Below are 72,089 nucleotides of genomic sequence, written 5' to 3' on the forward strand. Positions count from 1 at the left end.
TGTTTTCATTCATTTGTTTAATTTATTAAATTATTAGTAGTTACTGAGTGTCCGCAAGGTACAGGGCACAGTCCCAGACTCCTGGATGACAAAGGTGAACAGTGAACGAGGCAGAGTTCCCCGTGCCTGGCATCTTGAATCTAATGAAACATGCAGAGAAGCTCATTATATTTCGAAGGTGTTGGGGCAGAGGAAGTTCTAAGTTAAACATGAGAAGCCAAGCATTGGTCAGAGCAGCAGGTGAGAGAGGTTCTCGTGGAGAACCCTCCTGAAAGCCATTTTTGGGAACCTATCGCTCCCTGATGCGGCAGACAGTGCACCCCTCCGCAATCTGATTGGAGGTTCTATGCCGTGTAGAACACGTACAAATAAAGATAGTTACCCTCTTTTTCTCTTATAAGTCATTGGACATCAATGACCTAGTATAAGAAATTGAATGGAATATTGAGAGAAAGCAAAATCTAGTAAGGGACCAATGTACACTCAGCTTTTAGGAATTTCAGTAAAGACCCATTTCATGTAAATATCCTCCTTTGCTCTGACTGTGGTGATATGGAATTCTTTCTTTTCTTCAGTTTTGGAATGCATATATGGGAGAGATTGAGAGTTTGGGGGGAAGGATAGCTTTCTTATCAGAAAAGTGCACCAAAAAAAAAAAAAAAAAAAAAAAAGGAAAAGAAAAGAAAGAAAGAGAAAAAGAAAAGAAATGTGTACCTTACCTTGACTTATGTGAAAACATGGAAAGATTAATCAATTTGGAGGTAAAATAATTAAAATCAATACAGGTGCACAGTTTATTGGATTGCTTAAATTTTTTATCCTCTCTGACATTTTGTAGTCACATTTGTAAAATGATGTGCTAATAATAATTATGCCTATTTGCAGAAATATTTTAGGATTAAATGAGGTGATTTGAGGACTAAAGGTAAGTAACTAAACTCTGAACACAAGTCAAGTTTTGTCTTCAAATCACATAATATTCCTGTTACCATACAGTTAAAGGAAAGATGCATTGCAATTCAAATTAAGAACTTTCTCCCTCACTTTATGTTTTATTACAGCTTTCTCAAGGTGAAGCTATTTATTTTATTTTATTTTTTTTTAAAGATTTTATTTATTTATTTGGGAGAGAGAGAATGAGAGAGAGCACATGAGAGGGGGGAGGGTCAGAGGGAGAAGCAGACTCCCTGCCGAGCAGGGAGCTGATGTGGGACTCGATCCAGGGACTCCAGGATCATGACCTGAGCCGAAGGCAGTCGCTTAACCAACTGAGCCACCCAGGTGCCCAAGGTGAAGCTATTTAAAAAATAATGTCTATAATGTTTTAAAATCAAAATTAAACATGCGGTGGAGTCAGTGAATGCAAATAAGACTGAACATTATTGATATTAGAATTTTTAATACGTTTTAGCTGAAAATAGCACATGACTACAAGGGATAGATCATACATCTCTGTGTCTTCCCAGTGCATCCAAGGTTTGCAGGAGTTTGTGAAGACAGGGATATTTAACTTGTAAGATAAACGAATTCTTTTCAGTTCAGGGCCAAAGCATTTTAAGTGGCCTCACTCAGATATTATGAGAATTTCTTAGTTACAACAGCCTTGCACAGGAATACTTCTGTGGAAGTTAGACCTTACTATTTGCGAGGGCTTTTCCTAAGACTTTTCTCTTGTACGGACTACCTTTTGAAATACTGTTCTCAAATGTAACCAAGAACATTTTACCATCAAACCAAGGGAGTTGTTCTCACTTTATATGTTCATTTCAATTGGTGATGAAGAAGCATCCGTTTGTGTGGACACACAGCCTGAAACCACAAGGAGGACGTGGAGATATCTTTGAAAAGAAACATAATGGAGTCATAATAATGACAATTTTACCTTCAAATATAGAAAGGGGTAAAATATATTCTCTGTGGTTCCAAAAGGTGAAGGTAGCAAGGGGACATTTTTCTTTTTCCTAGAAGGAATTGCTTTAGAAAAATCAGAGTTTCTGAAATTGAAATAGGCCACCTTTTGCAGGAGGAAGTCTCAGGTAATGTAATTTTTACAGAGTAGACAAGTTCTTGTAAAGGATGTTTAAGCCTGTCCACATATCTGGCAGAGATTGGAAGTAAAATGTTCACCCTCTGGATGACACATTAGAGTTGCCTGGGTGCATTTTGCGACAGGATGCCTGGGCCCCCATGGTAACCATGCAGATTCTGCCGGTCTGGGCAGGCCCTCATCACGATCTTCTCTAAGCTATGGATAGAATAACTCCCTAGGTGTTCTAAGGTGCACCCAGAAGTCAGAAAATGTATGCTAACTGATCTCTAGAGTTGTTTCTCATCGGATGGATCTTGTGCTTTTAGTAGATACCCGTGCTGAGCAGGGTTAAAACAATTGAGGATAGTTGGGGATCAATCCAGATTGCCCTCGTGCCCGGCAAAGCAGTCCCCGTGCAAAGCACCGGGAGCAGATTGATGGAGTTTAAATAGAGCGTTGATCTGTGCCTTGTTCATTACTGCTTTATTCAAGAGACAAGTATCAGCAAAGTCCTCTGGTCTTTGCCTCAAATAGAGACAGATGCTGACAGTTCTGGCCCGCCCATCTTCCCCAGGAAGACGATCTTCATGGAACCAGGCCAGCAGCACCGTCCCCGACTCAGTGACAGAGAAAAGGTTATACAATACATCCACCTAGCTCGTGCATTGAAAGATTGCAGAGCCCAGGGTGTATTTCATTAAAACCACCCCATTCCCAGAGCCTGTTAGCAGTGGCTGGAAAACATCATTCTCAATGCAGTGGGGAAAATCCTGTCATCGTGTGGTGGAAGCAAGATGGGAATTCTGACATCTCCGTGGTAATGTGTGTGTGTGTTTGTCACAACCTCTTTTCCTTGTCACCGTGCCTTCCAGACTTTATGACACCAAGTCTTGGCATAATCTCCGCCCTGCCGGCACATTTGCCTCTACTGAGAATTAGGTGTTTAATTTTCTGGGTCCTTATTGTGGCTTTTTGGATGTAAATTTGCATTAAGCTATTTCTGTGTAAATAGAATTTTGACATAATAGGAGCACCGATGTGGACTGGCGTGGCTGCCGGCACATCGTCTCAAATCCATCTATTCCATACTGCGGCTTAATTTAAAGGCTGGATTACTTGAAAATGCATTTATTAAGTCTGACCTACTTTTTAAATATTTAATATTCCATTTTGGTTTCCTTGTAACAAAAGAAGCTTCAAGGTCTTCGTGTTCTTGCCAATTTTTAAAGCATAGATATTGATTCAGCTAATAAGACACTGTACGGACTCACCGTCCCTGGACCACTTTCAAGAGTGGTATTTAAAGCAATTAGCAGTTCACAAGATCCTACGGGTACTTGGACGTCCCAAAGGACTGATCTGCATTTGTTCTTTCTGAAAATTCACCTTTTTGCCTTTCTTCAGACATGTGACCATGCTGTTGGTAAGAAGACTCGAAATCCACAGTGAGAATACGATCACCACCTTCACAGAGCGGAGCCTGTTTACGGCTTCACTGAGGCTATTCCTTTGATTAAAATATTCTGACAGGGGAAATGGTAGACACACAGGCAAAAGATAGATGGAAATGGTTGAGAATGAAGAGGGAAGAAAACAGGGAGACAATTAAAAAAATAGTATGTGATGCCAACTTGCGAAATTTAAGCAGAATTTATATATGCATATTGCTTAGTTCATTGATAAAATAAGTTAAGGTAACATACACTAAGAAATCTCAATAAGAGACAATAAACAATAAAGTTGGAATAGTGTGAGGAAACAGGAGGGGGTAGAGTAACTTGCAGCCAGGGTAAACCCAGCACAGAGAAATGCTTAGCATACCATTTTGTGCTAGATGGAGTTCAATTTCCCTAGCAGCCAAGCCAAGATAAAATACGACAATTACATGAATTAACTCTCCGTAAGATTGGAGCAAACAAGTCAATCAATTTAGCTGTTTTTGATCCTGAACTCATAGTGAGTTTGTTCAATAGAGCCACTTAACAGGAATTCTTGTGGTCTGGATGACAACACCCAACAACTTAGCAGTAATAAATGCAATAAAGGGTTTCAAGAGTTGAAAAATATTTATTTACATTAGAGTTCTCTAGCGAGGCAAAAAACTCATACTTAGCTTAGGGAATAGAAATAAAATAGGTAATAGTCAGTCATGCTATGCCATCTAAGCTTATTGTTCTATATTAAGCAAGAGCAACAGTTATCCAAACTGGGAGGAGGTGGTGGTCCTGGGGGGGGGGGGGTCATTGCTTAGTTACTGCTGAAGAAGCAATGCTGAGTATCAGACAAGCTGCTGGGGCATCATGCTTCGAAATAGCAAAGGACTTGGCTTTTATTTCTTGTAAAAGTTTGCAGACAACTTCAGCCAGTATGCGTGGAGAGGAATGGTAACCCTTACAAAATACCTTAATCAAAGAGACAACAATTTTCTTTAAGTCTTGAACAGAAGAAGATGTGTGGACGTAAATTATCATGGGCACCATTTCAGAACTATGGCTGAGTCCTTATGAAGAGCTATTTATAATAGTATATACTGACAAAATCCTAATATGTTTATTAAATGATATATTTTTATTAAATAATATTTTATTAAACGATATTTTATTTTTATGATAAAGTATAATTAATAAACATGTCTCTATGCTGTCTTTGTTAGCTTATTTTTAGTGGACTCTAACCCAGTGTAATTTCCTGGCCTGGAAGCAATTCATGTGACACATCTAATCTTAAACAGATGAAATTTGGATGTCATTATTTCAGCTTTATGAATTCTTAAAAATTTGAATAAGTCCTCATTTGAGACTACTAAACTTTCTATTTTGACTATCAGGCCTTTTGAGTGTAATGGTAACCTCTCCATTGTTTATACAAAGATTTATATTTCTTGCCTGATGCCTTGGCTGGAACTTCAAGAACAATGTTGAATTATAACAGTGATAATGGGGCTGATTGTTTTGTTCCTGATTTTAATAGGAATTCCACTGTGCTTTGAATTAATTAGGATACTTAAAACCAGTGTTAGATATACTCCATTTATCATATTAAGGCATTTCTCTTCCATAACAAATTTACTGACATCTCCTTTAATCAGGAAAGTATTTTACATTTTAAAATTAGTTTTTTTGCCACTCAAAAAGAGTGGATGGATTTCCACTTCTAAACTATTACTTAGATGAATTATACACATTAATTAGGAAATATGCATTAAATTCTTGCAGTATTGGAACATCCTTGTAACCTTGAAATTGTGTGTGTATTTGCATTCATGCAGGCATAGATAGATATCTAGGTCATCAGTCTTTTAAACATATTGATCTTTTTTCTATGTTTTGAAACTTGAAATGCTTTAGAAAGTATGTATTCCTTGAAGAACATATAAAGCTCCTAAAACACGTGAACCAGGTACTTTTTTATAGAATTCTTTTCACTTACAGTTCCCTAGAAAAAATATCTTTTAGTATATTTGCAAACTTATTAACATAGTACTTTATATAATGTATAACATTCATAAAAGTTAAACATTTTTCTCCTCTAGAATTGAGGTTATACCCCCTGATTTGTTGCTAAAATTTTTTACGTGTGTATTCTTGCTCAATTTTTTAATTTAATCAATCAGAACTTTATCAGAGGTCTTAGATTTATTCCTCCTTTCCTGTGGCACGGGACATTCCCTTTTACTAATTCCTGCTGTTATCTTTTAGTGTTTTCCCTTATTTGAATACATTTGGCTGGCCTGTCCATCAGGATAAGGGGCCTGCGGTAACAAGCACCGCAAAATCTCAGCGGCTTAAAGCATCAAATCCCCGTCTGTCTCCAGCTCCCCTCCCACTGCAGGGGGGCAAGAACACCTCTCTGGGTGACCCTGACTCCAGGATGTAGCCAGCACTGTGGTCCATGGCAAACAGGGACAAGACGGAGGAACTGATGAGACCTGGCCTTTAGAGCTCCCAATGTGCAAATGACACACATCCCTCGGCCAAAGAGTTAATGCCATGTCTGACTTCCGGTGGCTCCAAAGTTCATCAGCAGGTGCCTGGAGGGAAACCAGAGGGAAAACACAGGTCTTCTCCTTTCCTGTGGGGTTTTTGTTTGTTTTCCCTCCAGGTTGGCTGTTTAGTTCCATTTTTAGTACCCATTTGGTTAGATATGAAGTATTTTAAGACTTTTACTAGGTTCATTTTTTTTTTTTATTCAGGGTTTGTTACTTTCTAAATATTCTCCTCTTTTGATTTCCTCTTTGTCCTTAGTAATTAAAAATTTACAAATCCAGTGGCTATATTTTTTGTTTTGTTCATTCTTTGGCTTTTAGTTTAAAACTCTATAGCGTTAGGCTACAAAGCACTTGCTCTCAGGTAGCTAAATTGTCTCCATTTTCCAATTCGAGGCTTTTGTAAGTTTGTATCTGGGTGTGTGTGCTTATGTGTGTGCACGGGAGAGAAAAGTTATTGTAATCAATATATTCTAGGATGTTTTGAACATTTTCTTGAGATGGAGGAAAGAGGAAATGAAAGCCCAAGTCTGTATTATTATTACTTTATTTTTATTTTTATTTTATTTTATTTTTTTTTAGAGAGAGAGAGCACACATGTGCCACATGGGGTGGGGAAGGGGTAGAGGGAGGAGAGAGAAAATCTTACACGGGCAACACACCCAGCGCAGAGCCGGACACGGGGCTCAATCTCAACACCCTGAGATCATGACCTGAGCCGAAATCAAGAGTGGGTTGCTTAACCGACTGAGCCAGTTAGGTGGCCCCCATCCCCAAGTCTGTATGTTTTTGTTGGGAGAAAGAGTCGGGGGGAGAAAGGAGAGTTTTGAGTCAGGGAAGGTTAACTTCAATTTTGCCCTGAACTTTCCATATACCATCATACTTAGTAAACCAAATGTTCTGTGGAAATCCATGTGTGTCCTCATTCCACAGCAGTGGACCTGAGGTTCTAAGTGATCAGGGCATTTGACCAAAGCCATACATCTAGTCATCCAGAGCTCTGAGATTTGCTCACCTCTTTTTGTGTGATTGGGTGCTTCTTCTGCCTTTCTTTTGTTCCATTTGGGGCAGAAAATGCGGAAACTGAGCAGACTGAGTTAAGAGACCGCTTCTCTCGGTTCATTCCACTGTGGAGACCGATTATTACTGGTGTCTAAGATGATCACTTTTATATGCTATTTTTAGAACTTTGTTCCAAATTCCAAACATATCTACCCGGTGATCCCTAATATCACCACTTGGATAAACCACAGTTAATTTCAGCACAATGAAAAATATGTTCCTTCTCTAGTGGCACTCTTCTCTATGAAGAGCTTTCCTCTTCACCTGTGTGTGACAAAGTACCGGAAATGATCCTTCAGCTTTTCCTGTCCGTTAACCCACCTGGACCACCCCTAAGTGCAGCCACTGCCCTTCCTTTTCCCTCATGTGTGTCCATGTATCTCAGCCTTTAGTGCTGCTTTAGGCTGAACTGCTTTCCTTCCCTCTGGGCATATGGCCAAATGTCCCAAACTTTCTCCTTAGAAACACTCTCACCTCTTGTGAACACTTTCTTCTCACAGAAGCCAGAGAGATTCTAAAGAAAAAAGTAAAAGTGATCATACTATAGGCTTATATAAAACTCTTTAAAACAGGTGGTGCAGTCAGTTAAGTCTCTGATTCTTGGTTTCAGCTCAGGTTGTGGTCTTAGGGCCATGAGATTGATGCCCCACATTGGGCACCACACGCAGCCGGGAGCCTGCTCGAGATTCTCTCTCTCCCTCTGCCCTTCCCTCTCCCCCTGCTCTCTCTCCCTTTCTAAACAACAACAACAACAAACAAAAAACAAAACAACTCTTTAAAACACTCCTAGTGTGAAAAGTCACCAGGTCTGCAAGACCATCACTGTGACCTGGCACCTGTCCGCACCTCTGGACGTCCTGTCCATTGATTACTATTCTCTGCCCTCACTGTCTACTTTGCATCCCAGACCATCCTTCTTTCTGCTTTATTTGGTGTCCTCCTAACTAGTGTGTCAGTCATACAGTAAGCATTACCATGCAAGGCACACAACAGGATCTTCCACTTCTCCCACAGCACTCACAATCACTGTCATTATCTATTTGATTACTTAATATCTATCTCCCCGACTAATCTAAATGCTTCATGAAGGCCAGGAATGACCCTACCTTGTTAACTTTGTATTCCCAACACCTGGTACCTAGTGCCTGACACATAATAGGAATTAGAAATTATTTGTCTAATAAAAGGAACACTTAGAGACCACATAGAAACAACTAATGAAGCATATTGGATAATAAAACATCTTTTTAAAGAGAAAGCCAGCTTATAGAAATTTCATGAAGGCCCCTTGATATCAAATTAGTCTGAAAATTAATTCTTTCTGAACAGAGGTTCTGACAAAATCCTAAACATATATCAAGGTTATAAATTCTATTTATCTTTCAATACCACGAGCCAACATATTGCCTCCCTAAAGGCTTCTTGAACCTCCCCTGGTCTTCTACCATGAATTCTAATGAATCTTGCTCTTGTCTTATCTCCTGAGTTATCCAAGAACTTCAGGAGAGCAAAGAACTTCCCTTTGTATTTAGCATTCCATTTTGTGCATATTAAGTAACTATTAAACCTCTACTGAATAAATAAACACATCCAGGGTGATTTATTACAGAATACTAAATACCAGGAAGCACTAATGGAAGACGTATTAGGACCCAGTCATCACATTAGACCACAATTATGCAAAGTGTAAATAAATACAAATAAATCCAACTTGGAGACCTTACCTTGAAGACTATGTCCTTTTACTTGGGAACACTTTCAGTCTTTATTTCTGACACCCATTCTGCCCTGAATCATGTCCTCATTCTCATACCTCCTTAAAGGAAATGAGAATCATGCCTCACCCCTGGTAATTGCAAGAGTAATCGTGTGTATCACAAACCCTAGGACAGCTTCTCGAATTAAAAGTGTATGTGCCTCATAATTCATTTTTATTTACTGGAAATTTGGCTTACAACTCTTGTAATATTGCATATGATTAATTATGCCATAAAATGTGTATGTTCAAGCTTATGTTTACTCCTGTAAGAGGATCCATGCCTGGTTTTCTGTATTCTATGGGGAGCTCAACATGATGCACTGAGGTTTCATTTGCATGATATTTGCATAAATTTGCATTTCCATACAATTCTATTAATTTTACATAAGAAATACACCTGATTCTAATGATAATTAAATCTAATCTTATGGCCCATAAAAGAAGTGGTAGTACTGGAAGAAACTGGATAATATAAAAGTTGGCAAAGAGTACAGAATGTATGTAAAATTACTGCAAATGATTACTCCCCATTGCATGAGGAGTTCTACCTTCAAAACATTCCTATATTTCTCTTCTCCTTTGAGTCCCATATGAAACTTTTCAGGTAAGCAGGTCAGAGATGACACCAATCTTACCAGAAGAGCCTAGGTGTCCCAGCAATTAAGAGTTATATCCAAGGTCAAGGAATAGGTTTCTGCAAGTATCACATGAACTCTGGAGCCAAATCTCAAAGCTTATGCCTCTTCTACCTCTTCCTGAATCATGGGTCCACAGAGCCAAGAGAGATAGGAAGAAAGAGAACTCTACTAAGGACAAGAGAAGCTCTAGAAGCCCACCTTCCTTCCTGCTCCTTTCTCTGATGCCTTTACTCCTTCCTTTTCTCTGGACTTGCATTCTCTCTCCCCACATACCCAGCCTATTCTCATTAACTGGTTCTATTGAAAGCTGAACTAGAAATTCAAGGTGGCCACTCTCTGGGAACTTGCACTTTCAAAGGCGATTCTGTCAGTTAAGACAGCTTTTTGTCTTAGAGATAGAGCTAATTTTGTGGGATTATAAGCAGGTTGATTTTTGACAATACTAAAGGCTAGTCCTGCCTATGATTGTTAAATTGCTGCAGGGATAAGTCAGAAAGACAGCTCTGTGTTATGAATTCTAAGTCCCTGCATAGATGAGAAAGAGTTAGAATGGGAGAATTGGGACCCCTCCAGGGGTAGCACTCAGCTTTTCAGATAAACAATTGAATCACATAAGCAATTAACAACAACCACAATGATATCCATAGACACATTGCACAGTAGACTCTCTGTACTAACTCTAATGCTTTTTGTAAGTTCATAAAATAGTTATTACTAACTTCCTAGGTGAGCAGACAGATGTTTAAAAAGATTACATAACTTGTCCGAAGTCTCATAGCCAATATGCAGCTGAGCCACGATGCAGACTGTGGCCTCTCAAATTCTAAAATCACTTTTTTAGATTTGATCCTTCAGATTGTCGACAAACATAAGCTCAAATAATTGGAAAGCTAGAAGTGGATATAAAAATCTTGCCCCATGTCTTGCATTTTGCTATGACAAGATTAAGGCTAAGTGACATCTCTCAGATTGGATAGCTGGTTGGTGGCCATATCAGGAATAGAACAAAGTTTTCTAGGTATAGTGTGTTAGTTAGTTTCTTCCTGGCCCCAAAGTATCAGGCCTTCCCTCTCATTCCTCAAGCTGACTCCATGTACATGCGCCCAGAGTCTCTGTGGTGATTCCTTCTGTTTGGATCCCAGGAGGTGGTATTAATCAGCACAAAACAGTACAACCCCAGTGGTGACTGATGGCAGGAGAATATTGACCATGAACAAGAGGCACGACGTCACCCATAATGTATGACTTTATTTTGCATCTAGGATTATCCAAGTTGCCTATACGCTTGTACCATTGGCATTTTGGGTCAGAACAATTTGCGTTCCAATATCAGCATGAGTGTAGACAGGTGGTAAGCCCTGGATCCTGCAGTATGCGCCCTCTGAGACACAGCTCTCACACCCGTGCAGCTGAACCAATAAAACCTACGTCACAGAGCTGTTGTAAGTAATAACAATTATTAGTATAATAAATAATGATACGTATAAATCATATATTATATATATAAAATAAATGAGGAGCACCTGAGTGGTGCAGTCAGTGAAGCATCTGACTCTTGGTTTTGGCTCAGGTTGTGACTCGGGGTCATGAGACCAAGCCTCGTGTGGGACTCTGTACTCAGTGCGGAGTCTGCTTGGGACTCTCTCTCCCTTTCCCACTGTCCCTCCCTACTGCTCTTTCTCTCTAAAATAAATAAATAAAATCTTTAAAAAATTTTAAAAATAAAATAACTGATATTACTGTTTTTTTTTTTTTAATTCATGTGTTTTAATGCCAACACCTCTAAAGCCAGGATCGCCGGTTTATTGAGTACCTGGTAAAAAGAGAGAACAACTGTTGGATACTGTGGTTTAAGTCAGTGCTGGGTAGTTTTCCAAGAAAGCTCAGGAAATAGTTTTGCAGTAATGATACGAGGCTTGAATAATACTTCCTGCTTGCTGCAAACATTTCTAGCACTCACCGTGAATACTCAGTATTTCAGTGTTTATCCACCTAACTTTTCTTCCCCCTTTCTCCCTCTTGCTGTGCAGGGAATTTAACATTGTCACTTTTGGGGGCGCCTGGGTGGCTCAGTCGGTTAAGCGTCTGCCTTAGGCTCAGGTCATGATCCCAGGGTCCTGGGATCGAGTCCCACGTCGGGCTCCCTGCTCAGTGGGAAGCCTGCTTCTCCCTCTCCCACTCCCCCTGCTTGTGTTCTCTCTGTCAAATAAATAAATAAAATCTTAAAAAAAAAAAAAAAAAACATTGTCAATTCTGAGAAGTAAGAATTGTTATACAATATTGGTATGAACATCAATGCAGTATTGTTTGTACCTGACACTTAATACAGGATGTGGACAGTTTTATGCTGTGATATAAAATATATAGCTTATTGTTTGCTCTATCAGGAAAATATAATAATGCCTCAGTACCTGGCTATTGTTCATTTGCTCACTCCAGCATTGTTACCAGACAGTCATGATTTTAGCAAGCTATGGGGTGGAAGGGATGGAGAGTCGCAGCATAGGAGATACAAATATAATTCAGACAATATGCATGGACTAAAATAAACTTATTGATTCATTTCCTTTAGCTTTTGCGCTTTTCCAAGGATAGAAATATGCTGTTTTAACTCATTGTTGATTGTTAGCCCTGGATGTTCCTTATTGCCTTTTCATACAAATAATTATCTTCCACCAACTCAATTCTCTTTTGCCTAACTCAATATTTTCTCTTTCTTTCATTCTTATTAACTTCAGGATTCTTTGGAACCACGTTATCCCGTTTCCACAATCTGATTTTCCTCCCCAGCATTAATTGAGTTCAATATAACAGAAGTCGTCACTGTAAACCAGAGCTTGGGGTCTGATTTGAGAAAGACTTATCTTTGTACTTATTTTGAAAGTGCTTATAAGTTTGTGGGGAAATAGAAATAAACACACTTTGGGGTGCCTGGGAAGCTCAGTCAGTTAAGTGTCTGACTGTTGATTTTGTCTCAGGTTATGATTTCAGGGTCGTGAGATTGGGCCCTGAATTGAGCTCCCTGTTCAGTGTGGAGTTTGCTTGAGATTCTCTCTCTCCCCTACCCTCTGCCCTTCCCCCACTCTCTCTCTCTCTCTCTCAAATAAATACATTTTTAAAAAAAGAAATAAACACAATTTGATTCTAGTATAATGTTGTCACCTTGAGAAAAGAGTCAACTGAATTTGGTCACGTGGATGAGTACACAGCCTTGATGAGAAGACGCTTCACTTGGGATTGAAAGACAAATAGGGGTGATTCAGGCAAAGAAAATATGGAAGGAGCGAGAAAAGAAGGAGGGATAGCATGAACCCACACAGTGTGAGGAGCTACAAGACACCTGGTGTTTCTAGAATACCAAGAGTGGGGTGGGGAATGTCAGGAAAGGAAGCTCCAGGGAGATTAAAGAGCTGAACCCAAGTCCTGTTAGTTGGCCTGTGAGAATTAGGGGTTATGTTGATGAGTGTGTATCTCCTAGAGTCACCAATGGATAAATTAAAATGGAATCCATGAGTTAATGCTACAGTCTAATGTAACCAGGGGCGAATAACTAAATAAGACAGGTGAAGATTGCCATTTCTTGAATTAACAGGATAGAAGGGGTTAGAACAGGGAACGTATAATCCCACAATTGGAATTTTGCCAGAGTAGCTGAACTGAAAACTCCAAATTCCAGTAGACCTCGTTGTAAAATACTGTGTAAAATAGTGTGTGTGATGTAATGACAACAAATAGCCAGAAATCTAAATTGATTATACACACACACACACACACACTAAAATGTAGTGGCAAACGTTGACCCAACTCAAATTTCAGTTCTTTCAAAATCAGTGTTTCCACTTCTCAGATTTGGGAACTGGTATAAGCATTGTCTGTGATGTAAATGAAGTCTTCAAAATTTGGAGAAAACATCTCATATTTGGAAGCCAAGAGCAGAGCAATAATTCCAGCCAGTTGAAGCTTCTTACGAGAAGCCAGCTCAACCTGTAAAAATGGGTCCATGATGACAATGCCTATGAACAGGGTCTCCTGCAGCAGCCTAAGCTTGGAGTGGCCTCCACCAGCCCATCCACCAGGATGGCCGCATGGGTCAGTGTATCTCTCTTCCATAAGAAGTGGGGATTTATGGATTGCCTTAGAGACCTTAGATCTACCTACCTGGTAGACAGCCTTAACCTGGTCACTGAGGACCTGAGGGTTCTCCCAGTCCTCATTATCACTGTCTTCAGTTTTGCAGAGCAAGGCATCATAGAAATCTTGGCTGAGGTTCTCTTCCTTCATGGAGATATCCTCTGGTTAGGGAGAAAGACCCTCTGGAGCCAAACTTCCATCTATACTGGTTTTGCAAGAAACAGTAGGTTTCTGCTGTTTGTTGACATTTGTTTTGGTGGGTTGAACAGGTATTCTGGTGTTCTGAGCTATATATACTATACGGTAGTGTGTGTGTGTGTGTGTGTGTGTGTGTGTGTGTGTGTGTTTAAAGCTCACTAAACCCAATCAGGTCGCCTGGTTTGGTGCCATGTTTCCCCTGCCCCTCATCCTTTTGCTTCAAGGGGAGAAGGGGTCTCACTGGCAAATTTATCTTCAGTGACTTCAAGCAACTCCTGAGGCATCCTTGACCTCTGGTGTAAACATTGACCAGGCTTATCTCTATTCAACTTGCAAAACAGAATGAGGGGAGGAGAAAAGATAAGAGAATAGTTTTATTGAGGGTATATTGCAGAGGCCACAATTCCAAGCCTTGAGCCTGCCTGGGGTTACTTGGCAGGCTGTGCCCTGGGGGACGCCGCCCCCTAATGGCGTGGAAAAAACCAAATACTCTTGCTTTAGCTTAGTTATAAAATGCCAAATCTCCAGCTTATTTTAATTAAAACATGCATATTAACATAAAGAGATAAAACACAATGAAAGAGTATCTTAATGGCATATTTACAGTTATTAAAAATTCAGCTTTAAACATTGTACTATATAGATTAAGATAGCATTTTTATTCATGACTAGTTTTTGTAGTTTTGTAACCTTTACCTAAAACCATACTAGTTTTTAACTTTTTAAATTTAGTTCTTTAAAATTCCTATCTTGAGAAATGTTTGTTACTTCTGTGCTCTTGTTCTTAAATATGAGTTTATTTCTGAGACATTCCCCACATATTCATTTGAAAAGAATTGAAAAGATGGTCAACCGCTCTAAAAATAAGCTCAGTGATTAATCTCTAATATTTAAGTATAATACAGAACAAGTTCATTGTCTGTTTATTACTATTTTAAACATGGACCTTTAGGTATAAAGTCTTAGAGTGCTGGACTACTCCAAAGACTATAATTGGGAAATTAGATTTAAAAAATTTGATCTGTAAGTGAAATACTAGTAGGAAAATAAAATGATGCTCTAGAGGAGGATTGCTGTATTTATATAAATATTTATTAACAAATAAAGGGTAAATAGACACATAAAACTCTTAAGAAAAAGTAGTTTTGAGGGCACCTGGGTGGCTCAGTCGGTGAAGCGTCTGCCTTCGGCTCAGGTCATGATTCCAGGTTCCTGGGATCGAGTCCCTCCTCCGGAGCCTGCTTCTCCCTCTCCCCCTGCAGCCCCCCTGCTTGTGCTCTCTCTCTCTCTCTCTCTGACAAATAAATACATAAAATCTTTTTTAAAAAGTGGTTTTGAAAAATCTCTGGCCCAGGAATTATTTTCATCTTCTGTGTAACTTTCTATGAACTTACTTTTTTTTTTTTTAATTTTTTTTTTATTGTTATGTTAATCCCCATACATTACATCATTAGTTTTAGACATTGAACTTACTTTTAATTTGAATATGTTCTGACATGGAAGCCAGAACACTACTGAATTGGTTGACATCTGCAAGAGAATTATTCATAAGTTGACTTATTAATAAAAACATTTTTTGCATAAATATCAAATATTATTTTTGTGGATGCAATTTATTTTGGGTGATCAAGTTTTCAAAAGTGAGTTAAAATTAGCTCTGCTCCCCCAACCACTAAAGTAGTACAAAACAACGTTCTAGGAATCTTCTTGAAATATGGTTCACATGATTTGGGTGGCATAGAGGAGAGCGCACAACTCAGGAGCGCTGGGTGCCTCTAGGGTAGACAGATGAGGCATTTTTCTGAGGAAATCTCAACTTCTTCAAGTTGATGGATTCCACAATTTCTTCTGACCTAAAAGAAACTTTGAAAATTGAAATTATAAAGAGATTTATAAAATTTGGTGTATAGATTCTGTGAAATAAAGCATTCTTATAATGTCAATGAAAAGCATGCTTAGTACAGTAAGAATTCAAGTCCCAAATTCACATTTGGAATTCTAGGTCTTCCAAATGGGGACTCATGATATGTCTGCATCCTTAGAGAGGCAGTGTGAATTGGTTGGTGCTTATACTAGAGGTTGAGAAGTTGGAAGATTTTGCAAAAACTGTTTTGTCTCTTTACAGAGATGCTCCAATAATATTTATTTTAAGTTTCTTTTTTGAATGCTATTTCAGTTATTTTGTAAAATAAAACAAGACCATCAGTTATCTATATCACATCAATGAGAAGGCAATACTATATGTTAAAAAGATTTTTAGAAAGAAAACTTAATCCATGATCATCACAAGAATAAATGCCCTCCACTCTTTGAGCTGCATCTAAATGACTATACTTGATTCTTTATCTTTGATGTGGCTCTTGAATCTCTGCAAGTTTTTTATTCAATGCTAAAATGGAGCCTAACTCCCAAAGCACTGCCCACTGAAAAAGCTATTTTAATATAAGATCAAATTAAAATAAGGTTGTTTTATTTGGTGCTTCAAAATATTTCTGAAAGAGGATTGCTGCATCACTGTATTTTGACACTCTGCATTCTGTAATCACACCCATCAGAACAGAAGACTTTCTTAATACTGTCTTTTGCATTCGAGTTAACTCTACCCACAGGCAGCTCCCCACTAACCCTCTTCCATGGCTAACAATTAGCAACTTGAAAACATCCTTCCCCCTCTCTTACTGGAGTGGCAACAGGACCCTTGTCTGCCTGTTGCTGGCCATGTGCCAGAGTCAGGTATTCTCAGTGAGTGGAGGATAGTCCTAATTAGCGTGGTGTCCGTGGGATGCTGGAACTGTTACTGTCACAAGCAGGAAGTGCCCTGGACAGGTGGTTTCAAAGGCAGGCTATAAAGAAAGCACAGCACACAATAAAGTCACCAGAGACCAGCTGACACACTGATGCTGATGCTCTTTCTGAAGCTGGCCTTTTCACAGAAAGTGGGTCTTATCTTATCCCTGTGATAAATGTGAGCCTAAGTCACATCATCATGACCTTTGAACATATGAGTTGGCTTTCAACAGACTGCCCATTAATTCCCAGCGAGGGACCGACGTGGGGTGAAAGTCACTTGTAACCATTACTGTACGTGCAGACAGCACACAGTGGTCTCTCTGCTGTAGGGTCACTTAAGATGCACGCACTCATAAAGCCACATGCCCATTGGATGCACTGTAGTTGGATAATTGAGATTTCCTTCAGCACTAATTTAAATAAGTTTAATAAGAGCAAAGACTAAGGATGCACAGTCCCAACTGTTATTTGTATTTTGGAAGCTGTCATATTTTTATCTCATAATTTTAAACCGAGATTACAGGTTATGGTCAGTTTCTGATCTAAGCCCTTAAGAAATGCCTCATTATTATGACCTAATAAAGATCTATTGTCAGGCATCTTGCAAACAACATGATTAGTGAGACTCTCTTTGCCTGCAGTCCCCTTCTCTGTTTGGGTTTTTCTGAATCCTGTCTTCCTTGGTGACATTTTCAAGTGATTCCTAAGGACTCCTGAATATTCAGCTCTCCGTAATTCTAGGTTGAAGCTCAAACAGCTCCCCCAGCAGTTCAGACCTTGCTGGGCTGCTCTCTGGGGACACCTCACTGGAGAACTTCCTGTCTGGACAATAAAAATCCATTCATTCTTACTGCTCATCTTTCTTCTGCTTTTCTCTGAGCCGTGTTTGCGCACCTACAACCAGTTCCTTGCTCAGAAGGAGTCTCTGTCCTGTCAGTCGGCCCCTGCTCCAGGAGGCTTGGTTTCCACGGGTCTGAACGTGCACTTGGCTGAGTCCAAGCAAGGCACTGGTCAGCAATGGGGAGCCTGCCCTCAGAAGATGTTAGATGGGCCAATGGCACAAGTGACCATCCAACAGTGCAGGGGGTGCTCAGGGCCCAGCCCAGTGACTCAAGTGTTGTGTGATCTCAGTCTCAAAGAAACAGTTTCTGGACTTCTTCATTATACCCTCTCTTATTCCAGCAAGCTGAGTCTTACACCATCAGTCCTCCACACTCAGCCAGAAGTCAGCACTGCTCCCATGTTTCACACAAACTGAGATGGCGTACATCTGTGTTTGTGCTGCCCTGTTTGGGGCCACCCAGATGGCGTCAGGGGACGCATCCTACTCCTGACCCTCCAGACCTGCCTGAGTGATCTAGGAACCACCTTTAACCCATGAAGATACATGCTGGCCCTCTCTGTCATTAACTTTATGTTTTGAGACAATTCTCTTAACCGTTGCCCCATATTCCTTATCAGTAAAATAGGGAGAGTAAAATCATGGTTTTATTTAATAATAAAATGATGCATAGTCCATAGCATGCAAATCAAGATGTGGTATTGCTATGGTTAAAGTTAATGCCTTTTTCCATATACACAAAGAAAAAAAAATTCTTCCACCTTCAATAGTATCCCTTCAGTCAAGACCTGGGAGGGCTAATACTTCATGTTCCCTCTCTGGCTAAAGCTCTCCTGGACTCATTTAAATCCCAGACTCATTCTCACTCAGAAAATAGAACACTGAGCCAGAGATTTCAATCTAGATTCCCAATCTTGGTTCCTGTCAAAACATTTCCTCTTCCTTTAGCAAGAAAGAATCCTCCCATCTGGAAGTCGAGGGTGGTCCTCCAGTTGGCTTCTTCTCCGAGGCTCTGTGATGCTCCCCACGTGACTGGGTCTGGACATCTTGCAGGGAAGGAAATACCTACCTAATGCCTCCTCTTCCTCCTGGGTCCACTTACACCCTGTCTCCACTCACGTGGCCAGCAATACAGCCAGCCATGTAGTGAGGTCTCAGCTCTGACCACTGTACCCATGGCCTAAGGGGTCCAAGCGTAGGTGGTGGACCCGAGCTACGCTGGGCCTATAGAAAGCCCCTCTTGTGGGGAATTTGGACGAAAGAAGACTGTCTCTCTTCAAGATGAGCCTGTGCCTTGTAAAATGGGGCCTGTGGCCTTGGCATGTTTCTCCCCCTTCCACAAGAAGCAGACACATAGAACCCCATCAAGAGATGGTGAGAGAGCAAGAAGGAGAACAGAATGGCACCAGCGGGGAGCCAAGAGATGGACACAACGAACAAAGACCTTCTGTGGCCCATTCCTATATCCTTATAATAAGGTGTCCTTTTCCGTTCAACTTACTTCAACTAGATATGCTAGTTGCCAAAAAAATGGTAACTCCCATCAACTGTTTCCCTTGCTTTCATATGTAGTTAATAAAGCTACCTACCTCACAGGGTTGCATGGGTTCTAATGGGATGATATGGAAGGACTAATTAAAAATAGTTCTACATGTGTGTATATATATACCTATTGAGCATAAAAAACTTAATGTCTGCATGAAAGAAATATTTCTTTTTTTCTCACTGCAAATAGTCTGTGGGACTATATGTCTCAAGTATTTCTTTAAAAAATATAATGGACTACAGTGGAGATTATGTTCCTTGAATATCAACCCTTACATCCTTAATTAGATGTGGAGTGCAGTGGTTAACTTCTAAATACAGTTTAGATTCTACAGGGAAAGTGTGAAATAAAATTAAATATATAGAACTTATATAGAACTAAATATACATGCATAGTGTTTTATCTAATTTCTGGAAATGGAGCATGGCAGGGGATATATCCAACAAATTTAGGCTTTTTTGAAAGAAATGAAAATGTCACATCACCTTTGAAAGAAAAGCAAACCATTACTCCATCAATTTTTAATTTTCTTCACTTTGTTTCCTTGATCCTGCCACAAGGTTTTCAACTGTTGTTTTTAAAAAGAGCCAAAGATTTCAAAGCAGCATAAAGTGTATTGGCATACCTCCTCTGTGCGAGGTGCTCTAAGAGATGTTCTGGAGAACAGAATATTAAGTGTTCTATAATCCTTCTCCTGAAAATTTGGAACTTACTACTGTTGAGTTGCTGGAAGAAATGTGGAAGAGGAGCGAAGTGTGATCGGGAACCAGAAATCACAGCGTTCTTGGTTTTGCCCTGCACCGAGGGAGTCAGGAAAGGTCTGACCAAAGAAAAACCGTGGGAGATATAATTTACTTACTTACACTCTATATGTTCTAAATACATCTTGAGACAATTACCCAAGCTGTACTTTGGAGAATGAGTACAATTTCAAAAAGATCAAGTTCAGGAGAAAAGGAGTATATACAGAAGATAAGTTATTACGGACTACCTAATGGGCAATAACAGTTTAAAATGTTTTTCTTATCATAAAATGTTGTCACTGATATTGCTGGTAGGATGAATGAATGAATGTTTGTAAAAGCCTAATATATACATAAAATTACCATATCCCTACCACCAAGAGGTATGTTATACCTCTTTCTATTTTATTCTACATATTGCCTTGTGCAAATTGAGATGGTATACATCTGTATTTGTGTTGTCCTTTTTTTTTTTTTTTTTAAAGATTTTATTTATTTATTTGACAGAGAGATAGAGAGAGAGCACAAGTAGGCAGAGAGGCAGGCAGAGGGAGAGGGAGAAGCAGACTCTCCACTGAGCAGGGAGCCTGACGCGGGGCTTGATCCCAGGACCCTGGGATCATGACCTGAGCTGAAGGCAGCCGCTTAACCGACTGAGCCACCCAGGCGCCCCTGTGTTGTCCTTTTGATTAATATGTTAAGTGTTAAGTTACATGACTAAGTCAATATAAGTTTAATGTTTGCACAATAACCTTGACTACTAATACATCTTGAGTGTATATCCATATTTTTACATATGATTCTTTTTATCTACTTTCTTAACTTTTCTGCAGGAATTGCTGTAACTTGCATTACTACCAGCACTATATGAAAATATTTTTTCAATTGTCTTTGCAATTTAAATAACAAATGTTTTATTTTATTATTGTTTTATATCCCTTTCTGTAATTAGCCAGGAGGTGAGGTTATAAATTTATATTTTGGGTGTTTACAGTTTATTTGGTTTAGGATACGTTCTATTAAATTGTCTTTAAAACTTCGTGTGAGTGCCTGTATGTCCTAAAACACTGGTTCATGAGAGCAGCCTGTCCTGGAATCATTCTAAATTTAAGGTTGTGTATGAAGGTCTCTTCTGCCTTAAATCACTTTTCCCCTACAGACTAAGCCCTGAAAATTTCATAATTCAAGATAATACATACAGTGTAGGCATAATCTTCAGAAAAATCTCATTAAGACGTAAAATACTACTCACTTAATACTCTCATTATTTAACCAGTATGCATTTATGTCTAAAAACTGTAAGTTCTTATGTATAAATCCTTGGGTGAGAAAAGGGTCTGGATTTAGAATCTGCTGTATGTTAGAATATCTTGTATATTGGAAACTGTAGGCTTCTGAACTTGGACGTCGGATAAATCACATAATCTCTCTGAAACTCAGGTTCTTCTTCAGTTTAAAAAAAGTACAAAAATTCCTCTCATATATTCATAAGTAAAACATATAATAAACGTAATAATAAATGTAAAAATATGAAGTAAGTTATGGGGGGTATTAGCTGTCTCATGAACTCCAGTGGAACGGCTCCAGTAGAAAAATGTGTTATTTCATTTTTTTGATTTGTCAGAAGGAAGTGCTCTTTACTTTGCTTTATCCTTCTTTCTTTTTCATGTTGTGGCACATTATCTTTTCCTCTGTCTTTTGTTCTCAAATTATTTATTAGTTATGTTTACTGGCCCTTCTTTCTGCTAAACCCATATTGTTATATTTTCATTTCAAATATTGTAACTTTCATGTCTAGAATTTTCATTTTTTTTAATAGCCTCATTTTCCAGTTAAGATTCTTTTTGTGCTCACTCACTGTGACTGTCATTCTATGCAAGTTCTTGGTCATGTTCATAGCAGCTGCTTTAAATTTCTTGTCTGCTATTTCCAACATCGGGAGGTCATTTTAGGGTCTGTTTATAGTAACTTTTTTTTTCTTCACCATTGTTCAAATTTTCCTCTATTTCCACAAATCTCTTACTTTTTTTACTGCATAGTGAACATTGCAGAGGATGCATGGGCATGATCCTCTGAGCAGACTGACTTTCATTCTGGGAGGCAGTTAAATCACTGTCTGATGGCCTTGAACTTGTAGAAGCTTGCTTGGTCTCACACTCTGGTAGGGCAAATATTGGGAAAGCCCAAAGTGTTTCCTAAGCTCCTCTGTCTGCCATGTGTCGGGTCTCCAAATCATGTCTCCCTTCTGTGGGCAGAACCTGTGGTCTTTGCTCTGGTTCCATCCCCATCTTGCTGCCTTTCTGTCTGGGTTCTTACAGTCTCAACAGCACATCTGTAGTTTGGACATCCCCCGAGGATACTATACACAGATTTGGGGGCTACTCTTCTGTGGTGTCCTCCACTCAGGGATTTTTTACTGATTCCAGCCACTCTGACATCCCCAAACCTGGTTCTCTGTTGCTTCAAGCCAGGATGACTGTAGATTCTGTTTGAGTTCCAGACCCATACTTATGTGGGATCAACCGGGAAGTTCTCTCAATGAAAAAGCCATATGAATCTGGATCTCACTCAGTGACTATGCTTCATTCTTTCAAAAGCCAAATACCCCTCAGTTTGTTCTCAGTGGCTTCAAACAACAGACTTAAAAAAACATTTTGAAACATATGTTGTGCCCCCATGTTGTAGGAGTTTCGATTTCTCCAACTGTCAGCCACCTGGCCTTGTCATGTGCCAAGTTGGAAGGTGCTGGGGAAGGTGAGGGGCAGAGACAGGCCATCAGAGGCTGGAGCTGATGCTTTTAAAGCATCACTTCATATGCTCTTTGTTCAGCATATATGATCACATATATGACAAGATCAGCATATATGATCACATAATCCATATTAAAGGATGGTTTCTTACAATTTTGTTAAACACAGTGTCTGTAAGTTACCAGTCATTATGTTAGTTAAACATTAATTTCATCCAGATCGCTAACTCGCAGTTGTGGAGCAGACACAGAAATAGTACCTCAAAGATATTTCATACCTTTATAAATACTTTACTTCAAAGAGGTATATGACTGTTGGCATGTTAACACAAATAGTGACTAGTAAATATCTGAGAGGTAGACCTATCATCTTGCAAACCAAAACTAGACTGTATATCTCATGTTTGAAAATTATTTACCCTAAAAGCATACTTTTATGATGACAAATGTGAAGAGTGACTTACTTCTGTGGGAATCTCTTCATTTTGAAAACAGTGACTATTCTGATCCCTAGCAAGACCAGCTGTTTTAAGCCTTTATTGGCCACGGTTGGTTGTGAGACCCAAAGGGAGGACAACCACCACGTGTTGCCTCGGGCTTCAGCCCGGCCTGAAGTCTGTCCAAGCCAGGCTTTGGGTTCACAGAAGTTGAGGATCTGCTGGCACAAAAGACCCCTTTTGAAGAACATTGTATGGACTTGCCTCGTGGAAACAATAACCTTGTGAATTATTTTGATAATTTGTGTTTCAGGGGGATCTCATCAAGTCTCAGCTCTGGAGGAAGTATTGGGTTTCCTTGTGACACTGCTTGGCAGCCAGGAAGCCATGTCTGAAAAAGGCAGGTTAAATGTAAATAAATACTTCTGAATCTTTCAACAGAGTAGCCATTTATTTAACTTTATTTCTTTTCATGCCGGACCTGGAGTCTAAGATAATTTTATACATGTTCTCTCTCTAATATCAAGAGAAGAGCAAAGAATATTTTAAAATAACAATTGTGGGCAGTATTAATATCATTAATGAAAACAGCCTTGGCAGATCGTGTGTGAAACCATATAGTTAACCCTCCAAATAGAACTTCATTGTTTGCAGAAAAATGGAAACCACGTCCCTAGTTAACAGAAGAGTTGACAGATGGGAATGTAATGAGTTTCCTTCTCTTCTATCATCATAAGGGAAGCACCTGAGGATCAGGAACCACATTATCCAAGTAAAAGTGCAGGAAAAAACTAATCAAAATCTTCATGCGGTAGTATTTCTCTTTAAATGGATATAAAGGATCTCCTTATTAAAGCAATCATTTTGCTTGATGGACAAAATAAACCTGGCCCATATGATGAGTGAACTTCACTAACAAGAATCTCTTTTGAATAAAATGGTAATTCTGTAGTTGTGTTTTTCAAATCATTTTGTTAAGTGTCAAACACTGAATTGATTAACACATGATAATATATGAAAATTAGGGAGCCAAAATGGATGCCACTGTAAAGCTTTATAAAATTATCAGGGTCTGCAAATTCAGCATTATGTGGTCTTATTGTTTTCAACTGGAATAAGCAAAGACTACTGGAGTTTAAATTAAATTTAACAGATGCCTGGACTGGGGCATCTTTTTAGTATCATTTTTTTTCAGAATCCTTAAAAATATAGCAAATATTGCAGATGGAACCCACACACCCAATCCATCAGTAATCCTGTTATATTTTATCTACTCTGAGATCCTCCTATAATGACAGCAATATAGTTCCTTTTTTTAAAATCACAAAGGTGGAAAGAGTGGAAAGTGGGTATCAGTCTACATGAAAATACAGCTCACGTAAGGAACTTCTCCCATGCACACAGATTGGTGAAAGCACATCCCCAGGTCTCGCACTGAGATATAAAGGGTCACCTAATGATCAGCCAAGATTTAAGGAGAACTTCTAACAATAAAAAGGGATAAAAGATAAACAGAAAAACTAATTATTCATAAAAAGCAAAGGTAAATGGGTGTTATCCTTTTTTGGGGGGGTGAGGGAGGAACAGAGGCAGAGGGAGAGGGAGAGAGAGAATCTTAAACAGGCTCCATGCCCAGTGCGGAGCCCCACACGGGGCTCAATCTCATGACTCTGAGATCATGACCTGAGCCAAAATCAAGAGTCAGATGCTTAACCAACTGAGCCACCAAGGTGCCCCAAAATAGGTATTATTCTAAATAGAATATTTGGACAGTTCTGAGTGAAAAAAATCAGGAAAGGAACTACCTAAAACTGAGAAATAACTATTCACCAATTAGACATATAATTACCAGAATAAAAATGTAACAGGGGTTTTGGAAAATAAAGAAAAATCTCACGATGTAGAAGGAGTAGAGGAAGCAACAAAAAGATGAGGAGAAGAACAATAAAACTAAAGAGAGAAAGAGAGTACCATGGTTTGTATTGTGTCTTCTGAAAATAAATGTTGAAGTTTTCACTATTCATACCTCAGAATATGACTTTATTTGGAAATAAGGTTGTTGTGGATATAATTAGTTAAAATGAAGTCATACTGCAGTAGGTTTGTCCTACTCCAATGTGACTGCCATCCCTGCAGGAAGAGAAAAGACACAGAGATGGGGACACACAAGGGCAGGCCATGTGATGACAGACACAGAGACTGGAGGGATGTAGCCATAAGCCAGGGGACTTCGAGATTGCTGGCAAATACCAGAAGCTGGAAAGGAGAGGAAGAATCCTTCCCTGGAGCCTTAAGAAGGAGAGTGGCCCTTGAAAAGTGGCTGGCACAGAGAATGTTAAAGTAAATATAACTACACTGGGCAGATACAGAGAGGGATATGGGGAAAGCAACCAAGTAAACCTTCATTGTAGAAAGGTGTAAAGAGATAATGTCTATAGGATACAATAAAATGGCAGCAGTGTCATCTAGAGAAGTAAAGAAAATAACAGAACAAAGAGCTAAAAGAGTTAAAATTGGCTATATTTGAGGAATGAGAAAAGGAGTGGGGCTAGGGAGTGGAGGATATTATTTGTTATTAAAATTTTATTTCCTACTTATTTTAATCATAAGCATGATTTTGATTAAAATATTCATTATACAATACTTCTATTAAAATATTTATTGTGAAGTACTATTATTACAAATGTTTTAAAAATTAAACTATTTATTATAAAAGACATATTTTTGTCAACTGAACTTGATGCATCTAATTTATAATGATAGACAAAATAAATTCACATTGAAATATAAATTCTAACATCAAATTTAGACATCTCTCAAAGAACAAAAGGAAAGCTTTAGATATTAGGAAGTGTCCTCGAGAACTAGCATCTGCTAGTTTTTGAAGAATTGGATTGTAAGTGGATGACGTGGAGTTCAGGCTGATTTCCCAGAGACTAATAAGCTGTTTACTTGATTTTTCCCATTTGTCTTGGGCACATGACTAGACTACGCTTTTCAGCTTCCCTTACAGAGAGGTGTGGCTGTGTGAAGAGAACTTTGTCCATCTCCACCTGGACAAACAGCACCCTTTGCCTTCCCTCACACCCCACCATGGCTGGACATCAGGCCTGGAGGCACACCTGGAAATCTTGCGTTGAGGAGAGCAGAGCATCTTCACCAGCCAAATCTCTGACTGGAGCTGATTAGGAAATGTGATCAAGAAAGTGTTGAGAAACTGAAAATGCCCATGGCCATGAAAACTCAACCCAATGGGAAGATCATGAGAGGGGGATGGCTTTCTGAGTCAAGCCAGATGGTTTCCAGCCACCATGAACTTGAGGCAGAGAGCCTGGAGGACCAGCAAGTGATGGAACAAACCAGCGGCAGAATCTCCTCTCACAAAGAACTTCAAGGTGTTTGTCGCTACAGGAACCGATAGAAAGGAGTTACAACAGATGTTTACTGTTTTTTTGCTAATGGAACCCCAAGCCTGTGACTAACTGTTGTAACATCAAAACAATATCTGGACACCTAAACTAGCACCAGCAGGAACTGAGCTATGAAACCTGTTCTGTCCCAGGGAAAGCATTCTACTCAGTACCCACTAGGATAATTCCAGTAAGGATACTGAGCAAGAGAGAGTCTCCTGGAGAGGGATGTGGAGGGCAATAGAGAAAACAGAATAGAGAAATTCTACATAGGAAGCAGAATCTGCACCTAATCAAGGGTTTCTCCACATCCAGGGCAGGGCCTGCCACCATGGCCATGGGAGGTTCCTTGTCTTCCACTGTCCCTGGTCTAAGAGGCTCTCCCTGCTTCACAGATACCCACTGTTTGTGTTTGGGGAAGGTGTGGGGGGATTGGTGGGGCAGGTTTCATTTCCCACCATCTACTCCTGAGTTAGTAAGAGTACTGACATTAGCCACAGCACATTTTAATGTAGACCTTTATTCTAGCCATTACCTTTTACTGAGCAATTATCATAATTTTGATGAAGACACTGAAGGAATATGACTTCCACTGAAGGGTGGTGGAGGAACAGTCAATGTTGATAGTGGAAATATGGGCTCTCGTCCTGTCTCTGGAAAACACTCGCTGTGGATTGTCTTCACCTGGGCCTGGGGACTTAATTTCTTCATCAGTAAAACTGGGACACAGTAAGGTACAGAGTTGTTGCGGTCGTGAACTCATCAATAATCAATATATATCACAGTGCTTGGTACAGAATAGGTACTTGGGTGGTAGTCACCCACGAAGATGAGGAGTGTCTCTACACAAGTCTTGAACTAGAAGAACATCCAACTTGCTTCACAACCAACTCATCCTATAAAATTACATTCCTCTCTCTTTGGTCCTCTGTCTTCCAGTTTCTAAGTCGCCCAAAGATTTTGCAAATGTCTTGTCAGTCCTGTCTCCTCAGTGCTTTTAGCTCTGCAGAGTTAGGCTTTCATTTTACATGAATATCTGAGATCTTTTATTGCATGATATCTTAGAGAGCTAACAAGTAATTTTATAAGAGGAATGATAACACATGCATCGTGCCCCCCAGGTGTTTTAAAGCTCTCCAAGAAATAGCTATATCCTTGGTCTCAGGCAAGTGTCTTATCAGTATTTGAATATGCCTGTTTACATATTTCTGGGATTTTTCTGTAGAGCTATTAACACCAGTTATTTCAAACATCTATGTCTGTATAACGAGAGAAAAAAGTTTCCTACAGGAGTATTTTTTTTTACATACAGAGATATGGTCTGTTGAACTGAGTACCTGTGATAAATACTTTAGCATTTATTTATTTTTTTTTAAAAAAAGATTTTATTTATTTATTTGACAGAGAGAGACACAGAGAGAGAGGGAACACAAGCAGGGGGAGTGGGGGAGGGAGAAGTAGGCTTCCTGCCAAGCAGGGAGCCCGATGTGGGACTCGATCCCTGGGACTCGATCCCAGGACCCTGGGACCATGACCTGAGCTGAAGGCAGACGCTTAACGCCCACCCAGGCGCCCTAGCCTTTATTTTTAATTTAATGGTACCTGGATGAGATTTATTTAGTGTAGTATGTGTATAAAATGATAAAGCACATATACTGGATAAATTAACAGATAAATTGCTTAATTTAATTAAAAATAAAAAATATTTAGCACGCCTATGATGTCAATACATTTCTTAGAATCTAAGATGGAAATAGTTGACTCAGCTTTCTTTGTGTTCACATTACATCCTCATATTATCACATAATGAACTAGAGGTTGTCTATAATTCCACTATTACTTAGGCATATAGTCAAAGTCTTATAAAATTGAGGTTTTGCTATAGGCAACTTCAGGCTACTCTGTAATTAAGTTGGTACATTAAATGATATACTTCAGATTTTCCACCAAAAAAGTTTTCCATCTGACAGCTCTTAATAAGTTAAAATGTATTAGTTTAACCAATTGATTTTTTATTAAAAAAAATAAAACTTCTTTAGAGATCCTTTTGGAGAGTTTTGCATTCAGTATATAACATAGGGTTTGGATTTCTTAAAAAACTGGGCATAGGGAAAACAATTATGATTTTAGGTAAAGTCCTACTGGGAATGAGGTTTAGTTAGGAGGACCATCATTGCTCACAGCCTGAAGATTTTGCCACTGATGTTCCTACATAAAATATTTCAGATGGTACTTGCTATCCTCACGACAATGATGATCGCTTCCACCGTTCTAACTTCCTGGTTGAGGTCCTGGCCCTTGAGGCCTGGCAGGGATGTGGGGAGCTGGGGACCATGGCCCACCTCCTGGGATGCAGTGCTCAGACACCGATGGGTGAGGACACACTTACTCAGTGGAAATTTCCAGACAACTCTCCTGATTTCTATAGGTCTTGGCTCCCCTGTCCTTAAATGTGGGACAAGGAAAAGGAGGCATGTAGGTGACAGGTGACATAAAGATTGGTCCCACCTGTGGCACAATGCAATTCCCTGAAGGTGCCACACAGGAGGGGAAATTCAAAATTGCTTAAATTTTAATCAAATTGAAACGCCGGTGCTGAAAAAATGTTCTGGCTCTCTGTCTCAATACTTTCAAGACATCAGACACATTACTAAATATTCCCCATCATGCAGAACAGAGTAAATAATGATAAAAAATTCCACACAGCCCAGCAGGGCCTGAAACAGAAAAGGAACACAAAAAATGTCAGGTCCCTCCCTGTCACTTTTATTTCCCTTTTTATGTCAAATATTTGACTTGGTTTGTAAACTTTTAGATGTAATTCTTACATCTCCACCCCACAAAAGCATACAGGGCTATAATATAAAATGTCCATTCTTTCCTAACAGTGTCTGCACATAATAGATGTTCAGTAAGTTAATAAATAATAAATAACCTGCCTCATCTCTACTCACTCATCACAGTCTCCAGCAACAAGCATCCTCCACTTTGGGGCTCATGCTCCCCAGACTCCTGATCACCAACACTGGTGCCTCCCCCAGAACTCCCTCGCGAGCATGCTTTCTCTGGCCACTGCCTCTGTCCTTCCAGGTGTCCACCAGAGTTTGAACCCTGTGAAGGCCCCCACCCCTCCACTGTCCCTTTTCCCTTGATCGGTTTCCTTCCCCCATCATCGCCCATGGTTTTATGGCTTTGTCCCATCCTCCACTGCAGGTCCGGCAGACAGCCCATGTCCCCCGCTCCCCACGCCCGGCAGACACCCTTATCTCCCCTGGCCCTCCCGGTGGACACCCTAGACACCCTCATCTCCCCCAGCCCTCCCAGTGTGTCTCACCTGGCAGCGGCGCCCAGAGCCAACAGGAAAGGAGCTTATCCTACCCCAGGTCTGGGGGATTCTTTTCTGTTCCTTAGCAAATACTCTTTCTGCATCTTCAGTGTGATCCTGTCACAACTTCGCCAGATCCCCTGTGCTCTCAAGCCCCAGCCCCTAACCTCTTCCAGTCCTTCTCAGCTGATGACATCATCTCACACCTTTTTTGGGAAAATAGAAGCAATCAGAAGTGTCCTTTTTCTTATTAGTATCTCAAAGCCCACAACCCTCTTCATACCCCTAACCATATATACCCTTCTCGGTGGGTACAGAGGAAGGTGCTTCTCTCCGCTTTTCTAAAAGCAAATAATTATTTAACCCTTATTTCCCCTTTTTTAATGAAAAAAATCTTTATTCCCTACTCATCAGTTCTCTCTTTCTACAGGACATTTGTCATCACCATAAAATTAATTCCACCCTTTAAATTAATCCTTTGTTCTCCTAAGCCATCATTCATTTTTGATTCTCCTTATTCACAGAAGAAATTCTCTACAGTATATTTAGATGTTTCTCTCTGCATTTCTACCTGTCAGTCAATCTTCCGATGTGGCTTCTATCCCTCTCAGATTACATAAGAGAGGTGAAATTGAATGGGCAAAACTCTGCCCTCACCCTAAGTGGCCTTGCAAAGGTACCCAATACCCGTGACCCTCTTCGTCTAATTAAAATAGTTTTTTCCCTGGGGAATTGATAACGCCAAACTCCCCTCGTCCTGTCCCTGCTTCACTGGACACTTCTCAGTCTTCACTGTTGCTTTCTTTTTCTAGCAGAACTTGAAATGTTGAAGCACCCAGAGCTCTTTCCCAGACGGACTTCTGTTCCTCGTCTGTTCCCCACCCCCACTGGGCTCACCCAGTCTTTTGACGAAGCAGACAATATGCTCCTGGTGCTGCTTCCTGTGGGTATTCTCCCTGTGCTCGCTGCTGAGCCCCCCTCTGTGCGGGCCACTGCCCCATCTCTACCTCGATGGCATTGACCAACAAAGCCCCCCCCCAAAACAGCATTTTAAACACTGATTTCTGGATTCAATTCTTTTCCCACACTGTATTGAAAATGTTCTCGCCCCACATTTGCCAGCTGACACAAATGTAGAAGTCATGCTGTTTATGTCCCCAGCTCCCTCCTTGTCTGGCCACAGGCTGAAGGGAGCCATGCCAGGCAGCCACCTCCAGCATTTCCCTGCTCCCCGCCCCCTGAATTCCTGCAGTAGCTCTTTCCCTTTATCCTTCAGGTCTAGGAGTGCGGATGCCTTCCGCTGATTCAGTCCCTGAGATGCTTCCGCTTTCCTGTCGGTTTTTCTGACCTTGACTTTACTCCTATAAACCGCACCTTCAGTAAGTGACTCATTGACCAATGCATGTCATTTGTGTCCTGCTGGTGCCCTGATTGATATAATGAGAAATTGAGGCCCAGTGACGTGGTTTATCTTCTAGTGAGGTGGATAGAACAGTACTCGATTTTTTTATAATGATGATTCTGAATTATTATTTTTCAGATGAAGAATCTGAAGATCAGATAGTCTAGCCAAGGTTAGAGAGCTAATCATTCGCATTCTAGATTTCTTATTGAAGATTAGGAACAGAAACTGCGTATCTCCCACTATACCACATAACCTCCTTAGGGCTAGTGTTCTTATTTTGCATTTTTCAATATGATTTCAGATGAATGAATTCTTGTTAAATTTTATTATAAGGTAAGGTTGCTTGTGGTTCTGAGCCTATAACCCAGTGGTCAGCAGATTACAACCCATGGGTCAAATCTGGCCCAGCACTTGTTCTGGGAAATAAGGTTTTATTGGCACACAGCCACGTGTACATTCATTCATTTATGTATTGTCTCTGCTGTTTTTGCACTTCCGTAGCAGAATTGAGTAGTTGTGACAGAAGCCCACAAAACCTAAAATACTTACGTTTAACTCTTTACAGAAAAAGTATGCTGACTCCAATATGTCTCATATGACTTTTCTATTTCATGTAACACAGAAATGAAATACTGAGAAATAATAACAAACTTACAGAAATCTGGGGGTCAAGTTATGCCCTTTTGTCAAATGTAAACAGTTTAGGCCTTTCTACTGCTCCCATCTTCCACCCCTACTTTTGTGTACAATCCTATTATGGGGCAGAGCTAGCTCATTCATGTAGCTTCGTGGCATTTTCTCAACGAGTGCAGATGCAGCAACCCATTGCTGTGGCTTTCCAAGTGAGACAAATGTTGACCATCATAAGTATATTGGGGAGGCAAGATATTGAAATCGAGAGCTTAAATTAGACATGATTTCAGTCTTGAAAGAGAATTTGACCAGGAGTTCCTTTATATTTAAAATTGTAAGCTTCTATGCTTGCTGAGTCTTCCAGTTTTCCACTGTGAAAGGTGAATAAGACATGGCCCAGGGTTCTGTTTCCAAAACCAAAGCAGCTGTTTTGGTCAAGTTAAAAAAGAAAAACAGAGAGGGAGAGACAGAATTAATGTGGCCAGTAGATTACATTTAGAGTCGAAGAAAAGGGATCTCCATCGTGGGTTATTTAGGACAGATTAGTTATTGAGAACTTCATTGAGTAATTTGTTTTGTTTTGATGTCCTATATATTTGTCTTATTTTGTTTATGTCCCTCAACTCCTTTATGGAATTAGAAATAAATGAAGAAATTAATAAATATGAATTGTAAAGCTTGTTTTTAGGCTGTGTTAATATCCTTTCATCAAACAATCAAATGGGTGCTCCCCAGGTCAAAACAGACCACCCTCAGTTTGCTTCAGAGTCTCCCCAGTGGTAAGACCTTTATTCTTAACACCCATTTTTCAAACATTGCATTTGACATAACACGAACAAACACTCTCTCACCTGTCTTTACGAGGGACTGTCTTTTTTACCAGAATGATATTTTCTCTCAGAGGGATGGGTGGCGGGTGGAGATGTGTTACTGTTTCCTACTCTTCCGAATGGTGTACCTGTGCTGCTTCTAACAATAGAAACTGCCAGCAAACCTGCAGAAACCCTTGTGTCTGCATCTGCTAGGAGGCCCACTTGGAATATACAGTTTCCAGAAATCAGCTTTAATTGTGGGCCTCCAGTGAATAGAGTCAATTTCCATGACCATAGGGCCTCTCAGGCAATATAATAAAATAAGTCATCAACAGACTTGACATTATCCTTTAACTATTAACTCCAAATTACATATTGTAACAATAAAATGGCAAGGTGGAAAGAGAAAGCTCTCTAGTGAAAAGATACGTGTTTAAATTCTATTGTTAATATTTAGTGGATGTGCTACATTGGGCAAATTACTTCACTTCTCTGAAATATACTTTGAATTTTTCACCACCAAATGATAATAACCCATAAACTTGTTATGGGAAACAGATCATACAGTATATCAAAAGTGTTTTGTAAAATAGAAAACCATATTGTATTAGATCAAGGAAGGAATAAATCAACTTTATTATGAAAATTGCATATGTTTATGTTTAAAAAAATAACATTCAGCCATACAATAGATCATACAGCACAAAAAGCGTATCTTCTTCTTACCCCTGGGGGGACTTCGGCCATCAACACCTTCCCAGAAACTTCTCTCTACCAAAGATAATCTTTTGTCAGAGACATGATTTGCCAGATGTTGGCTATGCTTTGATTAATATAACTTAAGTAGGGCAGTATTTTGCCATTTTATAAAATGCATTTGTTATTAATAAAATCCTTCCCAAATGAAAAGCATTAAAATTTATGCACTTTTTCAGTTAAGGAAAGGAATTCAATAGGACTCTGTTTATGATTTGGTTTCTTATGACTCTATAAATAGTTATTACATAGTTAATGAGTCAACAAGTACACGAGTGTGGTAGGCAGAATCACAGTCCCCCAAAGATACGAAGGCGGGTGAAGACAGCAGATCGAATTAAGGTTGCTAATCGCCAGACCTTAAAGTAAGGAGATTATCCTGGATTACCCCAGTGGGTCTGCTGTGATAATAAGGGTCTTTACAGGTGAAAGAGGGCAACAGTGCGGTCAGTGACAAATGATGTGATGTTAAGATTCAATTGGCTATGCTGGGCTTTGAAGATGGAAGCAGGCCATGAGCCAAGGAACGCAGGTGGCGTCTAGAGTCTGGAAAAGGCAAGAGAATGGATTCTTCCTGCAGCCTCTAGAGAGCAATGCACCCATTGGGCACCTTGGTTTTAGCCCAGTGACCTCCATGTCAGATATCTGATCTATATGACTGTAAGGCACTCTGTTTCGTTGTTTTTTTCCAGCAGCCCTAGGCAATGAATACACTGAGTTACATGAATATTAAGTATCTGAATACCACGCAAATCTTAGAAATGTGACACCACAATGCAATAGTTAAAATCAGCTACGTTTGAGTGAAAAGTCCAACGAAGTCTCCCCTTTGCAACAATTTTCTGTCTTGACTTCTTTGATATGGCACTTTCTATATTCTCCTGCCTCTGATTATTCTTTCTCTCATTCCTCCTGTTTTTTCTGGCCCCCTAACTGGAAATATCTTCTATCCACTTCTCATCTCTGTGCCTATTCTCTTCGTTGCTGTCCTGTTCTGTTCTCAAGTCTTGCACAACTCCTTCCATCTTGATGGACTGAACCATGGACCCCCAGCCCTGCTACTGTTCTCAGATTGAATTCTAACTTTTCCAACCACCTGTGAGCTACCTCTTCCCCACCTCCCCCAGTCTACTTTGTGAGTGTCTGGAAGCAAAAATTCAACATGCCCTAAATTAAAGCCTCAACCCCTGCTCTCTGTGTATCTTTGTACTTCGAAGTCTCAGGAACACCTTGATCCTCCAAATTATTACCCCTAAATCTCAGTGCTTTGCAATTTGTCCTTCCATACCTAATCAGCCACTAAATCACACTCTTGCAAATTCTCAAATGACACTCATTTATTTTCTATTATAAGTTTCCACCAGCAAGGCTTTGTTTCACCTGGACTTCCTGCCTTCTGTTGCATTCTAATCAGTGCTATATTCTAAGTCCAGTAAAATTAGGAAAGCGTCATTGCTCTTTAGTCACCAGACCTTCATGGATTACCCATTGCCCTGCAGATGAAAAGCCAGCTCCTCACAGTGTCATCCCTATAGTGTCATTCTATAATTTTGAGCTAGCATCTCTTTCCATATTTGTCTCCAGTTACTTTCTTGGTGCATCAGAGATTCCCAAAGACTTTTGTCTCAGGACTCATTTATACTCTTAAAAACTATTGAGGACACCAAAAATCTTTTATTTATGTTTATTTATAGATAGAAGTTAAATATAAAATTGTTAAATTATTTGTTAATTCATGTAAAAGTAGCAATATGTTCATTACATATGAACATAAACTTTCTTGTGAAAAATAATGATTATTTTCCAAACTAAAAAAAAAAAACAAAAACAAAAACAAAAACACAAAACAGTAGGAAGAGTGACATTGCTTTCCATGTTGGCAAATCTCTTTAACATCTGGCTTCATAAATAAAAGCTGGTAATCATATATGAGATTGATTTAATTCATTATCATGTGTTCATTTGTTTAAAATATATACAGAAAATTCATTTTCACACAAATATGCAGTTGGAAAAGACAGGGCTATTTTAATAGCTTTTCTGATGTTTGTGACTAGTCAGTCTACTTAAATGCAAACCAAAATTCAATTCTCTTCAAGTTTATTTGCAATGCAGAATCCAGAACATATCAATTATGATTTTGTAATATGTTACCTTAAATTGTCTCCATCTATTTTGCACTTTGAATGGATCATTTACTTCCCATGATTTTGTAGCATCATTCATTGGTTATTTGGAAAATACTGGTTCACTGAGTTATGCAGCACTCCCAAATGTTGACACAGTTCATTAAATAATATCTAGACACCACATTCATCCTAAAAGTCTTTAAGCAATGGGAAGCTGTTAGGGTCATGGTGGCAAACATAAATTTTCCAAAATACTAAAGCCCCCCTGAATATGGAGTGGCCATGAACACAGTGATTTCCATATGCTCTGGAGCTGCTCTGATTCACGGTAAGGCACCTACAGTTTACTCAACGCTGCTTTTGCGCCATCAGTGTGAATGCCAGTGAAGTTAAAACAGCGAATAATGTCTTAGTGTTATGGTGAAGACAGTTTTGACCTCACGGTCACCTTGAAAGAATCTTAGGGAGCCTCTGACTTCTGCTCTGTAGTCTAATTTAATGCCTTTCAAATAATTTTAGTTATTTTCTCACACAACCATCTAAAGACTCCATATTATGAAATTTAAAAGAATTGCTTCTGTTCCCATGAGAGTTGGAGAAATGGAGATTCATCTCCTTGTCTCTTCCTTCCCTCTTTCTTCCTGTGACCCCATCAGGATCTCAGGGGTTGCTGTCTTGGCAACCAGAGTTTTCATGAGCACCCTCTGCTCTCAGTGCTCCCCTCCACTGCCTCCACGCCATTGCTCACCAGTGTTTTCCTGCTCACTTCCCTCAGTGGAAAAACCCCGAGCCCCAAAACACAATGTTTCTCATACCCACTTTGGTTTTGGCCATTATCTATGGCTGGGTCTTCACCTGCCTTTCTGCAGTAAAGTCTCCTCCAGGACAGGGACCACGTCTAAGTACACTTTGCCTTCCAGAGAATACAGAGATGGTAAATAGTTGTTGAATTTAATTGAAAATTTTCCCTAGAAGAAAATCATTTTCCTGGGGTGTTCGGTTCTTTCCAAGTTGCCGGCGCCTTCGATGCAAGTACATTGTACCTTCCAGTCTTGAGAGCCTTTTCCTCATTTAGGTCTTAGGAAGGCTTCTTGTTAGAAGCTGATTTTTCTTATAAAGAATTGCAGACAAGGATCATCTCTGCTTTAAAAGTTATAATTGGATGAAATTATGGAACTGTTTCAACGACCCTTATTATAATCTAACACTCCACCATTCCTGTCCGCCCTGATGCTGGTGGTCAAGGGCATTTCTCTAGGGGGTCTTCAACAGAGCTCATGTGATTGCTTCCCGAGAATTTTCAGAGTATTCTCCACATTCCTTTCGAGCGATGTCACATGTGTGATCACTCTTACTCTCTTTGAGTCTTTACAGATGTATGTATACTTGCTGGTGACCTCGTCCACAAGGCTGGATGCTTAGAATATATAAGAATATATAAGAAATGATGGCATAATGGTTGACACGAATTGTGTCAACCATTATGCCATTATTTCCACAGAGGCTGAGTGACTATCGATGTGGAACTAAGAGCCAGTGAAGCCAATCCAGCATGGATTAATTTGTTCCATTTCTACGGATTCAGAAACGACTCATTATATGGCGAATGGAAGCTTTTTACTGACCGCTTCAGAGGGGAATAGCTGTGTCTGAGAGGATAAGCGTGTGACAGGCAAGAAGGGGTTATGGTTCAGGAGCCCAAGACTTGGGGAGCCATCCCAGCTGTATCGGGGAAGACGCAGGATGCAAGGGGATGCCCTGCCTCACTAGTGCAAAGGGCACTTTCACAAGGAAACAGTTCAGAGAAGATAACATTGGGATCAAGAACAAAAATGTTGGCTTCTATCAAGTGGCTGCCTTAGAAATCAATTTTCCTTCTTCTTTTTCTCCTACTAATCCACAGAATTGGACATTTGGCACCAAAATGTGAAACAGAAACTTAGCATCCCTAATCCATAAATAATGACAAGTTTAACACACAAATTTTGAATAGAGAGAGGATTTAAAATTCCTTAACATTACATGAACAAGATGCTGTTTATGTGGAACTTAAGCAGTAGAGGAATGCTTCCTGGCTTATGAATTCCATCTTTTAGTATTTCAGAGTCTTGCAAATTCTTTCACACATGTCATCTTATCTCACCCTACCTCTGTGAGGTACATGTCGTCTGCATCTTAGTTTAGTTATAAATTTCTTGATAAAGTTCCCATAGTGTGTCAGGCAGGGATACTCTTGGTTGTTATTCTAGAATTGGACCATCGAGGATGGGTGTGGTGGCTCCAGAAGTTATCAGAGGCCAGACGTCTTTGTTTTTCTGACATCACTTTTCTGTCTTTGAGGTTCAGAGATGACTACTATAGGTCTAGCCATGGACCTTAGTTTCTGGCAGGAGGAAAGGGGAAAGCATAAGAGAGTTCACTTTCTAGATGAGCCAGCCCATGTTGCAGGACCTTTACTAATGACTGTCCCTGATTACACGCACTTGACCGCACCTGTGTGCAGGGGCGATGGAGAGTTGCCGTCCTTTGCCGTCCCGAGTAAGGGCAGGGCTCTATTCCTAAGAAAGAACAACTAGAAGTCACTCTGAACATAGTCTTTCTGCTACAGAGCAGAAGCTAGAAGCCACATCCTCCTCACTCATTTGAACACATTGTATCTGAACTCACACTGACGATGACATATATTTTTATCATAAATAATGTTTACTTCTTTCAGTTACCTTTCATGAAATATCCTCATTTGAAAACGTATGGATGAGCTTTAAAATTACAGGTCGGTTTTCCAGTCCTTTCATGTTCTAATCCCCACGTTGGGCTCCAATGTTTATATTTCTACAGGAGCCATTGTGAAATCTTCCCCTAGTTCTAGACTTCCCCTGTACTCACATGAACTCTCCAAACTGCTTGGAGGCCACTTCTCACTATCAAACAAAACCTATCCTCCCACCCCTTCAGACTCATTCACTATTTCTAATGGCACCAACATTTTCCAGTGTTTCAGGATGGAATGGTCCCACGTCAGTGGTGTCCCAAGATCTCAGAAGAAGCAGACATACATCCTCCCTGAAAAAATATCCTCAGATTAGAGATTCTGGTTTTCCACAAGTTAAAAGCAACCAAATATGAGAGACCACAATCAAAGATCAGTAAACGTTACAAAAGGAGCCAGCACTGTGCATGAAAGTCAGCTGGAAATGCAGGCATTACCTTTGGGCTCCTTAATATGAGCACTGGGTGTTACGGGCAACTGATGACTCGTTGAACACTACATCAAAAACTAGTGATGTACTATATGGTGGCTAACTGAACATAATAAAAAAAAGAATTTGTCAAATTAATAGAGATTTTGAAGAGATTCAGGCTGGAATATTATTATTTCAGGAAAGAATTTCTTTCCAAGTGAAAATAAAATAAAATAAATATTACCTAGTATAGACATATCTGACCTGTATATATTTTTCTAAAAAAAATTGTTGAGCTGTGGAAGCAACAAAAAAAACTATTCTAAATACGAGGACAGCTTTGAAAAATGACCAGTACAATGTAGATACAGATAGAGCTATAAGCATAACTAGAGTTACAGATGGATGGAGAGACGGATCTAGACGCTCCAGATCTATCTGTAAATATATGTGTGTGTGTAACATACATACATAAATACTTATAAGACTCAACGACTCAATTGTTAAACAGCTGATTAAACCAAAGTGAAAAAGCATATTCACAGAAAACATGCACAAAAATGACCCAGAATGTAGCCCTAAGGCACAGAAGTCAGAAAATTTGCAGAAAAAGTGAAGAGCTATGGGGAGGGTATGAAACGTTCTATCGAACATCCCAGTTGGTGACACTACAAAGAACAGAGGAACGGCCCCACTGGAAAAGGTGATAAACAGCACTGTTTAGGGCTAATGAAATGTGTAAGTCCACAGTCAGATCACAGCTACAGCAAGAACATGTCCCAGCAGAATGAATAAGGAGAAAACTATGTTTAGACAAATTATAGTGAAACCACAGAACTCAAAAGTCAAAGAGAAATTTCAAATAGAGAAAAGACAGATTTCTCACCAAGAAAAACCAATCCGGTTTATATTAGACTCCTCAATCTATTCATAGGACCTGGAAGATAGCGGACAATTTGTCTCCAAAATGAGGAGATGAAAATAGATGCCAATTCTCAGTTATGCCTGCAGAAAAGGATTTTATGGACAAAAATAAGCTAATGGAAAGAAATGGAAAGAAATACTAGCAGGGACTGAACCACCAGTGATAAGCGGGTGTGCAGAGACGGGGGGTCTGTGGGGGGAAGAATCAGCATAACTGATTCTAAAACTATTTTGTTATGTAGGATGGGCTTAAGAATGCACTTTGTAACAGGTTATATGCATGTTAAAATTGAAGAGTAACATATGTAGAAATCGATCCTTTATATTCTCCCAGGGAGAGGAGAACCGAAATAATGTTTTCAAAAACTCAATCATGTGTAAAAAGGGAGACAATGATAAAATGTATTGGAAAATCATGATAGTAGAAAACACAAAGTAAAATGGGTGAAGCAAAATGTTCATTAAGCAAACAAGTGCAGATGGGGAAAACTCTAGTGCGATTGCAAAACACCTCAGATTTCATAAACAAAAACATGACTAAATGAAATTATATATGGTTTGCAAGAGACACAATTTAAACTATCCGAAAATTAGTAAAAGTGAAAAACAAAGATATATTTGGCTAATAATCACCAAAAAGCAAGAATAAATGTTAAGATACAAAGTACGTGTATGGATAGATTCATTATAAAATTAATTTTAAAAATTCAACAGGAACTACAGCAGGAAGGCCATGTGCAGGACCAGCCTCGTGGGCGCGGTCAGCTCCGTCACACAGAGCCCTGTGCTCAGAAGGTCCCCATTGGGGCTTTAGTGCTTTGTATTAGCTTCAAATTTTTAATAATATTAAATTTGAGGTGGCTGCCAGAGGGGAAGGGGTGGGGGGGGCGGGAGAGATAGGTGAAGGGGACTGGGAGGTACAGACTTCCAGTTTTAAGATAAATAAGTTGCAAAGATGAAATGTACAGCATTGTGGAATATCGTCAACGGTATTGTGATAACGTAGGATAGTGGCAGTTCGGACTACACTTGTCGTGGCGAGCCTTTCATAACGTACACAGTTGTCAAATCACTCCGTTGTGTACCTGAAACTCATAAAATAATAGTTATAATAATGAAATTTTTAAAAATATTAAATTAGAGATTGTTTTCGTAAACCAAAATCCAATGAAACAGTGGAAAATATATATGTCAGGGACCTGGAGCTTCAGCTCACACATGCTCATGACTTGTCCTGCTCTCCCACCTCCCAGGGATACATTCCCAGGTCCTCACACCTATCCCCTGCAGCCCTGGTCCCTCCCCTACCTCCTGGGTCATAGCAGTGGGGTATGCTCACATTCTGCCGTTATCTTCTGCCCCTAGAAACGGACTGGGCATGGGCATGGGAAGGCTGGGCATGTACCCCACAATGTCTGAGAGCAGAGCAACAAGGCAGCACCATGGTGCATTTGGCAAGGGACTTGCTGAGACCTCTGGTTCACCCTCAGCCCAGGCACCTGTCCTGCCCTGCTGTGATGTTGCAGTGCAGTGGGACTCATCCTTCTCCTGCGGGCCAGGGTGGTGGCCAGTGGGAAGAAGACCTTAACCTCCTCGCCCATGGCCAGGGTCCTCTACTATCCTTCGGCACTGGGCCTGGCTTAGTATGTCATATTGCTTCATGGATGTACCATTAAATGGCTTAAATGAACAAAAATGAGCAAAAATGAAAATATGGTAGAATTACATCACAGATACCCTATCTAGCATCCTACTGTAAGATTTCAATGTGTCTTTTTCTCTCAGTTAATAGGTTAGGACATCCAAAAGTTAAAATGATACATAAAATCAGAAAATAAATATCAACAAGCTTGATTTACTAGATACCCAGAAAATATTGCACTCAGCAATTATCTAATGTTGTTCCAGAGCATACATAACACATTTACAAAAATTTGCCAGATGCTAGGCCATAAAGTAAGAATTAACAAATTTCAAAAATAAAAAACCGAACAATCGAGTACAGAGCACATTCCCTGAAAGCAAAGCAATTAAGTCAGAAGTTAATTAAACGTAGAAAAACAGAGCTAATAAAAGCCCCATGGGCTCCTTGGAGAAATAGCTCATTCTAGACCTGGGTCAAGGGAAATAAAAATGTACCTGGATCATCTAATATTCCCTCAAAGGAAAGACGTGCTCAGAAAAACCAAAGTATGGGGTAAATTGAAGGCACACAGGAGATGACTGGAGGTGGCCCCCAAAGGCCAAAGTTAGAACAATCAGACAAACGAAGTAAATAGCATAGCACTGGTTTATAACCTGAAGTATAAAATACATACATAAATGACTGAATACGTAAGTAATTATGGAAGATGCAGATCTTCCATACAGAATTCCAAATAACGCACGTGGATATTCACCCCTCTGGGAGTGGGACTTATTTCTCTACCTCATGGCCCGTCCTCTACTCCAGTGGGTGGGCACTTAGTCACTTGCTTCAAAGAACCCAGTGTGGAAGGGGAGACAAGGAGAGACTCATGGTGAAGAAATCTGGCAAACTCGCCATCACCCAGGGGGTCAAGGGGAACATCTCCCAGGACGCCATGTGGATAACATTGACCTTTGAGGCAGTGTGATGAGAAGGGACCTCTTTTCTGTGTGATTCTTCCCCCAAACCTGTAACCCAAGCTGACCATGCAGAAAACATCAGGTAAACCCAAATGGAGGAGTCTTTTACAAAATACTTGGCCTCAAAACTGTCAAGATCTGGAAAATAGCCAAAGTCTAAGAAACTGTCGCAGAACAGAGCAGGCAGACAGAGTGGTGATCGAATATAAGGTGGTGTCTTGGTTGGGATCCTGGGACATGAAAAAGACATTATTCAAAAAAGTAAAACTTGAATAATATTTGGAGTTTCATTAATAATACTCATGTTAGTTTTGTATTTGTCACAAATGTATGAGACTGGCATATGGCAAGTCTCTGTACTGTACTGGCAACATTTCTATAAATCCTAAAAGTATTAAAACCCTTTGGACATTTTTAAAAGTTTATTTAAATAATCAACAACCCTCTGATATGATTCATCAAGGAAATAAAGAGATAAGGCCCAAATAATATTGCTAGTGAGAGAGGAGACAGCTACATATCCAGCTAACTTGAAAAAAATAGGAAAATGCCATCAAAAAGTTTAGGGCGTTATTAGAATAAAAAATGCCACTGATTTCTGTACATTGATTTTGTATCCTGCAACCTTAATGAATTCATTTATCAGTTCTAGTCATTTTTTCGGTGGATTCTTTAAGGTTTTCTCTATATAGTGTCATATTGTCTGCAAATAATGAAGACACACAGATGACAGACACATGAAAAGATGCTCAGCATCACTCATCATCAGGAAAATGCAGATCAAAACCACCATGAGATACCACCTCACACCCGTCAGAATGGCTAGAACCAAAAAGACAAGAAACAACAAGTGTTGGTGAGGGTGCGGAGAAAGGGGACCCTCATGCACTGTTGGTGGGAATGCAAACTGGGGCAGCCGCTCTGGAAAACAGTATGGAGGGTCCTCAAAAAGTTAAAAATAAAACTACCCTATGATCCAGCAATTACACTACTAAGTATTTATCCAAAGGATACAAAAATACTAATTCAAAGGATACATGCACCCCTATGTTTATCACAGCATTATTTACAGTAGCCAAACTATGGAAGCAGCCCGAGGATCCCTTGACTGATGAGTGGATAAAAAAGATGTGGTGTGTATGTACAATGAAATGCTGTTCAGCCACAGCGAAAATGAAATCTTGCCATTTGCAACAACATAGATGGAGCTAGAGAATATCATGCTAAGTGAAACAAGCCAAAGAAAGACAAATACCATATGATCTCACTCAGGTATGGAATTTAAGAAACAAAACAAACAAGCAAAGGGAAAAAAAAAAGAGAGAGAGAAAGAGACAAACTGAGAAACAGACTCTTAACTACAGAGAATATACTGATGGTTACCAGAGGGCAGGTGGGTGGGGGGATGGGGGAAATAGGTGATGGGGATTAAAGAGCACACTTCTCATGATGAGCGCTGAGTAATGTACAGAATTGTTGAATCACTGTATTGTGCACGTGAAACTAATACAACACCATGTGTTAACTATACTGGAATTAAAATTAAAAACTTAATAAAAAAAACTTTAGGGCAATCATTTTGAAAGTTTAAGGGAAATAGGAAAAATCCTAGAAAATATTTAACTTAAAATGGATGAGATGAAATATGTAGAGAAATAATTATTTAACATTAAAGAAGTTGAATCAGTAGCTTAAATGCATTCCTACGAAGAAAACAAGAAGCTGAATATCTATAGAAGTGATTTCATTAAAATTTCTCACAATAAGCAAATCATTCTGTCTCATGGGGACTGAGACTATGTGCCTTCTTTTGATTTATGAAAACAGCAAAACATTCTTTCCCAAACCAGACTTGGGAAGTAATACTAAAAGTAGCAAAGAAGAGATAATGATTGGCCAAATGCAGAATGAACCTCAATTAATTTTTAAATCTTTAAGAAAACATAGCAATCCAGATAGTTCAATTCACACCCAAAAACTATTAACTTTGGTCACATTGGGTTTACCCAGGATTACACGTGTGACTTACAGTTAAGAAATCTGTAAATGATGTCTACTCTATTACCTGACGAAGGAGGGGAAAATGCATGCAATTAACTCCTTTGGGTCTGAACTGGACTACACTAGTCTGAGTGACACCTGTAAGAACACTTCCTGGGCTTCTCCTAAAAGATAGGAAGAAGCACTGGGCCCTGTGCTGGGACAGAAGACCCAGAAGCAAGAAATACAGTCCTTTCTCCCAAGGAGCTTGCAACAGACTTAGGGACACAAGTCACAAACAAGTAACTTGTGACATATGGGTTAAACACCAGCTCGAGAGAGAAATGGATGTGTCACTGAGTAAAACAAAATCAAATGTTAATTAACTGGTGTTCTTGCCTCTAGACTTGTCCCATCAGCTATTTTCCCTACACATGAGAGACAGATGATTGCTGCTAAACATACCTCGGAAGCCCCTACAGTAAAAAGAAAAGGAAAGAAGGGAAGGGAAGAGAAGAGAAGAGAAAAAAGAAATAAAAAGAAAAAAAAATAACAAAAAACCTCACGCTTTATCCCCTTCGTACAACCTAGGGTGCAATTATTACCTGCTGAATAGATGTCAAACACTCTGCTTCAGTTGAAATATACTGGTAGAGTGGTGGTGGTTGGGGGCACTGACTAGAAATTCAGGAAAAATCCACAATTATTAATTGTTAGAAAATATCATGTATCTTGACATCGAATTACACAGAATGATGCATTTTTAACTACTAATATAATATGACATGACACGTGTCAGTAACAAGGAAAGGATTATATCAGTTAACATTATTTTAAAAGTGGTTAGCACTAAGAGATTTCTGTGCATAAAGTCTGAAGAAGTTAGTAGCAAAAGATATAATAGAATTTACTTATCTTCAAATAATAAAAGTAATATATCTTCATTATGGAAGGAAAAACACACAAAATAAGATGAAAAAATCACATATAATCCCCCTATCCAAAGAAAACTGCTCTTTTTATCTTACTATATTCCATTTAAAGCTCTCCCTGATTTATGTATCTTACGGCACGCTCATGTTTTTCTGCCTCTGGGGGAGCTAGACAGATAGATATAATGATATGTGTGCACATGTATGTATATGCAGCATGGATATAAAATTGAAGGGCCTTCCTTTCTGCCTTTCTTTCCTTTTTCTTTTAACTAAAAAGCCATTTAAAATGTAGATTTGTGGTAGAACTCTACCAATTACAAGGAACAGGAATGATGAAACCCAAGGCTAAAATTGTAGCCCCTGTCACTTGCTTATATCTTTAATCAGTAATTAAAGGGTTTTGCTGATTCCATTCAATAGTAGCTTCTTCCTTAATGGCCTGCAGCCATTCAGCAAGATCAATGATTTAATCATGTCATCCTGCCACCAGCTTGATCTGAAATCCTTTTGTAGGATCCTTTACAGTTTAAAGAGGCTTATTTTCAGGTTAGAATGATCTGAAGGGTTCAAGATTAAGGTCTAAGAAAAGCTCATGTATTTACCCAGTATTGATCTGAAGCCTGGAATATACATACTAAAATCACTTCCGTCCATGACTAGGAAGCAGTTTTCAGAGCACGGCGAGGATGGCATGCTACGTATAAATTCCCGTCTTCTAAACATTTTAGGAGCCCGATCATTTACTCTTGTTTGCTTTTATGCTCTCCCACAAATTAGGTGATCTTTAAAAATGCGTATGCTTGCCATCAGAAGACAACTTTATCTTAGTGTGGAGTAGATGCTGAATTTGCCTTTGCTAGAATCATCTGGGAAAGCTAAAAAGCTTTCAATATTTTTATATAATTTGAAGGCATGATTATTTTTCATAGGACTGCATTTTTTCCTTTTACTTCAGAGATGATTACTATAAAAATGGAATAATAATAGATCTGGATTATCATAAAAGATCATCAAAAAGAATTCTGTGATTTTTGTCAACGTCACAGAAGAACAAAACTTCATCATCGTAAGCCCTGAGGCAGCAAAAATGATCTTCTTTACAGTAATAGGTAAACCAGAAAAACTGGTAAGAAAAAATGAAAATGCCCCAATTTGGATTTAGAAGTTGGGCTTCTTGCCTTTGCTTCTAAGGAAAACCCTTCTCTTTCCATTCATAGGCCTGCTATGAGAACGCATGTTTATTTCATGTGATGTTTATATCACCTCGGGGGAAAAAGATATATTATATGTAGCATTCATATATATGTGTGTGTATGTCTACATATGTAAATATATGTACATATAAATATGATAACATATAGCTATGTGCACAAATTTAAAGTTGCGCAGTATTTGAAAATATTATCTTAGTAAATTTTAGCCATAAAATGACATTAAGAATTGTGCATTAGTACCTCCATCTTACAAATGAGAAAAGACAGACTTAGACAGATAAATAATCTGTCCATAGACAGACTTATACAGATAAATAATGTTACCATATTTCACCTGGTAAAATGTCTTCTGTTCCTTTTCACTGACTCATGGTCTTGCTCTCAACCACTATGAAGTGGCCTTTTGCCCCACTGTGCAGTTAGTTATCTTTCCTCGGTATCTTTCCATGTTTTCCTCAGTTGCGCGGAGCCCAACGCGGGGCTCGATCCGGCCACCCTGAGATCAGGACCGGAGCTGAAACCAGGAGTCGGACACTTAACAACTGAGCCACCCAGCCACTCTGTCTTTTGTTTGTTTTTAAAGAAGACATAAACCTGAAAATTTTTTGAACAACGAAAATAAGGCCCATTTTTTATGTCTGCTGTCTTTCCCTGCTGTGTCCTTTTGTCACTTAAAGACCAGCTGTGGGCGGCACCACCTGCATTTCTTCACAAGAGAAGAGAGGCTCCATGGAGGAGGGGCTATGTACATGCTCTCAGTGATTCTTGAGATCAGTATTATCATTCACATTTTAAATACACGCAAAATGAAGCTCATGTGTTTTAGAAACTTGCAGAAGTTACACATGTCATTAGAAACAAGCTGAATATAAATCCAAGGTGACCCTTCCTCTGGAATGCAAGGTGCGGGGTGAGCCAGACGCGCAGGCAGCCTCCTCCAGGCCGCCCTGCGGGACTTGATGTCAGGTGCGCCCGTGGGCATGGGCGGGTCCCCGAAGCAAGGCTCACATCCACTCGTGCACGCAGCTACTCGTCATCGCGTTTGGATCACCTGAACTAAAAACGATTACATTTCACCGATATAGATGTCCTTATCACTTAGAAATTCCTTAGAAATATTTAGGTATTTAATTGTCGGAAAGCTTTTAAGGATACCCAGCCTTCCATGGATGGTTTTCCTTTTGCTCAAAACTCACTGAAATTGGGAATTGTCAAATCCAGTTCACAGCACCTCCTATGTCTCTTTCAAACTTCAATGTTCTCTCTGGAAAAGCCTGCTCTGAATAAATTGATGGCTTCAAAGTCAGCTCCCGATGACCTGGATTCATCAGACTGATTATATGAATTATACTGATGATACTTTCCACAGTGTATTGTTCTTCTCCTCTTTAGTGATGTTCCCATCATTCACCAGCCAACAAAGTACCTAAAAGTTTGCATGGGGGTGGGGGGGGCTATGGCTCAGACATCCATGCTTTTTACCTCCAGCCAAAATATCTCCCTGAGTCCAGGTCCACACTCGTAAGAGGGATGTCAGCAAACTAGGAGCTGTGCAGATGGGAGTAACTGCAAGAGTGTGAGGTTATAAACTATATATTTTAAGAATTCGTTAAAGAAATTCCACTCTTTGGCTTGATGGAAAACAGGCTGAGGAGAACATAAAATCTAATTTCATGTGTCAAGGAAAATCAAGTGGAGTAAAGAATTAGACGTATGTTCTCAGGCCCGAAGGATTAACCAAGACCAAATGCAGCTCTGAGGAAAAATTTCACTTCAGTTTAAAAACATAACTATTAAAAAGTCTAAGTTGTCCAGAGGTGGAAAAGAGGAAGTAAGTTTCCTTTTGGTAGAAGAGGAAAAAATGATTTAGGGAACTGCCACGTGAAAGCAATGTGTCGGCCATTTTTGGTTTTGTTTTTTTCCATAATAAGCTCATCAGGAAACTAATTGTATTCTCAATTTTTGGAATGAAAAACAGATTCACAGAAGCCGGGCGAATCGCCTTGGTTCACCCAGCTAGGCCACGACAGAACAGGTTCAAGGCTCTCCTGCTCTGTCGTTGCTCACATGCTCGTTAAGCAGATCCCCAGTGACTCTTCCTTCCTGGAGGAGGATTTCAGAACACTGTGTGAGGAGGCCTCACGCACTCAGGTTTGGTAGGACCACTGTCCTGGCTCCCGGCGATCCTGAGGGCTTTGGCGTCCCGTCTGAGGCTTTCTTGGAAGTTGGCTTGGGTGGGGACAAGAGTGCTTTGCAGCACTAGCTTATGATTAACTAGGGGAACTCAGTCATCAACCAACCAGAAAAACAACTTTAATTCAAGGCTTGTAATTTTGCAAATTGAAAAATAATTTTATTCAAATTTTTTTTTTTTTTAATACTTGAGGCATAATATCAAGAGTTATACTGGCCCGAATCTGACAAAAGGGACAAACAAAATCTGATCTAGATTGGGTTTCAGTTTCACAAATGTTATTAAAAATCAGCAGTTTGTTAAAGTAACAACCAATAGCTCACAGAGATAAGGAGCCAAAGAGGGAAACAGGGCGGTGAGTTTATTCTGTGTTTGATTAATGGGCGAATATGGGCTTGCTATTCTGCAAAGGAAATTTAGGTCAAGCTGAAGTTTGTGGGGGAAGAAAGCCCATATTTGAATCAAAAATGTTATGTTATTGACAGAATTAAAGAGTCTTTGGGGAGATGCCAATTGCTCCAAAAGTCTTACTTTCTTGCGGGATAGCTAAGTGAGAATAACCACTCTAAAACTGGCTGGAATCTGGGAGCCACAGGGCAGAAGGACTCCCAAAGTAGGTGCTTCAAAATCTCCAGAATCCAAATACTTTCTAAGATTTGCTACAGATGATTTGTACAGCACTCGGCCCACAGAACCAACTCATATGCTTATACGTGCATCACCTAGCTCTGCCAAGTACCGGGGGGGAATGCAACGGAAGGTACGCTGGGTCTTCGCTCTCAAGCACTTGGGTTGTAGCGGGAGGAGGAAATAGAAACAAAAGAAGAGAACCAGGATATCTCAGCAGTGTAAATGAAGTGATAAATAATTGGAAATTTAGTAATAGTAACAGGAATGTCCAGTGATGGACTGTGGCTTACAGCACATACTATGCCAGGCTCAAGCATTAAAAGTGGGTATTATCCTCATTTTGCTGGTGAAGTAAAAGAGGCGTGGCAGCTAATTTGCTGAAAGCCACTCAGTAAGTGATAACACTGAAGTCATAAGCGAGAATGTCTGAACCCAAAGCCTGTGCTCTTTGCAATCCATCATGCGGTAAGGAGCATCTCCAGCTGGGAGGATCACAGACTCTGCTGCTGTTGACTCCGGAGACCAAGCTGTAGACCTTACCCTTGACGGACATGCTCTCGAGGGCAGGCTGTCCTGAACTGCCCCCTGAGAACCATCTCGATCCAACTTGCTGTTACCTGTAACTCTCTTGGGCATAGGTGGTTCTCTGCATATTGTGAACACCTAATAGACATTTGATTCATGCTCATTTTGTTATGGTTCCCAACAGAAAGTGCTCCCCACGAATGCTGCACTTGTCTTCCAAAGTAGCCATCACCTTTATTGACAGGTGTGTAAGATGGTGCTACACAGAGGTGGTTTTTTTTTCCTTAATGCTTTTTTTTTTTCCTTTCCAGTTTCTTTTTTTTTTTTTGTAATTTTTTTATTGTTATGTTAATCCCCATACATTACCTTTCCAGTTTCTTGACTAAATTTGAAGTGGTAGAAAACAGAATGAAACTTCTAAAAGCTAACTAAATTTTTCTTAAAAAAATAATCTTTCAAAACGTCCAAGTTACCATTCAGAAATGATTTTTATTTTTCTTACTGCTTATCTAGGCATTATTTCACAGTATTTTTTTTTACTCAGTTAAAAGTATAATCACATAACAATTTCAACAGATAAATTTAGAAACATAAAAAGAAAGAATATGTAATCATTAAATTAAGCTCACTCTAACTCATCCATACAATGGGTGAGCTTGGCAGGAGTTGCCGCTAAACACAAAAATCTCTCTCAGGAAGGCCAAAGCAAGCCAGTTTGATAAAAATTTAAGAGGAATTTTTTTTATTTTATTTATTTTATTTTTTTATTTTTTTTATTTTTATTCTTTAAAGATTTTATTTATTTATTTGACAGAGAGACAGTGAGAGAGGAACACAAGCAGGGGGAGTGGGAGAGGGAGAAGCAGGCTTCCCGCCGAGCAGGGAGCCCGATGCGGGGCTCGATCCCAGGACCCTGGGACCATGACCTGAGCTGAAGGCAGACGCTTAACAACTGAGCCACCCAGGCGCCCCGGAATTTTTTTTTATTTATGTGGGATTTTGCATAAAAATATTCATCTAAACTCCTCAGAGTTGTTTTTCGAGATAATTTTATCCTTACCAGAAATCCGACAGTTGGATTTGGAAGCGTCTCTTATCAAAATATTTCCCACAGGTATTGACACAGTTGGGTCTTTTAAGTCTTTCAAACAGTGTCCTTTATTCTTTCGATTTACTCTAAGACCAGAAATTCATGAAGACTTAGCTACCCACCTTCTGATGTACCAGAGGGAAGGACTCAGCCAAGTCTGGTCTGATCCGTTTTGTCTTCCTTCCATACAAAACTAGCTCCTCTGGTTGTGTTTACTGTATTTCCTTCTAGGGTGTTCCCTGAAATGTTGCAAACTGTTTCTTGTGAAGAAGGCATACACATTCCCTTTGTTTGAGAGGAAAAAACAAACATGAAAGAGACAAAGACAGGAGCAGGGAGGGGCACGGAGGAATGGTGGAGTCCCAAGTTCACCTCTGAGATGTGAGCTGGTTAAGAAGAGGAAGTGGTGACAATGGGAGCCCACTCTCCACACAAAAGTGCTAAGTTAGCTGAGAAAGACCAACTAGTGTGCACAGCACAATACTCATCAACTTTGAAAGAAGAGTGGAGCGTATCAGAAGTGGAATCGGATGACCTATAGCATCTTCATACCAGTTTGGACAAACACTTGTTAGACACACACGTGTGCAAGACCATATGCTAGGTTTCGGGGGTGCCGGCATGGGGAGCATATTCTTTACCCTCATGAGTTTACAGTTTAGGAAGGGGGAAAGGAGATGCTGACAGAGGATGTTACCCCACTGAGATGAGTCACAGAAGTTAGCTAAGTACACTAATGGGTCTCAGAGAAACAGCACATAACCTCATGCATTGCAAACAGAGGAACTAGAAAGTGACCAAATGCAGAGCCGGGAGGGAGAGCATAACAGTAAGAAATGCAAAATAGTTTGACCTCGTAATAAAGAAGGTGGAGGAGATAGGAATAGGGAAGACCACCCAGAAAAAGTTGAAATTTATCTAAACATTGTTCATATTTCCCTCTGTCTAACACTTAATCAACAAATGTCAACCTATTTCCTGTGATCACTTCGGTCTTTGAAAGACATAAATGCGAGTACAAGAAACCATTCCTGTCCACAGGTGCTCACACTCTCTTTGGAAAGAACATGGATTCACTGATTGCACATTTCTGCCAGACCCTCTCCTACGCTCTTGGCCTGCATTAACTCAGGATGACTTATGAGGTCATTACTGTTGTCCCTTTCATTCAGATGAATAAACTGGGGTACAAAGTGTGTAAGCAGTGTGCCCAAGATCATGTAGTCACTAGGGGGTAGAGCTAGGATTTGAAGTAAAACCAAATGGTTTCAGAAATCTCCCTTTTCTTACACTCACAAATATCAATTTTTATGTATGTATGTTACGATGTAGTCATACTTGTGGACCTATGAGAGATATAGATGTAAGTACTCATACAAGCACATACCCACATGCAAAGATAGAACATTTTTAAAAATATTTTATTTATTTATTTGAGAGAGAGAGAATGAGCAGGGGGAGAGCCAAAGGGAGAAGCAGACTCCCTGCTGAGTAGGGAGCCCTATATGGGACTCGATCCTGGGACTCCAGGATCATGACCCGAGCTAAAGGCAGTCGCTTAACCAACTGAGCCACCCAGGCGCCCACAAATATAGAACATTCGACTGTTTTCTGTAGGGTTAAGCACAAGCCAAACATGCAGGACCTGACCTCCTGGGACCACCCTGCATGCCCACCTTCACCTCCTGTAACTGTTAATTATCCTCAGTTCCAGTCACGCAGGACTCTTTGGGATGTCCCACCTGACCCAACCTTTGCCCATCACAGACCAGCTGTCCATTGTAAGCTAGTGGAGTTTTATTTACTCTTCCATACATAACACAGATCCTACTTACCTGTAACATTTCCTTGAACCTTCTGCAACCAAACACTTATATCCTTGGTTCTCCCAAACTCTTGTGTATGAGTCATTACTGGACTCTTTAGGTTATGTTTTCATTATGTTTTACTACTGGCTATGATCTTTCAGGCGATATATACTTGCTTCTTGTCCTCATCAAATAATACGGTCCCTGATATAAAACCAGTGCTCAGCGCATGTTGGGTGAGGGACAAGAGCTCCTCAGCCCTTCCTTACTGGGGGATGATGGTGGTGATGGCCAACGCTCTCCAGCCAAGAGACCAAACGTTTGCTCCAAGCTTTGGTTTTGTTACTACACTTTTTAGGTCTTGAAATGCTGCCTCTTCTTTCCTCATTATTTTTATTTTTGCTTTTTGTGCTGGTGGTTTTGCCTTTATATTTAGTTCGATCCAATCAATATTAAGTCCTATAAAATTTCAGGAATGTTGAAAGGCTCTAAGGATAAGAAGAAGAAGATGTCGACTCTAACCCCAAGAAGTTCATAATCTAGGTGGGAGGTCACATGTGCACACAGAGCATGGTAACCTCCAGGGAAGTGGACGGAGGACAGTGACACACTGAGGAGATTAGGGAGAGCTTTTCACAAGGGTTGACACTTAAGCAGCATGTTGAGGAACGAGCTGCTAACCAGGTTCCCAAAGTGGGTAGGGCAGCTTGCAAGTCCTCAGGGCCTTTGTGTAGACCAGTCTCCCACACCTCAAACACAGAGATTTTATAAAATATACTCATGAATCCATATCATCATAAAAATGATTTCTGCATTTTAATTTTTAAAGGAATTTTAGGGCACTTGATTGGCTCAGTTGGTTAAGTGTCTGGCTCCTGGTTTCAGCTCAGGTCATGATCTCAGGGTCGTGAGATCAAGCCTCATGTCAGGCTCTGTGCTCAGCATGCTTAATATTCTCTCTCTCCCTCTGCCCCTCCAAACCACACCCCCCACTCTTGCACACATACTCTCTCTCTCTCAAAAAAAAAAAAAAAAAAAAATGGGTATAAACATTAAAAAAAAAAATTTAAGGAATTTTATAGCTCAGCTCTTAAGATATTAGTTATGGTTGGCTACGCACTCCCAGTAATCATTATAGGTAACTTAGCTGAGCAAGCATGGAAATAAGAAAAAATAACCCTGAACTGGTATAAACATAATGAACTTTTTAGATTATGAATTATAAATAAACATTAAAGTTGACAGAATCCACGTGTTACAGACATAGCATTTGTTGATTATAATTTTGATGGTTTTAACTTCAAATTTTGGATCCAACAGGTTTTCAGTACTCAGTCACTTAGGTGAGCCCCTAGGCTTTGCAGATCCCCTCCCAGACTGCCTAACAGGTGCTCGGGTTATGCCTGCAGGCTGGAGGGATGCGTGCACAACAAGAAGAAAGCATGCAATGGAAAAGACATGCAAAATAGCCTTCTGCATGACGAAACCATGGAGGTTTTCATATTATTATAGAATAAGTATAAAAGGCATTTTCCCCAAACTCACAGATGGTCTCCATAATGATAATATCTGGTTAATATTAGACTTTTGCTTCTCTTGCTATAAATATGTAAAATTTGCTTTCTGGATGGTTTCCTTTGCTTTCTTACTTAACTGCATTGTCTCACACACTGTTTTTTCTCTTAGAGGTTCTAAGCATTCCGTGCCTCCCACCAAATGCACAATGTATATACAATGTATATATTTACTTTGCCTATTTACTTTGTCTATTGACTCAGTATCTGCCTCAAGCCTAGAAGTAGATCTCTTTGTCATGATGCTGTTACTCCATTTCCCCACTCACAGCCTGCCCCATGTCCAGGGGGCACTCCAGCTGACCTCATCTCCCTAAGCCCTGGCATTATATGTTTGCCCCATCAGGAGAGAAGGGTTAATGCCTTTACTTCTGGAAACCCCATTGCTTAGGTTAAGAAAGGCTTTCTGATTTCAGAACACCAGGAAAATGGTCTCTATAGAAAATAAACAAAATTATTTTCTAACGTTCTGCTTTCATTGCCTTAAATAATCTTCTAGGCAGAAAATCTGCCATAATCCAAATTATATCAATTTAAGACTCATTCCTTGACTTCTTAAAACATATTTCAGAACACTGTTTCTTTCTGTGAAGAAAGCTGTGTTTAAATGTTATTACTGTATTAAAGAACATGGTTGTGTCTCACTATTTAAGAAGAGTCACTTAAAATAAAAAGCACACTACGTGTTTTGAGTACATTAAAGTTTTGGATAGTAAAATGACATCCACAGGATTTTGTTTAAATACTAACACTCTCCATGGCATCACATGATAAAATGGTTAGAATGGTTGCACAATACTTTACTCAGATAGGCATGCTTTTGGTGATTGCGTGACAACACAAGACATTGTAAAAGTAGCCTGAATTTAATAATAAAAGAGAAAACAATGGTTATGTAGCTTGGACACAATGATCGACTACTGATTTATTATTGTTATTTTCAATGCTCTGTTTTTAATGTGATGCAGAGTTATCAGTGCAGTATTGAGGCCTCTCTTTATAATGAGACTCCTATGTAAACAGTCACAATTGTTACAGAGGAATGAGTCCAGAAAGGAGATTGATCAGAGCTCACTGTAATGTTGTCAGGCTTATGACTTGAGGCAGTGCAGAGAAACTCGCTGTGAATGGATCATTTTTTGCCTTCGAGAGCATTCTTTGATCCTGTCATTCTGTCTTCTTTCTGCTTTTGTGATTACACACATCTTCTTCTCTCTCTGGACCCTCTCAGCCATTCTCAGTGACCACTGCCATCAGAACAATCACAGGGGCTGTGTGATGAAAACCGTGGGAGCTTGTAGACACAAGGAGCCCCAACTGCATCCTGTCCAGTCAAGGTCCTCACAAATGTCAAGGGGACAAGAGGCTAAGCCATTTCCTCTCATGATGACAAAGCAATCTGCCTTCATGAAAAGGGTCACTTTGCGGTATTACCAGCACATTCCAAGGACCGTGTTTGTATCCAGGGGCGTAGATGTAAAATCTGAAGTATAAGTTTTACTTGTGTAATGTTTTGCCAATATAACAGTGTACCTAATGTTTGATATATTGATTTATTAATGACTTTAAACTTTCACAGTTTAACATGGCTTGTAGAATGTCAAAAAATAAGTATAGTTTTGAGTTTGATTTACATTTTTAAAAATAGCACTCTATCAAGGTCTTCATAGTTACCAATCATCAGTCCCTCGGTCCTAGAAGAACCCAAAAAATGATTTTTTTTTAATGTGCAGAGAGATTAGTTAGAAAATTAGAAGTGCAACCACTTGGCTTATTAATCAATAATAATGTTGAAGAAGCAAGATGACTATAATTGTGCAATTAATGTAATTCAGCTCTTCAAGCACACTTGTAAAAGTCAGATCGCTCACGGGTGGTGTACAAACACCAGGAGTGACTTCTGAACCTCTCACCCACACGCCAGGGTCTCTGCTCTGGCAAGTATCTGTTCTCCTCTGCCTTATTTTCCCAAAATAAGAAAGGTGTGTACTTTTAGATATCATATTTGAGAAAAATCAGCATCCTAAGACTGTGGCAATCAGATTAAAAACCAGAAGAACATTAGATATTTACTACCCAAGCAAAAAAAAAGGGCTCGTTAGTGGTTGAGGTGTTGAAGAAAGGGTTAGTGGTTGTGTACTAATTGCCAAAACCATACAAACAAGGACAATATTTAATAACCTGACTGAAACATGAAGCCCTCTTTCCAAGGACAATTTTACCCCATTTACTTCTGATTCAAATGTTCCCTTTACGTCACTTGCTTTTTTTTTTCTGTCCATTTTTATTTTTTTTAATTTTATTTTATTATGTTATGTTAATCACCGTATATTACATCATTAGTTTTTGATGTAGTGTTCCATGATTCATTGTTTGTGCATAACACCCAGTGCTCCATGCAGAACGTGCCCTCCTCAATACCCATCACCAGGCTAACCCATCCTCCCACCCCCCTCCCCTCTAGAACCCTCAGTTTGTTTCTCAGAGTCCATCGTCCCTCATGGTTCGTCTCCCCCTCCGATTTCCCCCCCTTCATTCTTCCCCTCCTGCTACCTTCTTCTTCTTCTTCTTCTTCTTTTTTTAACATATAATGTAATATTTGTTTCAGAGGTACAGATCTGAGATTCAACAGTCTTACACAATTCACAGCGCTCACCATAGCACGTCACTTGCTTTTATGAAAGACCTACATTAGTTCTTATTGTCACTAACTGAAAGAAACCTGAGGAGAATGTTCACTTTTAGGGAGAAAAAAAGCTGAAAGGAGAGGGATGCTCAGTGTTGGTTTGGCAGCGAGCTTTTGGAGCAACAGGTGCAGGGGCCAGCAGGAGCGGCCCCCCCCCCCTCCCCTAACCACACCCAGCATCTCAGCAACAGCCCCAGAGCCCTGAGCTGTGTCTACAGGAGTCCGGGCGTCATCTTGATTTAGTTTGTGCATCTGTTAGCAAGATACATCTTAAGCTCTCAGAAAAACCTAAAAGAGGTATTTGGGGGGGGGGTGCAGTCTGGGAATGCTCAAAAAGTTTTCCATGTAAATCAATGTTAATTGCTTCTTTTTGTGCTATTTTGGCTTAGGGAAGCTTTCATAGGAAAGCTCTGCTTTTTTGGATAGCATTGGAAACCCCATATCTGGTTACCTATTTGTAAAAATCGGTAACATGCTCAAAACCAGTCATCTGCTGACCTTTCTCCTACCAGATCTATCACTTCGATGCTGAGGTGAAGACTTCTCGGTCTGACCCACACGGATTTCCTTGGGCTCCGTTCCCACCCCTTCTGCCCAGCTGCTACGCAAACCCCACATCGCCCCTTTTTACCTCTGTGGCCTGGCTTAGGCGAATCGCAGTGTGGCAAGTCCTAATTCTATTCCCTACATGTGTAACCTACACATTTTCAGGGTCCAGCCCACATGCTTCCTCCAGCCTGAAATATTCACACACACTATTAAATGGAATATCATCCTTCCCAGCCACTGCTGGCCATCTCTCCGGGCCACCTGAATGCCTTATGTCACGCGCTGTTTTGCAACATCACTGCGGATGTGTCCTTATTTTGCTGTATGCTCGTCCGGGGAGGTGCTGGTACGTTATTCCTCACGTGTGCTGTGCGTGTGGTGGCTGGTCAGAATGTTCCTGTTGGCTAAACGCGTTCATACAAGTAATTATAAGAATTGTTACATGTGAGGTTTTACATATATTAAACTATCCAAGTGTTCCACCTTCTCTGACGTATTCCTGACAGGGTTCCTATAAACCTAGGACTATAAAAGCAGATCATGAAAACTTACCCAGAAGAAAACTTAGAATGGTGAAGAACCTTACAGATTATATTGTTCAACTTTAGCTACCCTTTCCAGATGCAGAAACGAAAGCCCAGAGAGGAATGGAGATTTGCTCAAGGCACCGAGGAATGGGAAATCCTTGTAGCTTCAAGGGCATGTATTTACTCTCAGGGAAGATCCCAAGGTTCTGTTTTAAAAGAACATGGGTAAATATGATCCAGCAATTGCACTACTGGGTATTTACCCCAAAGATACAAAAGTAGGGATCCGAAAGGGTACGTGCACCCCGATGTTTATAGCAGCAATGTCCACAATAGCCAAACTGTGGAAAGAGCCAAGATGTCCATCGACAGATGAATGAGTAAAGAAGAAGTGGTATATATATACAATGGAATATTATGCAGCCATCAAAAGGAATAAGATCTTGCCATTTGCAACGATGTGGATGGAACTGGAGGGTGTTATGCCGAGCGAAATAAGTCAAACAGAGAAAGACATGTATCATATGACCTCACTGATATGAGGAATTCTTAATCTCAGGAAACAAACTGAGGGTTGCTGGAGTGGGGGGTGGGGTGGGAGGGATGGGGTGACTGGGTGATAGACACTGGGGAGGCTATGTGCTCTGGTAAGTGCTGTGAATTGTGCAAGACTGTTGAATCTCAGATCTGTACCTCTGAAACAAATAATGCAATATATGTTAAGAAAAAAAAAAAGAAGAAGAAGAATGTAGCAGGAGGGAAAGAATGAAGGGGGGGAATCGGAGGGGGAGAAGAACCATGAGAGACGATGGACTCTGAAAACCAAACTGAGGGTTCTAGAGGGGAGGGGGTGGGAGGATGGGTTAGCCTGGTGCAGACCTGTATCGATGATATACTATGCACATCTCAATGCAGAGAGCTGGAGACATTGTCGAAGCGTCCTTGGAAGCCAGGCCACCAGACGCTCAAGCACATGTTCGAATATGCATTGATGACTGCCGACAAGTGCTTCACCCACAGGGGGACCTGAGAACTGCGAGACTGGGCTGCGTGCGGAGGCGTGGGAGAAGCACGGAGGCCTGGCCCCGGGGGACGGGCCCGGAGTCGGAGTGAAGGATGGAGGGCAGGAGGCGTGCAAGACGACAGGGTGAGAAGGTGGCGTCAGCAGGCATAGGAATCCCTGAGAACAGTCAGCTCTGATTTTTACCAAGGGCTCTCCTAAGCCCAGGTACCAGTTATGGGTTCATTCAGTTTAAGCCGGGAAGCCGTACACAGATGCCCAATCTGCAGCTCCATGCGCATCCGTTCAGGGGTTAGAGACGGCGGAGGCATGCAGGTGCGGAGACAGATGGCGGTGGAGGACACCTGTCCCAAATCTGCGGGTGCTTCAGAGGCAAGAAGGGAGGCCGCGTCGCTGCGCCCAGGCTTGGCATGCCCTCGTCAGACCTGGCCGCTCGCCTGCCCCACGAATACCAAGAGCCGCGCTGGATAGGGAAATGCAAACTACGGATGACACTCGTTCAGTTTCCATTCCATCCACACATGGTTATTGATCATCTACCAGGTTCCAGTTCAGGTGCAGGGGATGAAATGGTGAACAAAATGAGGAAAAATCAAAACAAAACAAACCTCTCCGGGTGCCTGGTTGGCTTCAGTGGGCTAAGAGTCCAACTCTTGATGTCAGCTCAGGTCATGATCTCAGGGTCCTGGGATCGAGCCCCGTGTGGGGAATCTGTGCTCAGTGAGGGGTCTGCTTAAGATTCTCTGTCTCCCTCTGCCCCTCCCCGCCAAATAAATAAATAAATAAATAAATCTTTAGAAAATGGTGAAAATATCTCTGAATATCATGGAGCCTACATTTTAGTAGGAGGAAAAGGCAATAGATAACTCATAAGTCATAACCAGATAATGGTAAGTTTGAATGTGAGAGCACTGTTCAGAATTACCTGAGACCTGACAGGTGCGTGTGGACGAGATGGTGCGGTGGAGTCAACACCAGCCCCGGGGGCGACTATCTCCCAGGAGCTGTGGTTGTAGATGCCGAGTGTCGGCACTTAGGTCTTTATAATCACCAGCTTCCCTTTGCTTTGCTTTTGGAGAAGTTGAGAGTTACGTATGTGGCCCAAATCCTGGGTGCCCACGAAGAACTTACAATATGGTTTGATGCGCCAAGCTCATCACAACATTGTGTTTTTTTTCACGTCACTGTCCTCCTTTTAATTTTATTTAGAACATCTCCCACTCTCTGAAGTTCATTTGGAAAAAAATTTCATGCTCCATATAAATTCATCATTGATATCAGACACGGTCAACTTTAAATAGACAATGTAGTTGCAAATTTAAAAGTGAAAATGGATAATGCTTTGTAATTCAGGAAGTGCTTGTCATATTCAATTTCCTTAAAAAGTCTGCTCAGTTGTAACTATCTTATGTTTTGCTTGCTTAACCAAAACTATAAATACGTCCTGATTCTGCAAGCAGCATCTATAAAACCTCTAGGCAACCGATGAAGGGAGTATCTGGCTCAGTCACCCCCACTGGCAGAGCCCAGGGCTGCTGGATTCCCGGCTGATCCCACGTGGAGCCAGACACTTTCTTCCCCTTGAAATCACCAAACTCTGCCGCCGTAAGCTCCTTGCGTTGACACTGCTTTATTCCTCACATTGATTGTCTCCTCCAGCCCTCTGTGCTTGGAATCATGTCTACACTGAGTTGCCAATCCTGCCTTCTGAGGGGCACCTTCAAATTCAGAAAGCCTTGGTGGCTAAAATTAGCATTAGAAAAGAAAAGTGCCTGGCCAGGGTCTGCTAGACTTGCTAAAGAAATGGAAATTGGAGTGATCTCTTCATCACCATTAGTGTTCATATGTTAAGGAGCCAGAAGATAGTGCTTGAGAGGGATTTTGGCCACTTTTCAGACTGGCTGTAAAGTTATGTCCAATTGGGAACATTTCCTACAGATCACAGGGAGGAACACAGAAGGTCCTTCCCTTCCACAGGATAAGCCTCAAATGCCACAAATACAAAATATTTGTAAGAAGACATTATAGAGGGGTGTCTGGGTGGCTCAGTCCTTTGAGCATCTGCCTTCAGCTCAGGTCGTAGTCCTGGGGTCCTGGGATCAAGCCCCGCATTGGGCTCCCTGTTCAGCAGGGAGTCTGCTTCTCTCTCTGCCTGCCGCTTCCCCTGCTTGTGCTCTCTCTCTCAAATAAATGAATAAAAATTAAAAAAAAAGAAAGCATTATAGAGTCAAGAGTAGAAAAATCCACATTATTAAAGGTCTTTATCATTTACATAAAAGTTATATAACTTTATAACTTATTTCAAAAGAGGTTTATCTTTTTTTTTCACCATGTAAATCAATGTTATAACAGGTAGACACGAATGGAATTTAAAAGTAACCCTGAAGCCCCCAAATACAACATTCCTTATTTCACATTGACATTTGATTAAATCAGACGGAGGCATTGAGAGAGTAAATGACTCCCTGGAAGCGTATTTGGCATGCTAACATTTTTTATTTGAAGTACTCATTGTAACGCTAACTCATGATGGCAGAGATATTTGCCCGTCTGACATGCAATGGTTTTCAAATTCTGATTTCAGAAGGACAATGATTGGAGGTAGGTCCTGAGACAGCGTTCTGGGAAGCTCTTTAACGGACATTTCTGGGTACCAGGAAGAAAACTCTTAAGAGTCATGCGCGGGTAAGGATGCTTTAAGTGGTGGGATGAATGGTGTCATTTAGTGAGACATTTGGAAAAAAAATGTCCGTCTGTGGGGAAGCGAGTAAGCGTGGTTAAGATAAAGAAAGAAACCACCTTGAAAGGATATGTGTTTGGCAAGAGGAATAATATGGACCATAAAGTAAGCCCTGCTCTAAAAGCATTGGCTCCCTGATTTCTCTACCTGGGCTGCATGTTTCATTTAGGATTATAGTTCCTCAGTCTGGGACAGAATTCAAAACACAGAAACAGGAGAATAAGAGCAGCTTTTATTAAGAATAGGAGCAGCATGTACAGGGTTTAATTAAAGCCACTTAGAAAGCAGAGAGCTAACACAGACCCTGTCTGGTTTTTCAACAACTTTAACCTACCAGCTGTCTCCCTAACATATTATTAGGTTACATAATCGGTACATGTTCTTTCCGTGACACCAAGAGCATTGCCTTACAGAAAGGAGCGTGCACTGATTGTGCGTACGCACGTGGGTGTTGAGGCATGCACATAGCTCTGGGGGAGGGAGACAGTATTTCACCAAGGAAATTGTTCAAAGTGCAAGCCGTCACTCACTCTAGGGTCCGGCTTTCTATTTATTCTATCTCTGTGTTTACTCATCCAAACATTCAGCACTTTCACATCCCTAGTCCTTGTGCCACTGTGCTGGTCACAGAGGGCACGTAAATGCGCCCGCCCACGCTCCGCACGGAGCTCACGGTGGGGCAAGCAGACGCGTGTACAGATCAAAGTAATTTGTCCCAGAAGATGTACTTGGGTCCTCTGTGAACACAGAAGAGGGGGGTCACTGTCTTAGTCAGTTGGGGTTACTGTAACAAAATATCGTAGTCCAGGGCCTTAAAGAACAAACATCTATTTCCTCACGATTCTGAAGGCTGCAAGTCCAAGATCAGGGCTCCAGCACAGTGAGCGTCTGCTGAGGGTCCTCCTCCTCGTTCGCAGACGGCTGTCTTCTGCTGCGTCTCATGGGGAGACGCGATGAGGGAGCCTTAAAAGGGCACTAATTTCATTCATGAGTCCATAGCATTCGGTGCAAACAGTTATCGTGATAGACTCTCTGGATGAGATAATACTTATTTGGATTTTGAGAGAAGCAGCGTGCATAATTGGAACAGCCATGATTTTATAGTCAGAGACTTGGGTTTAAATCTACCTGTGAGTCATCTGACATTTGGGAAGAAAATTTCTCCAAACCTTCTGTTCACATCTGTGCAATGCAGATGCACATATTCTGGAGTGGGTATGCGCTTTCAGTGATTTGAATGTGTGACGGAAAAGGTAGAGGACAAATGATAAGTGCTCAGTAATGTGTAACAGTTAATACTAGTTATAATTCTTAGGTGGAGGTTAACAGGTAGATAGCATAGGGGAGGGAAAGAATATTCTCAAGTGAGGTAACAAGTCATGCAAACCCTCAGATGAGACAGAGAATGGGCTCTGAGCAAAAGGGCAAAGGTTTAGCTACACTGCCTTCCGCACAGGCTGGGGGCTGGGAGGAGAGCTGGGCCCTTATGAGGGAACCGGGTGGCGAGGATCTTGCTTGCCACATGGCGGGAATGGAAGTTCTTAAAGACACAGTAAGAAACTTGAAGAAGAGAGTGGTGTGATCAGACAGGTTTGAGAAGGTAGAATGGTAAGGGTTGGTGAAGCCGGGTCTCGGGCAACAACTGGGCAGTCCTGGAGACTGGAGGAGCCCTCTGGGCCAGCATACCTGGAATAAATCAGACGGGCACATCATGAGCAGTATTGCAAGGTGGGTTGTGGAGGGTGGTGGAGAAAGACATCAAGAGAGATTCTTGTGTCCAACTTGACCCACTGCGGGAGCCCACGCCTGAAGGGAAAGGGGGCATCGTGAGTGAGGGGAAAAGTTGACTCCATCTTGCACAGGTGGAGTTAGAATTGCTGGCAGGTGTTCAAGTAACAGCACAAACACATCAGGAGCACAAGACAGAGGTCTGACTATGTTCAGGGACTCGTGCATGGGCAGTGTGCACATGGAAATTGAGATGCGGGGCATGGCTGGTGCAGACTCATTTTGATCATACAGTAGGATCTTTGGTATGACCACAGTTGAATGCAAATAAAATTTATGTTGAAAGGGCATATCACAACAAACAGCAGTTTGCAGTCAAAAAACCGATTCAAGGTTACCACCAATGTTACCAAACAGGCTCCCAAAGAAGCTTCAGATCATTTAATTTTTACCCTTTTTCATTTTGTGCCTAAACCACTTGCTTATGAAGGACCCATAATTGCTGAATTATTACTTTTTGGTCTGGAAGATCACTTCTCATTAGTGGTATTAAATATATGACTATGTTTTTAATGTTGGTGTTAATAAAGTAATATTTATTGTGGAAAAAAACCGTTTCCAAACCATAAAAGTTGAAAAATGGATACCTAAATCTCTTGACAAAGTGAGAACTCAAGCCTGGTGTGTCTCACGCTAAATCCCACACCTCTTACACTGGTCCCAGACGCTTTTACGTCCGTTTGCTAGGGCAGGAGTTATAAACCAGAATCCGTAATTCCTTCCCACCACGATGTATAAATGTGTGTCTTAGTCTGGGCCATAAATTTCACTTTTTGGTATGAAATAGCTTATAAAACAATTCACAGATGACTCAAAATTCTTGGGATGTTTGGGGGATTGGGATTCCAGTCAGGGATCGGGTGGACGAGGAGAAGCCCAGGGAAGTAACTAATGATGCCTGCCCATCGGTTCTAAAGCTTGGCAGCGCAATGCTCTGGGCCCGTGGCTTTAGAACACGTCTTTTCACATGATTTAATTTTCCTCAATGTCCTCACTGTATTTTTGAGAGCATTAGACAATAAACTGGCATAGGAATTGAATCTATCACCAATTATCGATGGACTGATTCTATAAAGTTCCCCTGGAATTTGAGAGTTGCCAAGAACCAGAGGAAGGTGAAGGCATGTGCAGAAAAGCCACATGGGCACGAGGTCTTTGCTTTTTTAAAAAATTTTATTATGTTATGTTAATCACCATACATTACATCTTTAGTTTTTGATGCAGTGTTCCATGATTCATTGTTTGTGTATAACACCCAGTGCTCCGTGCAGAACGTGCCCTCTTTAATACCCATCACCAGGCTAACCCATCCCCCCACCCACCTCCCCTCTAGAACCCTCAGTTTGTTTCTCAGAGTCCATCGTCTCTCATGGTTCATCTCCCCCTCTGATTTCCTCCCCTTCATTGAGGTCTTTGCTTTTGAGCCCAGTTATTTTTACTGGATTGATGAAGTCATTTCCATTATAAGAGTTTCGTTTTTCCAAGTGATGAGGCATTGTGTTCTCAATGTTAACAGGCTGGGTTGGCAATCTGGTTCTGATGTTAATTAATATAATAATTAAGAAGAAAATATTTTAACCATGTCAGCCTGTGTCTCATTTGAAAATCTAGAACCTGCTGCAAGAGTTTATTTCTAGTAATAATTTCTACCACTAGAGAGCTACATCTTCTAGTTACGTACAAACTAAAAAGCTGTTACTGCCAAGAGATTCATGCGCTATCATTGATTAAAGATGTCCATTACTTTTATCAGTGGCTGGATGATGTCTTCCTTCTTGTGCCTTCATGTGTTTAGAGATCAGTTTGCTGGGTGAATAGCAAATTCCCTGCCCTGGAAGAGGTCCATCTCTTCTCGTGCCAACGTGACTAGGTACAGCTTGCCAGATGTTGAATGGGAGCCTGGCCAGAGACCAGAGGAGTAGTAGATAGGGCAAGAGGAAAACAAGGCAGAAAATCAACCCTTTTCGTTCAGTCACTTATTTACTTATTCATGCCATATGTAGATGTTGCCACTTTAACATAGAAATAAATAGGGGCAATATTGGGATTCTCAGTTTTTCTTTCAAATATTTATAGGAATTCTGATTTGAATTTAAAAGTATAAATTAGTGGCAGACAAATAAATGCTTTATTAAATTTCCTTCCTGGTGTGAGTTACATATCCTTTAAAGCTATTGGCACTGGGAAACAGTGTCCGCTGAATATAGTCTCTATGATGTAGTCATCTTCAGAGACCCCTTTAAACAAGCTCTGCTATAGCATTTCCAACGAGAAGCACTTTGCCCCCCAGTGGGTATGAGGCAATATCTGGAGACATTTGGGATTGCCTTAACTTGAGGTAAAGGGGGTGCCCTGGCATCTAGTGGGTGGAGGCCAGGGACACTGCTGAACAACCTACAGGGCAGCTCCCTCCCCAGTCCCCACCCCAATAGAGAATGATCCACTTCAAAATGTCAATGTACTATATGCATTATACCTTTGCAGGTAAATTACTGCAGAGTTAACGCTTTAGGCCTGTCCCTGTTAGACTTTAAACTTAAGAGTGCGGGAACCTGATACCAGGGATAGAAATATGCTCCGTTTTAATAGGGCCAGATTAAATACAAACTTCCATCTGGCTTCCATGCTGGGGCCTGCAGAAGCCCTAAAGAATATATTTATTATGGTTTGTACAGTATCTAGCAGTGGCAAGCTCCAACTGAGTATTTATTGAATTTGGCACAAGCACTAGTTTTTGTTGGATGTTTGCATATAATTTTATTAATTCAACTTTTACCATATTCCAATATTTTTGGTGAATATGGGACTTTAAAATTAGTGGGCCATCTGCTTTAGATGTTGCAGGGTATTTGCTGCCAAAGATTTGGAAAGATGCAAAGTATGAAATGTGCACATTGTCTCAGGAAAATAAATAAAATAATTAAAATGTTGCATTTATTATTGTCCAAGTCAATTTTCAAAACTCTAATTTTCAATTTTTGCTAACAGGACTTATGAGCATTGAAACCAACATAAAGTACATTTTGATGTGTAGTTTCTACAAAGAGATGTCTGTGTATGTGTTCTCAAATGTATGAATTCCTCAATCAAGAATACTTTTCATTTAATATGGATTTTAATAATAATGTGGAGTGCATCATATATTTTTAACTTGCTGAGACCAATATTAATATACAAACCATGTGCACATGTGTTCATTACAATTTACTCACACATGCCAGAGATGTCTTGTTGTTTGAAATGTGCTGATTTGGCAAATGAGCTTGAGGCGTGCCCTAGGGTTTGAACGCACGACTCCTCATGCAGCTAGCTCCCTGAGGCTCAAGAATTCTGAGCGAGGCAGGTCACCTGCTCAAGTCTTACTTCCATAGAAGTTACCCTGAGATCCTTCTTAAAAAGAACCCCTGGCCACGCTCTATCTGCCTCACTCTGCTTTGTTTTTCTTTCATGCATTTGTTACTTCTAACGGTATATTACATACGTGTTCAATTATTTTCTGTTGTCTGTCTTCCCCACTGTATATGTGTAAGCTCCCTGAGAGTTCATGTTATATCTTTTTTTTAAAAAAATATTTTTTATTGAAGTCACCTCTACACCCAGTGTGGGGTGCGAACTCATGACCCCGAGATCAAGAGTCACGTGCTCCTCCAACTGAGCCAGCCGGGTGTCTCCATGTTATGTCCTATTAGCCGCTGGATCCCCAGAAACTAGAGAGTGTCTGGCACTAACAAAATGCTAAAACAAAATATATTAAATAAATTTTAGGGTGAAGTTTCACAATTTTTATGTACATAAGCACTAACAATACTGTTTTAATACATCGACTACTTACTATGTGCCAGGCATCATGTCGGTGGCCCCATGGACTCTCCGTCATGACCCACGGTAGCCCCATAGTACAGATTGGAAAACTGACACTCAGGTTTAGTAGTAGGCCCATCTAGAACAGGAAAAAGGAGAGGAGGTAACATTTGAATCCAGTACTTTGATTCTGGAGCCTGAGATTCTAACCACCTGTGCAATGAGATTGACCATCAGGTTAGAGCTCAACTGTATTTATCGACATACTGGAGGTAGTAAAATTTTATTTGCTTTTACTACAATTATTTATTTATTTATTTATTTATTTATTTTAAAGATTTTATTTGTTTATTTGAGAGAGAGAGAATGAGAGAGAGAGAGCACATGAGAGGGGGGAGGGTCAGAGGGCAAAGCAGACTCCCTGCCGAGTAGGGAGCCTGATGCGGGACTCGATCCCGGGACTCCAGGATCATGACCTGAGCCGAAGGCAGTCGCTTAACCAACTGAGCCCCCAGGCGCCCTTTACTACAATTATTTAATTCGTGCTTCATGAAGAATTTGTGATATGACAATGATCATGTAGTAGCATCTTATGTATCCTTTCTTCACTTAAACACAACTAATTTAGCTCTGGTTGCCAGCGAATTCTCAAATAATGCATCTTCCAAAGAAGCACGCAAATGCTGTGGACTGAGTGTATATGCATATAACATCAGAATAACACGACATGCTTCTTTCTTTCTGAGCTGCTTTCTGACCCTACTGAATTAGAGGCTCTGCGGGGTGGGGCCTGGGTAATTCTGATCCCAGTATTAAAACACTGGGTAAGGAGAAATTCTGGAAACATTATACCAGTTTTACTGAGAGAGATCTAGCAAATATGTGATTGTTTTATAATTCTATAATCAAATATATTGCATATTCCCTTCCAAAAATTTTGGGTCAGTGATCAATTTCCCAGATGCCAACTGTTCTCTCTCCGCAAGGTCCTTTGTTCTATTGTTCCTAGAAAGCCTGGGAAGGCCATGAATACTGACCCCTGCCTGTGTTGATGCTAAGATGGAAGCCAATGGTGCTGCCGGCTTCTCATGATCACGAGAAATAGTCTAGGGGTAACAAAGCATTTTAGAGGCTAGTAAAGTGAATTCTATTTCTTCATCCAGGATCAATCAATCAAAGTTCTTTCTGAGGATATAGTATTTCTAGCATGTTGCAGATGTGAAAAGATGGATGTTTAGAACTTGCTAGAACATTTTGACTTACATGTCTAGAAAGGTTCATTTAATCCCTTATTAAATGTTCTTTTAAATACCCACTAATTGACATGAAAATGTTAATTGCTGCCATCCCTAAATGAATGCATCGTTGCTTTTTTTTTTTTTTAAAGATTTTATTTATTTATTTGACAGAGAGAGACAGCGAGAGAGGGAACACAAGCAGGGGGAGTGGGAGAGGGAGAAGCAGGCTTCTGGCCGAGCAGGGAGCCCAATGCAGGGCTCGATCTCAGAACCCTGGGATCATGACCTGAGCCGAAGGCAGACGCTTAACAACTGAGCCACCCAGGTGCCCGCATCGTTGCTTTTTAAATTTGGAGGACGATTGTTCCTTTGTAGTGTCTGGTTAGCTCAGTTTGATACAAAATTGCCAAGCCCTCCAGTTTCGATCTGCTTCTTAGTTCCGACCAGTGGTGTTCCGAATGTGATTTATTATTCACAGTAAAATCAGACAGGGGTGTGGAGGGAGCAGGCACTGCGGAAAATAGCATAAAACACGGGCTGTACCCTGTTACATACTAGCATACCCACAGTGAGCAGAAGGATGCATGAAATCAGTACAGTATCATCAGACTGATGTTCACGTGCACTACTGAATATAATCTTCCCGACTTCTTCAGTAACGGATGCACTTTTTGGCACTTGATTAAGAAAAGTATTTGAGACTCAGTTGCCTCTCTTCACACAACTTGTATGTGTTTGAGAAAATCTTGAAACTTCGCTGTGTGTGTAAGATTTTATTTATTTATTTGACAGAGAGAGAGTGAGAGCACAAGCAGGGGGAGCAGCAGAGGGGGAGGGAGAAGCAAATTCCCCACTGAACCCAATGCGGGGCTCGATCCCAGGACCCTGAGATCATGACCTGAGCCGAAGGCAGACACTTAACCACTGAGTCACCCAGGCACCCTTGTGCGTGTTTTTTTTTTTTTTAATCAACACATGGGTGCCCTTGTTTATCTGAAAAATGATGCTTTACCAGAACAAATACATGTTGATATAAGTCCCTTTTCCTCCTACCTTTCTGTTTGCACAGTTCATGAAAGTTTCTGTTTTATTTTTTGTTTTTTTTGTTTTGTTTTTTAGTCAGTGTTCACCTTTATTTATCAATCAATTTTATTGAGCTGTGTCAGAAGAGTTAAAACACTATATTGTGATTTAATCCACAGTTTTTTTTGTTTTTTTTGGTTAAAAAATTTATGTTTATAAAGCCATCTCCATTAGAAAAAAACAAAAACAAAAAACATAAGGCTGTGAGTTTTCATAACTGTTCTCTGATTCAAAACTATTTTAAATGAATTTGTAATTATTATTAACTGCAGACCCAGTTGAAACTGAAAAAGAAATGGTATGGGAATAAAATTTTCAAAATTATCCGACTTTGTCTTTTACCGTGGCAATAAACCTTGCTAACTTAACCTAGGGGAGACGATGATGTCATCTTAGGAATAATCAATATTTCCTTGATGATACTTCGAGTACAATTTGTGCATACATCAGTGATTCTCAAAGTGGTATCCACACTCCACCCTGCCCTCCAGGGGGACAATCCCTGAGAACTTTCAGGGGTCCTGTGAGATGAGAATTATTTTCATAATGACACTAAAATGTAATTTGCCTGTTTCACTGGGCTGACATTTGCTCTGGTGGGTAAAACTGATAGTGCTTTAACTAGAATCAAACCATACTTACGGCTAGTCATTGTATTCACCACCATGCACTAGAAAGAGAGAGAGGAAAAATCCAGTTGACTTGAGGATCTCCTTGAAGAAGCAGTAGATATTACTTTATTAAATTTTCACACTGAGGATATGTCCTTTTTTTAAAATTTTTTAATTAACATATAATGTATTATTTGTTTCAGGGCTACAGGTCTGTGATTCATCAGTCTTACACAGTTCACAGCGCTCACCATAGCACATACCCTCCCCCATGTCCATCACCCAGCCACCCCATGCCTCCCACACCCCTCCACTCCAGCAACCCTCAGTTTGTTTCCTGAGATTAAGAGTCTCTTATGGTTTGTCTCCCTCTCTGATTTCATCTTGTTTCATTTTTTCCTTCCTTCCCCTATGGTCGTCTCCTTTGTTTCTCAAATTCCTCAAGGATGTGTCTTGTTTTTTTTGTTTTTTTTTTTAAGATTTTATTTATTTATTTGACAAAGAGAGACACAGCGAGAGAGGGAACACAAACAGGGGGAGTGGGAGAGGGAGAAGCAGGCTTCCTGCTGAGCGGGGAGCCCAATGCAAGGCTTGATCCCAGGATCCTGGGATCATGACCTGAGCCGAAGGCAGATGCTTAAGGACTGAGCCCCCAGGTGCCCCAAGGATATGTCTTGTTAATAGTCTATGTGACGATATGGTAAGTATGCTCTTAGCATTTCTGTTGCATGATGAAACACAATGTTTATCTCAAGGAAAATCACTCGTGTGACTGAGTTTCAGTCTGAACTAACCACTTTTTTCCCCCTCTATAGGTTGCAGTTTTAATTGGAAAGAATGATGGAGAAACAAATTCAGGGTTGAGTGTTTGACAAATGTGTCTTGAAAATGAATAAAGTATGCTTGCCGCATCAAGGAAAAGACCTAGAATATTGGTTGCCTGTGATAAACTTTGAGCTTTCAAATGAACATTAAGACATTTGGAGAACTTGTATCCATAATAGTCCAAAATAATGTAAAGATCATTCAAAATGCAGGAGAGACAAATGGAATTTGCAAAAAGCTTATCGGTATGGTTTCAGATTCCACTTTGCAACCAGATAGCAAAATATCACTTGTTGAGTTTGGGTAGAGGATTAAAGAAGGATATCCTCAATTATCTGAAAAGGTTATTAAAATACTCCTTTTTTTCCACTCCTTATTTGTGTGAGACCAGATTTTCTCTATATGTTTAAAACAAAATAACATAAAAACAAATGTAATGGAAAAACAGTTAGAAAAATCCACCTGTTTTCAATCAATCCAGGTACTAAAGTGATTTGTAAAAACATGATTACATATGTATTGAAATTGGTAATGGTTTCTGGAAATACCTGTCCTTTCATTAAAATAACACAAATATCTCTCTCTCTTAATTTCCATGGCATATAATAATAAACTGTTTAGCTACCTTCATATTATTGTTGTGACACAAAAATTGCTTTTTGGAATATCAGCCAATCAGAGAAGAAACGACAGACACAGGATCTGTGGGAGTCAGATAGAGACAGAAAGGAAACATGCATTTTGCTTTATTTATTAGAAATATTTTTTTGTTTTTTAATATTATTTTAGAATTTATGTACAACTTTTAGAAAAACCACAGACCCTGAGTCTTGCCTGCAGTAGAGAATCACTACTTTATGGTCAAAATTTAGTTTTTTTGCCCTGGATGGGAATTACGTTTTGCAAGGAAATTCTACATTGGTGACTTTTCCATCTATAACAACTGCAAAGGGGCAGCAAGCTGGTCAAAAATTAGTGATTTCCCAAGGTGGTGCTAACAACACTTTGGGCTTCAACACAGAGGCCTCAACCTAGACTTTTATTGCCCTCTCCTTTATCTCTGGGTTTTGGCTTGGAGCAGATCATCAAGAAATCTCATTCTTGAATTTTATATTAGTCTAAAAATAGACTTTGAAGGTACAGATATTTATAAACAGCCAAATGACTGTGTCTTAAGGA

General features: G+C 40.2%; 1 pseudogene; it reads right to left on the reverse strand.

Moving 5' to 3' along the window:
- Positions 1-7,464: 7,464 nt before the first annotated feature.
- Positions 7,465-47,257, reverse strand: LOC118529414 (G2/mitotic-specific cyclin-B2-like; annotated as a pseudogene).
- Between the last annotated feature and the right edge of the window lie 24,832 nt (positions 47,258-72,089).

The sequence above is a fragment of the Halichoerus grypus genome, chromosome 10, assembly GCF_964656455.1.
Source record: "Halichoerus grypus chromosome 10, mHalGry1.hap1.1, whole genome shotgun sequence".
Lineage (NCBI taxonomy): Eukaryota > Metazoa > Chordata > Mammalia > Carnivora > Phocidae > Halichoerus > Halichoerus grypus.